This window comes from Cynocephalus volans, chromosome 1 (assembly GCF_027409185.1).
Source record: "Cynocephalus volans isolate mCynVol1 chromosome 1, mCynVol1.pri, whole genome shotgun sequence".
Taxonomy (NCBI): domain Eukaryota; kingdom Metazoa; phylum Chordata; class Mammalia; order Dermoptera; family Cynocephalidae; genus Cynocephalus; species Cynocephalus volans.
Window position 1 is genome coordinate 177,614,312 of NC_084460.1, and position 72,089 is coordinate 177,686,400.

Here is a 72,089-nt window from a genome sequence, read left to right on the forward strand (position 1 = left end):
GGTGGTAAATGGGAATTTTCTTTCTTACTCTATTTGGATATACTGGTTTTCTGCACTCTTGAAGGGTTCCACATGTTTCTGTCCCTGTATCATGGCAGTCACATGGGCTGCATACATACCTTCCATCCCCAAGTGTGCTACAGTGTGTGGCAGTGTAATTCCCTCTTTGGGCCAGGCCACTGTGTCATGAGTCTGCATTAGCTCATCGCTTTCCCTTGGCTCCACTAGTGACTCTCCTTGTGTCAGTGCAGTGGAGTGGTCAGTGGGCTGCCTGCACAGTGGCCATGGTTGCTACTGTGGAGGCTAGCTGCCCTTGTGACAGCAGTGGCAGTGGCTGTGGCAGATAAGACACATGGAAGCAGTGTCTGCAGCAGTGACAGGGACTACACATGGATCCTGAGGTTCTCAGTTGAGCTTTTGTGGTCTGTCAGGTGGGGACTGCCTGCAACAGTACCTGAGGTCACCAGATGCAGCTCTGCCATCTGTCTCAAGGGAGCTGCCTTTGTTGGCTTCTGAGGTCACCTGGTGTGCTCCTGCCATTCAATATTGGAGGCTGAGAAGTCCCACAACCATCCATCTGCAAGATTAAGACCTTGGAATGCCAGTAGGGTGGTTCAATCTAATTCCCAAAGTCTCAGAACCAGGGGAGCCAATCATGTAACCCTCAGTCCAAGGCCAAAGGCCTAAAAATGCTGGTGTCAGTCCTGTAGTCCAAAGGCTGAAGATCCTGGCATTATGATGTCCAAGGACAGGAGAAGAAGAGTTTATACTTATTATTTCTCCAAGCAACTGATCAATTTATCAATTTTATTTTTTTTCTATATTCTAACTTTTTAGTGTTTTCTTTAATTTGTGTTTATTTCCTTTCTATGTGCTTTGTAACTGCCTTTTTCAACTTTTCCAAATTTTCGATCTGTATAAATATCTTTTTAATTTCATTCTTTTAGTTTTTAGGGTTAAATAATGAACGTATTTAAAGTTCTGGATGTGTTTTGCCATATATGTTAAGATACAAGCTTAGATTTTCATATGCAACATTCTTCTTTTCCATATTTTACAAATTTTTTATTGTTTTCTTCTTCATTTTTAATTCCACTCATTACTTAATTAGAATACATATTTCAATATAGTTTTTATTATCTCTGGTTTAATAGCAACATATGCTGATAATACAGGTATATATATATATTTTTTATTTTGTAAATTATTGAACTTTTTATGGAACACAGAATATGCTCTCCGATTTTCTAAATATTGTACAAATTATTGAATAACAACTATGGTTAAGAACATTTCTGTTTTTCTATAGTATTAATTATATTTTTTATTTACCTATATCTATTATTTTTCTGTGCATAACCTTTCTTAAGTTTATAGTTGTGTCATAAATTACCTAATGCTAGTTGTATTTATCCAAAATAAGCTCATCTCTAATATTTTCTGTTTAAATATTTCAAGCTTTAAGTTTTGTCTCATAGTTGGCAATAGCCATTGTAACTTTATACAAATTGCACTCATAAATGGATAATTACAATTTGAAGTATGTAATACTTATATACTTTATTACATATGACTTGTGTTGCACTAGTTTTCATTCTGTTTTGCCTTTTATGTCTTTGGCCATCTTTTTTTTTTTTTTTAAACTTTTTTTTTGTGTTTAAAGCAGATGACCTCTACTGACACCTGATGGCAGCACAGTCCAAATGCATGATGTAATTATATCACTGGCTGGAATTCTTACTGATTAGATAAATACTACATTTAGAACAATAAAGTAATGATTCTTCAGACAGTGTCACTAAGCTTTAGAGGTTGTGTATAATTTAGTAAGCCAAATCATTGAAAGCTACAGATATTTGCAGAATATATATGTATATATATAAACACAGCATTTTAAAAATAATCTCAAGAGGGGCCGACCCCGTGGCTCACTCGGTAGAGTGCGGCACTGGGAGCACAGCAGCGCTCCCGCCGCAGGTTCGGATCCTATATAGTGATGGCCGGTGTGCTCACCGGTTGAGCACGGTGTGGGCGACACCAAGCCAAGGGTTGCAATCCCCTTACCGGTCGCAAAATAATAATAATAATAATAGTAATCTCAAGAGATATATTGTCACCCAGAAATTGAAAGCACATGAAGTTAGTAAAAGCTAAGTTAGATGATTTCATAGGCCAGGCATCTTGACACCTAGTGTAAGACACTCAAATTACTAGAGTATAGAAAAAATGAAGGATTTAAAATATGTTTAATTTTTTTTTATTTATGAGGATTTATTAAAAATAGCAAAAAGAATTTGATATGGATTGGATTGTATTCCCCAAGTTTTATTTATTAGAAGCTTTATCCCCACTGTTACTGTTAAGAGGGTGGGAAATCCTTTTATGGTAACTGAGAGTGGGGTCTTGAAGACGTGATTAGATTCTGAGGACCATGCTTTAATGAGTGGATTAATAATAATGGTCATGCATGAGATTCTGAGAGCTTTAAAAGGCGAGTATGTCAGAGTCTCTCTCTGCTCTACCATTTCTGCCATGTGCGACTCCTGGGTCACTGTCACCAATACCAAGGCCTTCACCAGATGTGTTACCTGGACTTTGGACTTCCTAGCCACCGAAACTGTAAGCAATAAATTTTGTTTTCTTTATAAATCACCCAGTTCCAGTTATTTTGTTATAAGCAACTGAAACAGACTAATGTAAAAAATTGATACCAGAAGAGTGGGATGTTGCTTATAACAAATACTTGAAAATGTGGAAGTAGCTTTGATACTGGGTGTGGAGGAGAGGCCAGAGAATTTGGAAGTACAGGCTAGGAAAAGACTACATGTTGGTGAGGAAAGTTTAGAACATCCTAGAGACTGGTTAAAATGTGGCAACCAGAATGCTCTCAAAAATATGGACTGTACAGACCATTCTAAGGAGGTCTCAGACAAAGAGTTTATTGGAAACTTGGGCAAAGATCACCCTTGCTATGAACTGGCAAGGAACTTGGCTGCATTCTGCTCATGCCCAAGGGTTTTATGGAACATGGAACTGCAAGATGCTGATCCAGGGTGTTTGGCAGAAGAAATTTCTAAGCAGCAAAACATTCAAGAAACTGTGCGACTACTTGCAAAAGCCTATGCTGAGTTACAGCAGAAAAGACATGACATAAAGCTAGAATGTGTAATTAAAAGGGAAGCAGAGTGTAAAGATTTGGAAAATTTTCAGCCTAGCCATGTGGTAGAGAAGGAAAGAACATTTTCAGGAGAAAAAATGCAATCAATGGTGCAGCCCAGTGACTGTTTGCTAAGGAGATTATTACAAAAGAAAGGGATTATCAAGAGAAGGTTTAAAAGGCCCTGAAGGGACTGCAGAAGTATCTGGAGCTAACCCTTTCATTACAGGACCAGAGGCCTAGGGAGACAGAATAGTCTAGAGGAACAGGCATGAGGAGCCCTCCCTGGGCTCGCTGCCCAGGGCCACCTCAGGATGCTCTTCCCCACTACAGCACTCTAGATGCTTCAGCTGCTCCAGTCATGGCTAAATTGACCTCAGGTGTGGCTGGACCCACAGCTTTGAAATATAGAAGCCAGAAGCCTTGCCAGCTTGACATGGTGTTAGATCTTCAGGCTCATAGAATGCCAGACCTGTGAAGGTGTGGGAGCCTCTACTCCAATTTCAAAGGATGTAAGGAAAAGCCTGGGGGCCCAGGAAGAAGCCTGTCACAGGGTTAGTTTCACCAGATAGAGCCATTGCTAAAGAAATGTTGAGAAGAAATGTGGGTTCAGAGTTGCCACAGAGAAACCCCATCAGTACCATGTCTAGTGGAGCTGTAAGAGAGGGACTGCCATGAAGACTCCAGGATTATGGAGCTACCAGCATGCATCACCAGCCTGCAAGAGCTAAAAGCATAACCAAAGACTAGGAAAACAATAGGAGCAGAGCTTCCTAAGAACTTGGGGACCCAACCTCCACACCAGCATGCAGAGGACATCAAACATTGAGTCAAGGTACATGATTCACCAGATTTGAGATTTGATGCCTGCCTTTCTGGGTTTCAGACTTGTTTAGGATATGTTATCCCTTTCTTTTGGCCTATTTCTCCCTTTTTGAGCTAGAATATGTACCCTATGTTCATCCCACCATTGTTTCTTGGAAGAAGTAACTTATTTTGAATTCACAGATGGGACTTTGGACTTGGGACCTTTGTGTCTCAACAAGTTAAGACTTTAGAGATGGAATGAATGTATTTACCTGTGAGAAGGACATAAACTTTGGGGGCCAAGGACAGAATAATATTGATTGAATTGTGTTCCCCAAGTTTTATGCATTAGAAGCTTTATTCTCACTGTTACTGTTAAGAGGGAGGAAAATTTTACTATGGTAATTGAAAGACAGGGCCCTAAAGAGATGATCAGATCCTGAAGACCATGCGCCAGTGAACAGATTATTAATGGTGGTCACGACTGAGGTTCTGAGAGCTTTAAAAAGGAAATCATGTGAGAGCCTCTCTCTGCTCCACCATTTCTGCCATGTGAGACCCCTGAATCACTGTCGCCACTACCAAGGCCTTCATCAGATGACTTCCCGGCCTCTGAAAGTGTAAGCAATAAATTTTGTTTTCTTATAAATTACTCAGTTCCAGGTATTTTGTTATAAGCAACAGAAATATACTAACACAGTAATAATCTTACTATTTCTATTTTTTCTTTCACCCATAGGCAAAGTTTTTTTAAATATGTGATTACTTCCAGAAAAAAAAAATACATAGACTAGCCATTTGAAAACCTAAGTCACTATTAGAAAGGAATTTTTTCTCAATTTTTGGTGAGTTTATTCTAGTAACTACTCTAGTCAGTAAAGGACATCTTGACTAGTTTCCTAGGCATACAGTGCAAACAGTTCATGTAGTAGTCAAAAATATTCACTGATAAGGAGATATCAAGGTTTTAGTGAGGTTTACAGCATGTTGGAGTTACACTGAGGGACTCAAGTACTATCCAGGGTAAAGGTGACCTTCACATGAGACTTCATATACTTCTGGTCACATCAGGATGATTAAATACATTATGTAAGAGTTGTATTAAATTGTCTTTGCCTAATGTCATTAAACATTCTGCTTATGTAATTTCCTGTGTTCTGATTCTTGGCCCAGCACATCACTTTCTAATTATCATGAGCCTCACCATTCCTTACAGGAAAAGAGTAAGCTGATTATATTGGGTTTAAGGCCTTTGGCCACTCTGACACAGTGATTTCTCAGGGTAATTTAATAAATTGGCCTCTGATTATGATTTCATTCTTCATACGAAATAGAAATGACACACAGATAAAATAGGCTTTGAGTATTGCCATTTTCCTGTGATAGTAATTTGTCTCTGTAAATTAATAAAATGATCTAATTATAATTTGGATCTCCATGTAGGTTAACTATGGTGATAATTCAAAAATCAAGCAAATGTAAATGTTACAGTTCCTGCAATAACAATTTATTATTGTATATTAATGAATTGGCATTATGTTTTATAGATGATTCACTTGAACTTGTTAATGGTAATCAGTCCCTGAGAGATGAATTTGTTCTCGGTGTACTGACAGAACCATCTAACTGAGCCAATGAGCTAAAGAGCTGGATTTTGGATAGAAATAAATTTATCAGAATAATTTATGTTTTCCTATGAGTCTCTTAGGGATTTGACTTTTTCTCCTCAGTAGATTCTGGACACTTCGCTCAGTCATTTGTGATCTAAGAATTAATTATGCAATGAAATTGTTTTTCTTAATGTATACCTGGGGCTAAGCTCATTATATTCTGGAAAATAAATTCATCCAGCCATTTTTAATGCATTTATCAAGTAATATTCTGAGCTACCCATGTCGGGTAAGCACAAAGAATAGATAATCAGCTCCTGCAATTCTTGGACATGCTGTGGTGATGTGCTCCATCACCTGAGCTTCTAATGTCAACCACAGGCTGCTTCCACTTTTGTTATTACTAGTTTCTCCTTTGATGTATTAGTAGGTTGAATATCACATTTTGCTCTGCAACTAGATGACTTTGCTTAACTTATAAAGTTTATATCTCTTTGTTATTTATTATTATTTTTTTATTTGACACATAATAACTGTGCTATTTTTAACCTTTTAAATGAACTATCAAGACTGCTTCAGTTTTTGTTTTACTTATTTGAAATTTCTCCCTTGTTCTCTATTACTTAGATGCCTTTTATACCATAATCAGACAATTAGTTCATGTTGGCATCCTGACAGTCTGTGTTCCAGCAAACACTGACACAGTGCACATTTAAGCAGTAATGCAAAAGTAAACTCTAAACTGCATCAAAATCTTGCAGGCAGTTGTTAATTTGGGGTTTTCTTTAGCCTTTTCCTCTCATCCCCCAAAAAAGACTGATTCAAAGAAAAGTCCACATATTACAGTAATAACAAGTGTAACTCTCACATTCTTAAAAAAATAAATAAATAAAAGTTAAACAAAGTGTCTTTCATAAAATTCTACTTTTAAAGTAACTAATTGTGGACGTACATGGTTTTTCACTTCACGGCAATATCAGATTCCTGAATTTCTGGTACTCCTCCAGAATTTAACCTAGCATTCAGTGGGATGAAATAGCTGTCTGCATAAAATCTTACAGGATTGTAGAATGTAATCCTCCAACTTTTTAATGTAGAGTTCCTTGAAATTTACCCTGGGAGAAATTCAAAGTAGCAGAGTTAGACATCTGTACTATATAACACTTTTTTCCAACCACAACAGCATTTCATCCACTGATTTGTTCTTCGTAGTTATGCCATTGCCCATTATTGAGGATTCCATTAAGAATTATTTTTATGAAATTTATTCTTGTAGTTGCAGGAGAAATGAAACCTAATTTCAAGGAGTTTGCATTTTCATATTATATTCTCTTTACTGTACAGTTATCATTTATATAGAATATTATAAACACTCATAGATGTATTTTTGTCCAGATCTTAAGGCCAGACATAACATAATCTGAGAAGCAGATTCACTTATGGATACTAAATCATATAATTAATTTTTATGAAAGTTACCAGAAAATATAGAACCAATGTCATGGATCATGTCTAAAAAAGAAAAAGAAAAGACTTTAAAGCATACAATGCATGTAATAATCATAAGAATATATCCTAAGAATAAGATACAAAATAATGACAAAGTGTATGCACAAAGACATGCTCTCAGTAGTCTTTATAATAAGAAAAACAAAAATAAGAAACAACTTAAACGTACAATGTATTAGTCTGTTTCTGTTGTTTATAACAGAATACCTGAAAATAGGTAATTTATAAGAAATGAAATTTATTTCTTACAGCTTCAGAGGCTGGGAAGTCCAAGGTCCAGGGAACACATCTGGTGAGGTCCTTATTCTTGGTGGTGACTCTCTACAGCAACATAAGGTATCAGATGGTGAACAAGTTGAGTAAGAAAGAGCTAACTTTTCACTGTTGCCTTATAAAGCCATTAGAATCACTCTCATTACTCCATGAATGGATCAATCCATTAATAAGGGAACATTCCTCACAATCCGATCATCTCTTAAAGACCCCACTTTTCAGTTACCACAATAAAAGTTTTCACCTTCTTAGCATTGTTACAATAGGGGCCAAATTTCCAATACATGAACTTTAGGGGGACATATTTAACCCATGGCATACAACAATAGATAAACAGTCGAATAAAATACATTAGTAGCATGGAATATGATTCCATAGTTAAAAGCAATTTGTATAAGGCATTTTAATGTATGAGAAATCCCCAATGATACAATGCTAACTAGCAAAAGTAATATATAAAAATCATTATATGATTTAACTTATCTGAATCATATTAAATGTCATAAATAAAAAAATGAAGACAAGAATTAATAATGCTACCTACCTGTGATGGTTAATTTTAACTGTCAACATGACTAGATTAAGAAATGCACAGTAACTTGGCAAAGCTATACTTTGGGGTGTGTCAGTGACGGTGTTTCCAGAAGAGATTAATGCAAACTTGAGTGGAATGGATGGGAAAGATCTGTCCTCAATATGGGCGGGCATCATCCAATCCACTGGGATTGAAGAAAGAACAGAAATGGAAGAAAAAATGAATCTCTCACTCTATTCCACTGGAGCTGTGGTACAGTTTTCTTAGATACTCTTCAGTCTTTGGGTTCTAGAACTTATATCAATGGCATCCCTGGCTCTTAGGTCTTTGTCCTCAGACTGAGAAACACACCATTAGCTTCACTGCTTCTGAGGCCTCCATGCTTAGGCTGAACCACGCTACCAGAATCCAGTTTGCAGATGGCCTACTGTAGGACTCCTCAGCCTTCATAATTGCATAAACCAGTTCCCCTAATAAGTCATGTGTGTGTGTGTGTGTGTGTGTGTGTGTGTGTGTGTGTGTGTGTGTGTGTGTGTGTGTGTGTGCATTGATTCTGTCTCTTTGGAGAACCCTATTACACTACCTTACAGGATTGTCATGAGAACAAAAATAATATGCGAGTAAAGAAGTTAGTACGGTAGCTCTTACAACATAAGCACTTACTAGTGTTGGCTATTAATGTACACAATTTAAAGGAATTCTATTTTTTGAAACATATAGAACTCATATATCATCAATAAGGTTAGTTTATATCAAAAATATTCAGTTAAAATCCTAATCACCAGAAGAAGAAAAGGCATTTCCTTACCAGAGTAAAGTACCATTCTCCAGGATAACTCTCTCAGCTGGATGTATGCACAGCAAGGTAGGATGTTACTGAAGCAGCTAGCATATAATGAGTTGAAATGGCACATTTGTTTAAAAGAATTTAAAAAATAGATGTAGGGCACAAAACTAAACTCATAGTTAGACAGATCCTTCCAGAGTACTAGGTAACCAGAAAACATAAATGTGAGCAGACAATGAGGTGAACAGCAGTGAGTGTAGCAGACAGATGAATTTTGACAGAAGATGTCAAATGCTTCTGGTGATACCTGAAGTTAGCCTTCCACCATAAAATCATCAAATGAGTAAATCATGGTAGCTTTCAATTAGTTTATTCTCACATTTATTCATTCAGCAACTATGCATTGTGCATGAACTGAAAGCACCATTTTAAGCTTTGAAGATGCCCTAATTTATACACACACACACACACACACACACACACACACACACACACACATATACGTATGTGTGTGTGTATATATATATACGTATATATATACATATATATACGTGTATATATATACATATATATACGTATATATATATACATATATATACGTATATATATGTACATATATATACGTATATATATATACATATATATACGTATATATATATACATATATATACGTATATATATATATATGCGGAGAGAGAGAGAGAGAGAGAGTGAGAGAAGCCCCTTTTCTCATGGAGCATACATTCTTGTAGTTAAGAACAAATGTAGCAGATGATGATAAATTACATGAAGAAAACAGCACAGAAGGGGATTAGAGAGTGTAGTAAAGGAGTTGAAGCTTTACAGAGTGGTCAGGGAAGCCTCACAGAGATGAGAAAGAAAATGGTGCTGACATTTGGGAGAAGACTACTCCAGTTAGAAGGAACAGCAAGCATTAAGGCACTGATGGGGAGAGTGTGTCTGGCATATTCAGAGACAACAGTGAGACAGGGGTGGCCAGAGCAATGAGGGCAGTTGTAAGAGGTGAGGTCAGAGAAGTACCATGGTGGAGGAGGGAATGGAAGGGTGTGGGGGAAGAGTGTGTTAATTCCCTGGCAGGTCCAGCTCTCCCCATGGCTATGCAACAATAGGGTTCAGCAGCCTCCAACAAATAGGCAAATGCTGTCTATCGGGAGGTAAGAGCAATCTAGGAGACACTATGCACATCTGGCAAAGAGATCCAAGGAAATATGGGTAGAACACTAAAAACATCTATTATGTGTAGCTTGGACAAGGACCCAGGTTGCAATAATGAAGGTGGGAAGATGTGCTGGGATTCTTGGTATACACATATTTTGAAATTAGAGTTAATATAACTTTTTGATAGATTGAAAGTAGGCTGCACAAGAAAGAAAAAAATCAAGGAAGTCTAAGGATTCTGGCTATCGTTTGGATATGACTGACTCTGCCAAAGGTCATTTTAAAGTCTGCTCTCCAATGTGGTAGTGTTAGGAGGTGTTTGGGTCATGGGAGGAGATCCCTCATGAATAGATTAATGCCCTCCCTCAGGGATGAGTGAGTTCTCGCTCTGTTAGTTCTCAGGAGAGCTGGTTGTTTAAAACAGCCTGGCACTTCCCCACTCAGTGCTGTCTCTTGCTTCCTCTCTTGCCATGTGATCTCTATGCACACATTCCAGCTTCGCTTCCATTTTCCACCATAAGTGGAAACAGCCTGAGGCCCATGCCAAAGGTAGCTGCCCAGTGATGGACTTTCCAGCCCACAGACTTACGAGCCAAATAAACCTCTTTTCTTTATAAATTGTCCAATCTCAGGTATTCTGTTATAGCAACACAAAAAGGGACTTAATAACAGCCTGTGTACCTGATAATATGGAAATGTCATTAACTGATATGGGACAGGTTATCAGTTGATCAAATTTACTTCAGAATGGAGGAAGATGAGAAATTTAATTTTTTACATATTCAGCCTAAGATGACTCTAATATATGTAGGATATGTATAAGTAGTTAGATATATGAGACTGGTTTTCAGGTGAGGGGTCTGGGCTAAAAAGGAAAAACGAAATTCACAAGCAGGTAGATAGAGTTTAGTTCCATGAGGGTGAATAAGATCACCGAGTTTTGGGTTGCTTTGTTCTATAAGTTAGATTACGCAGACTAATAAATTTCCCACAGGAAGGGAAGTGAATTCTCTGCTTGATGAGACTAAGGGCAGTTGTTCTGATTGGTTCATGGCAATAAAAAGAAAGGCCTGGCTCTTGCCTTTCCTCATGAACCTGCTTTTGCTTAGGCACTTGGGGCACTTTACTAGTATCTGCTTCTGGCATGGCAGGCCTTGCCTTTTCTTAACACTCTAGTCCTTCAACTGTAGTGTAATAAGAACATGATAGATACACAGTCTTGGAGAAGGAAGAAAGAGAAGGAGGAAGCTCTAGCTTGTTGTTAAAATCATCTTTCTCACTAATAAACTTGCAATAGATTACACTAAATTTATTGGATCTATTCATCAATCAATAAGTAATCTTATGTTTGACATTCTGAGGTAAGTGATTATATGTCCCCAAGGTTTTTAATAAATTGCAATTAAACTATTTACAATAAACACCTACTACCTAAATACCAGGCAAAAGAGGAAAAAAGCATTGGCCACAAATTGCTTGCTTAAGCTATCCCCGGTATCTATAAATTTTAGTACTGAGAGAAAATTTTCACCCATACAATCCAAACCCACAGATGCAAATATCAATGAGAGAAATAAATAAAAGTAAAGACTTGTCATGATGCCAAAATTTTATTACATTTCATAAAAATATAAGACTGAAGATTTTCTACGTTAAGTTTTAAAATAAAATTACTTCAATATATGAAGGTTACATAAGGGTAAAAAATTTAAAATATAGATAAAATGGAAGATATCCATTGAGTTTGTTCAATCTAATAGATAAGGTTGAAATTGTAAAGTTTTGCATATTGTGAATAGGAATTTATGTGCTATTATTTAAACTGAACATAAGTCAGTAGGTGTAAAACAACTTAGAAGTAAGATGATAGGTTCATAAATAAATGAACCAAGGCTTAAGCTATACAACAATATTTTAAGTAGAATCCATAGGACCAATATATTCCAAAGCAGTATGGCTGACAGCATCCATAGTCTTACCAACCACAGCCATTGTGACATCCACAGCTGTAGCTGCAACCCAGGCCACCATATCCACAGCCCAGGTCACCATGGTAGTTGCCAAAGCACAAGGTTTCAAGATGGAAGTTTCCTCTGAGAATCACATACGTAAGCCCTTGTACACCCACTCAATAGAGATAGTATAAAGCAATCACTCTGCATTTTATAGACTAATTGTGTGGAGAGAAAAAATATCATCAGACTAGGTGAGGCCTGCATGCTCATTAAAATTAAGATTACTTTCCTCTCTCATCATATCATGTACCTTAAATGAAAAATAGTTGTTACAAAACTTTTGTTTCCTTCCTACACCAGTTCATAACAAGACATCTCTTACTCATTAGTCCCCAACATTTGAATCTATTCCATAAGCCAGACATGGTGCTAAGGATTATGGGTAAGAGATATACAAGATAGCATTTCTGACAAAGGTGTCTCCAAATCCACTTACATCACAAATATAAAACAAGCTGTACCTTGTGTTTAATATCTTAGAAATAATAAATCACATTTTATTGGCACATTCAAAGCCAGAAAAACATCAAAATTAGAGGCAGACCATTGGTTGGCCCACACGATTTCAGTGTAAGTTAATTCAAGGACATTCGTCTATTACTTCCCTTACCAGACACCTAAAATCACCTGGTTGTGAAGTAGTCCAGATGTCTTTAAATGCATATGTGAACTTAGTTCTTAAATCTTTCGTTGTGTTGTTATGGTGGTGGTGGTTGTGTTTTATCATGAGTTTGCCATGGGATCTTCTTATTTCTAAAATTTTATATAATTCTCTTTGGAACAAAATCATGAGGCTATTTCTGGTTTCAATCCTCAGTGGAGCTGTCCACCCTTGTGTCCCTTGGATCCCTGTTACACTCATTCACCTCCATTTATTACTTTTTGTTTCCTCTACTTGCTACAGAGTTCTCATAGACAACACAATAAATACACAATGGTTTTACAGAATAAACAAAACATTACATAATGTTTATTATTTGACTCTAGGTACAACAAAATTTGAAACTTAATTCAAAATGTTTTTCTAAAAAGAGCTAAAACCATCGTGATCTGTGTAAGCTGGTTTCTGGCAAACTTACTTGATCCAGGCGCAGAACTTTGGTGTCTAAAGGTATGGGGGTTAATATCCTTCATTTTCACTGCTACTTATCATGCCAGGCCAAAAGGCAAAAGCATTTTTCATTTTACGGGCATCCATTGGAAGGCTGGATCAAGACCAAAGCTATATAATATTACTGCTCCTTGAACCCTCTCTTTTACTTTTCCTTTGTTCCAGAGGCTGAGATTATTCAAATAAACAAATAATATAAAGGAGACAACCAACATCCATTATATTGGAAACACAAAGAGACAAACAATAACACTTGCTTATAACCTCCTGTCTAACAAAGTAGAATAGCCACAAGAAACCTCCAAAAGGCTTTGACTTTCTTTTCCTGAACTACCATAAACTTAGTATGCTATGTGCCTATGTTTTATATATCTAATTTCACAGTGAGGTGTCATATAAAGGCACAGGTCCAATGCAATAATGTTCTACCTGTCTTAATAAGGCCACACTCTTTATGAAATAAAAGTGTTACAAAAGAAAACACACATTCTATTTATAGTTTACAGAAAACAAATGTCTGGAATATTATGTAGGCATTTGCTTGGAATATCAAGTCAGTATTAATAATAAATAATAACATATCTTGAGCACTTTCCAGGCACCATGCCAAATATTTTAAATACATTATCTCATTTAATTCTAAAATCAAACCTCTGAGACAGAGTATATAAATGAATGAATGAATTTTCAAACACAAAAAAATGCATTAGTTGCTCAAAATGCTTTTAGACAAAGAGAATTCTTTATACCTGGGTAACTCAATATTAACTAATTTCTGTAGTAAAATTCTGCCAGTTGAATTATGTGCCTACAGTGAAATTATTTTTCTCATGTAAAGGTTGTGATCATTTAAATTCCAAATTTTAAGTATATCATCAGTTTTTACAATGCATTACTCTATCCTGGTAACCCTATTTTAAGCAGAAGTTTGTTAATAATATCTGAGATCACAGAGGCAGTTTACAGCTTGCAGCATGTATTTTATTTTAGGTAAAAGAGGAAGCATGCAAACCTTAGTGTGACAGTTTTGTTGTATGAGGACCAAAATTATTCTACAACCAAAAGATTATTCTCTGATCTTACATTTTAACAAGTATTGATTACTTGGCATGAATGCCACCTATGTGACCTTAATTCCAGACATTTAAGGACTGATCAAAGCCCTAGATGGCCAACATCCTCTGTGAGACAGTGATGTACATATAATTTACATTTAATATTTCAGTGATGCTGACAATACTATGTCTCTCACATGCATCATTGTTACTCTTTTGAGTGAATTATGGTCATTTTTTATCTGGATAATAGCATGTTAAGATAGGAGGAGGCACCTCTTGCTTTTCTCTTTGCATTATGGTCTAGAAGCACAAGATAATACTCCTCTTTTAACGTGCTATTATCCAGATAAAAAATGACCATAATTCACTCAAAAGAGTAAAAGTGATGCATGTGAGGGACATAGTATTGTCAGCATTACTGAAATCCTAAATGTAAATTATATGTACATCACTGTCTCACAAAGGATGCTGGCCATCTAGGGCTTCGCTCAGTCCTTAACTGGGATTAAAAGCTTAGGTACTTCCCTAAGCTATAAGCATATTTACCTAAAAATAATTAGAGAAAGTTTGTTTAAAACCTTTTAGGAAAAATAAGAATATTCCTTTAAAAATAAAAATATGTCTTAGTATTTTAATATGACTAAATATTGACAAAATAATAAAATATCCAGGACCATTATAAATTCAATTACTGTCCAATATTTGTTCAATGATTTTATTCTAGTCTCTTTTTTGATAATATCTTTAAAAAGAAATTCCTTCAGAGTCTAACATTCTAGTCAGAGCATAGATTTCTTTCCACGTTACTTGCTATATTTATATCACCAAATTTGACTAAGAATAGTTCTTTCTTGCAAATGAATTCTTCTCCAAAAGCATCTACACTATTAAGGCTTTACTGGAATTTATTCATGAAGCCCTTTCAGCATTTGTGACCTTCAGCAGTGTCAATGACAAGGCAGCTCATTTTGCAAAAGAGAAAAACAGTACTTTGATTTAGGAAGTAAGACATGAGAAACATCAGACACATATGTGTACTATCTTGTTTATAAATATAATATAAAATCTGTAGCATAACTTCTTATGCATCCCACGAAATTGTAGTTCTGTCACATTCTCCCATCTATCATTTAGCACGGAAGTGATGACAGTAAAGTTGGCATGTCAGGTACAATGAATATTACTATTCCACTGGCTTTTAATTTACTATAAACCTATATCAATGTCCAGAACTATTGGAGAACTAGCATCTGTTAGACACTATTTTGTATCTTATCTCATTCAAATGTCACAAAATCCTAAGAGATAGATATTTTCCCAATTTTGAAGATCAGACAACTGAAGCACAAAGAAGTTGAGTAATTGGCCAAAAGTCACACAAAACGTAAGTGAAAGAGTGATAGTTAAATTCAATTCTGCCCAGCTAATGATGTGGGCTTTGCTTTATTTTATGTTTTATTATGTCTGTGTATATTTTTAACTTTTTTTTTGTATTTCTACTACTTTTCACATAATTTCATCTTCCCCTAGAAAAATTAAAATTTAAAATATTTTTTTTTTCCCAGCACACTTCTTTAGATCAGATATAATCACAAAGTGTCTGGAAATTTTCTCCACTAACCATTTATGAAGACTGAAATTAGAGAAAACCCAATTTTTTTCCCAAAGACATCATGTAAAGACACACTAAAAATTATCTTCCAGTAAGGGAATACCACTTTGGGAATGAGTAAACAAGGATTACAAGCAAACAGACCAGCTATGAAACCATGTGACATGTGACATGATTTTTCTAGTCTTCTGCTAACAGTCACCAAAATGATGTGAAGTAGAAGAGACAATTTATGACCATGGAGAAGCTCAGTTTGAAATCATGCAGAAGAGCTGCAGTCTGACAGGAAAGGTTCCAAGGCCAACATTCATGGTGTGTAAGGAAAATAGAGCTGCTGACAATAGCACTGGTTGTGTTGTGAATGAGATTGAAAGTTTACCATGGTTAGGGATAATTAATATCAACAACTATAGTGTCATGCAGAACCCTGTGCTTAACAATACACTCTCTATGGAAAATGTTTTCTATGTGTTGGTATTTTTAGCTACATAATTATATATACACACACACACATATATTTATATATAGATAGATAGATATTTCATTGATTTGTTAACTCATTTATTTGTTTAGGAACCAGACCTTTGTTACAGAAACTCTACTAAATTCTGAAAATACAAAAATAAATAAGGCAAGACATGACACTTAAAGAATTCATAATTACTATTCATATTTCCTGTTCTGTATATCTATGCTTTTATATATGCTGTTGCCTCCATCTGAAATAACTTCTCATCTTATCTATATCTGGCTACTTCTTATTGTCATAGAAACCTCAGCCTATGTGTCCCTGCTCCCTGAATAATGCACCTTATCCTCAGTCTAATATTCGTCTTTTATGTTCTCATAATATCCTGTTGCTTCTCTGTCTCAGAGAATTTAGCTGTAGTGTGGAGTCACCTGTCTAACTAATTCACTAGGCTCTAAGCTCTTTCAGGGGAGGGATTATGTCTTATTTCTCTTTTTATGATAGATGCTCAATTTACATAATATGTATGAACTGAGGAATTGATAAACCCTAGTGGAGTAGACCTAAAATAAACAGTTGAAATGCTAAGTCTTATAATAAAGTAAAGGAAGGGTTCTGTGGGTGATGAATAACGAGATTGTCTAGGCCTGCCTGGCATGACTAGGTTGTGTGGGAGGCAGGCACAGAACACTTCTCAGATAGTGTGATGCTCAAGTGGAGACTTGACAGTTGACTCAGATACAGGCTGGTAGACAGATGGAAGAGATGTCCTCACAGAGGGCATGAGTTATCCATAGACACGAAGGTCTAAAAATGCATACTATGGTCAGCAAATTTTAAGTCATGGGCACGAGGGGTGACAATTAGTTTTATATCTCATGAATGTTCATAATAAAAATAAATCAATAGATAAAAAGAAAAGAAAAGAGAGAAAATACAGCCTACTGAAAAACGAATGATTTTGTTCTGTAGTGATGAACATGCTGATTATCCTGATTTGATCATCACACATTGTACACAGGTATTGATATTCAACTCTGTACCCTACAAATATAGTTAATCAATTATTTTTCAATAAAAAATTTTAAAAAGAAAAAAGAAAAAACAGGATAAAATGACTGTTGGTATATGAGAGAGTATCAGGAAAAGATGTTAGACCATAATCCACAGACCATACTGCAAATGAATTTTATGTCCTGCTTATAAGATCAGATTTTGTGAATTAAGTGGTCTAGTTGATAAAGGAAGAGCAGCCTTACAAGAAGACTAGTAGGAAGCACTATGAAAGCAAGGGAACCAAATTAAGAAAAGCATTTAATGGAAGTCAAGGAATGATGTGGTTATCAGTACTAAATGCCGCTAAGAGGGCAAACATGAGACATGTCAAGGAGACTGCACAATTTGCAGGTCATTGGTGACCTGAAGGAGAACAATCCTTGGGTTATAGTGATAACAAGAGACAAGATAGGGTGAATTAACAACTGGATGGGAGGCATTAGTGAAAATTATTTAAAACCTTAGATTTTAAAGAAGTTTACAGAAAGCAAGCCAGGAGTGATTTGGTGTGAGACAGCCTTTTTGATATAGAAAGACTTGAGCATGTTTGTAGGCTAAGGGAAAAGTGTCAGTGGAAAAAGAGAAGCTGAAAATATAGTAGACAGAGAGGATAATTGATCAAGCAAGGTGCTGAAGGAGATGGCATTTAAAGCAAAGTGGAAGAATGATTTTTTGGACAGGAAGTGGGATATGGTTTCCTCAGAGACTCAGATAAAAGGCTAAAAGACAGGTGCAAATGTAGATAAGTGTGTGGGAAGAAAGTTGATAAGAGTATTCCTCTGATAGGTTCACTTTTCTCCATGAAATAAGAGGCAAGTGTTACAGAAAGAGAAAGGTAGAAGACAGAAGCATTGAGCAAGAGGCTTTAGGAATAATGGTCAAGGGTGAAATAGCCACAGTGAAAGTAAGAAAGAAAGAGGCCTGCAAAAAAAAAAAAAAAGGATTATCAAGTAACACTGAGGACTCAACCAAAATGAGAACGCTGCACATGTGCAGTGGAAACACCCCGTGTGGTTCTGGAATTTTCTCCAGCATCAGTTAGGGTCCTGAGTTTGGAGGAGAGAAGACTTGAATTAATGCACAGATGAAGGTTTACGAGATAGAAGGATAGAAAGAGAAGAGAGCTTGCTGAAAGAAATGTGATTGATGGGACTGTAAGACCCGTGCACCATGCACAAATCCCACACACACCAGGATGGCTCACCTCACAAAGACCACGAGACTGAGACCGCTGCAATCAAGCAAGAGGTTTTTATTCCAGCATGCTGGGATCTCTCCATTTTCAGGACAGAAGCGGCCCCGAGCTCTTAACTCAAGCATTTTTTATACAGTTTGGTAGGCAGACTTTGGCAACAGGGTGAGTTGTACACAGCTTATCTGCCATCTGGGGTGACTTTTAATTTCATTGGTGGCCTTCAGTGGGGTGGTACACAGACGAGGAACTGGGGAATTGACTAATAGACCACCCCTTTTGCGGTTAGGCCCCTCCTGGAACTGGGTGAACTTTGGGCTCTTTGGAAAGTCCCTTCCCCCTGGCAGCGGAAAGTCCTAATCTTCTGATAACAGAAAGTCTCAAGCACCTGCTAATGGAAAGTCCTAAGTATCTGGTATTGTTTACCAAAAAGGTTGGGGGTTATCTCTACCTCTACAGGACAGACCATATAGATAGGGGGCCAAATAGTTTATTGTCCAACCTGGTACGCTTTAATATTAAAGGTGGCATTATTAACGATAATACCAGGACATTAGGTATAAACCAATGCACATGTGACAAATTAAGTGAAGAACATAACAGATTAAAAATAAAACAAGTGATGGTAGGGTTAAGGAACAATTAATCTTGATTACAGAGAAAAAATATACTGACTATAATAGAGGTGTAAAGGTCTAGAAGAATATAAGATTAGGGGATTTGGGTTTCATTTTTAGAAAAGGAGCAGTGTCTGATATTAAGTGTGGATTGGGATGTGACTTGCTCAAGAAGCACAGAGGTGATGAGGAGATTGACAAATTTTGAGGCTAGAAGTGCTAAAAGTGGTCGTCTACATAATCATTTCACGAACTAAAGGTAAGAATAGAATCTGATGCCAGGTGCCATGGTTTCAAAGTATTTGAGTTATAGACTGTTATGGTGGTAAGTGACAGATATCAGAAAGTGTGGCAAAATGTTATATCCAAAAAAGTAAAGAAATTAGGGACCTAGAAGAGGAGTCTGATAATGCCCAATGAGAGCAAATTCATCTTTATTATCTGCTAGGAAACCCAAGTACAGATGCCATCATTAACCATCTGCTAAGCATAGAGATCACAAAGGAAATCAGACAAAGTAGGTTGTCCTATCTCTTCTACTTTTTCTTCTCTCCATTTGATTCAGTATAGGGATAATAGAAGCAGCTAGTAAGTGGTTGAAGAGGTAAGTATAAACAGCAGAGAACAAAATGACCATTTTCTATCTCCCTTTCCTATGGCATGTTGCTAGTTTGTTTCATTTGGGCCATTGTTTTTTTTTTGTTTTTGTTTTTGTTTTCGCACTTGTTGCTTTGGTTTTCTTCTCTGTAAAATGAAAACCATGTTGTATTTGCTCTGTGAGATTATAGATTACAGACGGTATTAAATGAGTTTATATATGTCAAGCACTTAGAAGACATTTCTGCATGTAGTAAGTCCTATGTGGTAGGCGTTAGCATTTATCATCATCACCATCACTTGTCATTATACATTTAGAGTAGTGTCTAGCAGACTTTCCCCCTCACTAGCCTAGAATTTGCATGTACTACTCGCATAGGGAATTATGTTTGAATGAGTTATGAATACCCAAAGTCAATATAGAAAGGGCTGGGAAAGAAGGCAGCAGCAGGAAAAAAGATTAAATGGGAAGAAGCAGAGAGCAGACTGAGGAGCACCTGTGGCTCAGATGCCTGGAAGATTTATTGTTTGAGAAAATAGTAACAAAGACACTGCACTGACAAATTGCTATCCATGTTGCAAGTGGATTTGGATGAAACTTTCACCAAACCAGCACCTCTAGCTGCATATGAAGGTGCAATGTGGTACATTGTATTATTGTTCCCAAGCATTTTTTCCTCATTTTCCCTGTAAAAGGATTATACATTCCCAACTCTACTGAAGTTGGATTAGCCATGTGACATGTTTGGTCAAGGAATATGGGCAACTGTGATTTTTATCACATCTCAGTAGATCCTTTCAGAGACATCACAAGTTTTGTCAGCAAAGCTGCCTTTCCTCTTCAGCACAAAGTGTCCTCAAGTAGAGCTGTTCCTTTCGCTTGGATCCAAGAAAGGAAAAAAAAAGGAAGGAAGGAAGGAAGGAAGGAAGGAAGGAAGGAAGGAAGGAAGGAAGGAAGGAAGGAAAAGAAAGAAAGAAAAACATGAAGAGCAGACCCACAGCAGCTGGACCAAGCATGCATCATGAGTGAGAAATAATAAGTTGTTTTTGTAATCAACTGTGATATTGAAATTATCACCTTGGCAAAGCTGACTATACAGAAATTGTTACAAAAAGTAGGATGCTAATACATAAAAAAGAAAACTCTGTAATTGCTTTTAGATTAAGGTGGTGGGCAGGTTAGAAAGCTCTCAGTAGAGGGTAGAAAACTGGTGACCCATTTTACATAGTGCAAAATATTGGGAAAATTATGTTTTACAGTCATTTGGAAAACAAAAAGTAAGCTTTTGGCTCCAGATGTAGAGGTCATGGAGCACAATGCATTACTGTGCCTTTGTCGTTGTTTTTTTCTAAGTAATCAACCTTCTTTTTAATGTATCAGAGGTAATCATGCTATAACTGCCTTTCAGGAGATAATTTATAAATTATTAATGATTAAATTATTTAAAAATTTGTACAATTAACTTTATTTTTATTTCATCAAATAAAATAATTTTCTCCACTGTTATTTCTTTTGATGTTATGTTCTGGAGGAAAGAGAATAAATGAAACATCTATATTTCAATATCTTTAAAAAATGTTATTGAACTTTAAAATCCCCAAAAACAATATTGAAAGAAAAACATATATATATATATATATATATATATATATACATATATATATATATATAAATGACATTAATTTTGCTCATGTACGGTTACACAGAATTAGAAAATGGTATAATCAGTAAGAAGTACCTAATCATGGTAATATTATTGTTCTTCTTTCTGGTTTGGAATGTGTTTTCATTTTAATCCAATTAAACATTTAAGACTTCATGATAAGTTATTTGTCTTAAATAAATATTACTTATAATTAGTAAGATATTAGAGATTTATTTTAGAAAAAAATGGAAAATAAAAAAGAAAATAAAACCTTTACATATTTTCATTGCCCTATAATAATCAAATGACATTTTTATGTGTATCTTTCCTATATTTTTCTATTTCTATATGAACATGTTTTGAAATTATTGTACATACTTTTTTTAGGCTGTACTTTTTTGGTATTATTTTAGTATTATTTTATAATGACATCAACATTTTCTAAATGATCATTTTATTGACTGTATAGGATTACCAAAACATTTCACAATTTTATGATTTTTAAATCAATTCTATGTTGTGGAACATCATTATATCTCAAACTATAAGAAACTGTCCCTTGGGAACAAATACTTACTGTCATCATGTTGAACTATATTTTTCTCCTTCATTTAAACAGATGAACATCTGTGACAATTTTCTCTTGATTACTATTCTGCTCTTAGATGTATACGTCCTTCTCTCAGAAGATACAAAACTTTGAGGGAGAAGACAATGTAACACCTGCAGCTTAACTTTTTTTTATATTAAAGAATTTTTTAAATGCTCCTTGGAATACCAAATGAAGAAGAGAAGTGAAACTGGATTTCAGCAAGGCCACACAACATCTGTTCTAAGGGCAGGTAATGAGTAGGGTCTGACAAATGCCCCTTTTTAGAACACGAGCTCACTTAACTTTAAGAGACTCAGCTACACAGTGTGAAAATCTATCAATTCTAAACAATAGAGGATAAATTCTGCTTCTACCCTAGACACATTTGGAAAAGCCAATCTTCATGAAAAGTTTGGGTGTAAAGACAGAACAAGCTAAATATCAATAAGAAATCTGTTTTTTAACATTTATCTTATGTATTGAAACAGCATTAATTGTACATATCTGTAGCGTAGAATATCAATACCTGTGTGCAATATGTGATGCTCAAATAAGGATAATTAGCTGACAGAGTTTCGATGTGTTGTTCCCCCAAAGCTCATATCAAAATCTGACTCCCAACTTGGCAATGTTTGGAGCTGTTTGGGTTATAGGGGTAGATCCCTCATGAATTGATTAATGCCCGGGGCGGGGCGGGGGGGGGTTGTAAGTGACTTCTTGCTCTATTATTTCCCATGAGAGCTGGTTGTTAAAAGACCCTGGCACCTCCTCTCTCTCTCTCTTGCTTCCTCGCACCATGTGATCTGCTTGTACCCGCCAGCTGCCTGCCACTTTCCAGCCAGGAGTAAAAACAGCCTGAGGCCTGTGACAGATGCAGCTGTCCCAGAACCGTAAGCCAAATAAACCTCTGTTCTTTATAAATTTTCCAGGTTCAGATATTCTGTTACAAGCAACAGAAACAGACTAATACATTAGTATATACAACATTACACAATGTAATCATTTTTTTTTTTGACCTTTACCAATTTCTCACTAATCCTCCCCTCCATCTTTCCCACCTCTGGTGGCCACAGTTCTGTTCTCTCATTTTGAAAGTTCAGTGAATTATTGTGATTGTTGTGTCTTTCTGTTTTTTATTTAATTTTTCATTTTCATGTATCTTTTTGACTTCTACCCTTTTGTTCTAAGAATTGTAACTTATTACCATTGAACGAATCAATCCTAATGTATTCATATCTCAATAAATACCAAATACTACATATTTTTATTTATAAAAATGGGATAATTTCATACATTATTATTCAACTTGCTTTTTAACTTAGAATAGAATGTAATTTTTTTTCCAAAATAAAATGGAAATATGTCTCATTTTTTTTAAAAAGTGCATAGAAGAGAAACTTTGACTTACAGCTATGTCAGTGTAACTAGTACTGGATTTGTCCTCCCACCAAATTAAACTGGACAAACCATAAAAAATACCTTTTCAGAAATTGCACAACAGGTAGCTTAGGACCACAATGCTTTAACAAAGGGAAATAAACCCTACTATCACCTTAGCTGTCTGCCTATAATTCTCAGTCCTTTTGTCCTAGTTCATTTTGCACTGCTAAAATAGAATACCTGAGACAGTGTAACTTATAAAGAAAAGAAGTTTATTTCTTGAATGATGGAGGCTGGGAAGTCCAAGGTCATGCGGCCCACATTTAGTGAGGGCCTTCTTGCTGCGTCATCCCACAGCAGAAGGCCAAAGGGCAGTAGAGCATGCACAAGGCAGCAAGGAAGGAAGCCGAATTCATCCTTTTATCAGGAACTTACCTCTACAATAAAAGTGAATAAGAGGCCAAACTCATTCTTTTATCAGGAACATGCTCCCACAATAATGGCATTAATCCTTTATGTGGGCAGATCCCTCATGACCTAATCACTTCTTAAAGGTTCCACCTCTCAACGTTGTTCCATTGTAGATGAAGTTTCCCATACATGAACTCTGGGAAATAAATTCAAACCATATACCTACTTTCAGTGAGGGTGAACTCAAGGAGAGCACAATGATCTTATTGTGCTGAGGGGGAAAAGATCAAAGTTCAGAGAGTGGCAATAATTTTTAAGACAGAACAGAAGATAAAAGAGAAGTACCCAGAGAAAGAACTATAGATATCCCTATAGTGGTCCTCTTGAGCTTGCTTTGTTGAACATTAAGATACTGAAGTGTAGGAAAACACTTCACAAGGAGGCGCAAAGAAGAACTGGACATCTCTAAGCTAAATAATCCTTAGAGCTCATACAAAGCTGGAAGATATATGAATTTCATCAGCCAGAGCAGAGAGACTGCATTGAAAATTAGACCCCAAAAAGAAACACGTTAGTAGTTAGGCATACTGGCGCAAGAGTAAATGCTCAATTGAACTCACCAGGCTATGAAAAGATCAAGGGATACATAAGTAACTTAACTCCCTGCCAAAACCAACTTACATACTACTTAAAAAAAGACAACAAAATCTACATTCAAAACAACATATCATTAACATTGCCTGGCAGGTATTAAAAATTTATTAGGGAAGCAAAGAAGTAAAAAAAGGTCATGACTGTTTCAAAAATAATCTGTCAGCAAAAACAAACAAATGACAGAGATGATGAAAAGAGTACATTAAGACCTTAAAAGAGCTGCTATAAATATACTCAAAGATGTAAAGAAATGCATAAAAAAAGAAAATAAGGAAAAAATAACAAATAAAAAATTGAAAATCTACCTCTCAAAATATAATGTCTGAAAAAATTCTATTGAAGGCAACAATATCAAATTTAACATTGCAGAAGAAAAGATCGATGAGTTTGAAAATAAAGCAATAACAATTACTAAAACTTAAATACAGGGAAAAAATAAACTCAAAAATAAAATGAACATGTCTCCAGTTATCTGTGGGACAATATCGAGCGGTCTACTATATATCATACTGAGGTTCTCCAGAGAAACAGAACCAATAATGTGTGTGTGTGTGTGTGTGTGTGTGTGTGTGTGCGCGTGTGCGCACGCTCACACGCAATTGATCTGTAAACAATACAGGTTTTAACCACGTGGGTCACTTATATGTGGATTTTTTTCAACCAACCACAGGTCGAAAATACAGTATTCTCAGGATGGGAAATCTGCTTACATGAATGGCCAGCTTTTCATATATGTGGGTACCACAGGGCTGACTGAGGGACTTGCGAAATTCACAGATTTTAGTAAATACAAGGGAATCCTGGAACCAAACCCCCGCAGGTAATGTATATATTCAAAAAATTCACGGACAGATTCATATTCTTTTAATTATATTAAAATTCTTGTTATTTTAATTATATTTTTTCAAAAACTTTTTGAAGTACCACTGCATATACACACAAACAGTAGGACTCTCGTATCTGTAGTTTTGCTTTCCACGGTTTCAGTTATCTACAGTTAACCATGGTCCAAAATATTAACTGGGAAGTTCCAGAATAAACAATTCAGAGGTTTACGTTCTGAGTGCTGTGATGAAAGTTGTGCTGTCCTGCTCCATTCCATCCGGAACATGAATCATCCCTTTGTTCAGTGTATCCGCACTGTATATGCTACCCTCCGTTAGTCACTTAATAGCCATTGGGGATATGAGATCCAAAAAAACATAGTTTATATAGGGTTTATTACTATCCATGCTTTCAGAAATCCACTGAGGGATTTGAAATGTAACCCCCATAGATAAGACGGAACTACCGTATATATGGTTTCTCAAATGGCAGGCAGTTCTTCCAAAGAGATGTATTAAAATATCCATCTTTTTCCTTGTCTGGAGTCTTTATACTGTTTAATTCATTTATTTTTCTGATCTATGATAGTCCATTCTTTTTATCCCCATTATTCATTTCAATGTATTTCTTTTTTAATTCATCTCTAACATGCATACAATAAAGTGTACTAATCTTACATAAACACCTTAATGAATTTTTATATATGTATATATCCATGTAACCACCAACCAGATCAAGGTATAACAGATTTCCAGCATCCAGAAGACTCCCTCTTGACCTTTCTTGGCCAATACCGTCCTACCCAGAAGTACTACTATTCTTATTTCTATCACTGATAATTAGTTGTTCCTGTTATTGAACTTCCTATATTTCATATAAATAAAAACAGATGGTGTGTATATTTTGTACCAGAAAACATAATTTGTATCATTTTTGATGCAGAATTTTTTGTTTTCTGATTAAAGACCTATGCTCCAAATTGTCAGCACAAATACACTGGAATACACTAAGATATCATTTATACAATAACTTAATAATTATTAAATACTATGCAAAATAAAAGTGGTTTCCATTGCAATTCTAGAGCACTAACTTGTATCAAGAATCAGAATTATGTGAAGAACTAAACACTAATGGTATTCAATCCTGCACAATTTTAACAAGAATCCTTCAGATACCATTCTGAGATGAGTTAATTTGGCATAGCAGCAATAGAAATCAAAGTATCTAACCTGTAAATCTGTTGATCCATTAAATGGGATAATTTAGACAAATACTAAGCAGAGGTTCAACAAATATTTCAGTAAGGGAGAATTATTTCCCTCTTCTTTTCAAATTTCCCCAGAAAAGTAGTGACAAACTTCTCTGCCCAGTTACTCTTTGGGAAAGCCAGGTTAGGACTGCATGATGGATTGATGTTTTTGTTTAATGGAGGAAGGAGTAGACAGCAATACAGAGTTCTTATTTATGTTTGCTTGCAGAAAGCCTATGCTTGGGGCTGCAGAGATGAATGGACATTCGTATACCAATCTATAAAGTGTAACCCCTAGGTGGATCTTTTGTCATTAGTAGGTCAGCTACATTTAAGAGTACTGAATAAAATAATAGTAACTACTGTTGCTCTATAGTTTATTATCATTGCTACTAATATTATTAATAACTAACAATTAACTAACAACATTTAATAAGTGGATGCAATAAAGATAAGAAGTCATCACAGGGAGCTTCACTGAAAGTCAACAAGGCTACTAGCAATGAGGCCACATTACTCTGAGCATGCATTTAGACCAGACAAGTGCTGTGCATAATTTTATTCTACACAAGTCACCACCTTTTACAAATGGTAACAGGGATTCTGCCTGAAGATGACTAGAGTCAGAAACACTCCAAAGATTTACTGAGAGAGACCTCAAAATGAGAAATTTTTGCTGTGGGAATATAGGAATAGCAGGCATTCCAACCAGCTACATATACAGAATTCTTATTGATAAGACTGAGTGAAAAGAAGGATGAATATGGCACATGTTTAAATGTAGACATAAGAGCAGATAAAATTGCAGTAGAAAATATAACATTTGATGGGCAATAGTACTACCATATTTTCCAGTAACATAAAATTTTCCTAAAATGAGACTTGCATTAGATCAATGTAGAGCATAATAGCTCTTGGAACTGCCACCCCCCAAAAATACTTTTACCCAAAGATTGGTTGGATAAAATACTAGTCATGCCTTGTCTGTTTTGCCTCATTATTAACTAAAATTGCCAAAAGTTCAGCAGTTTCTCTTTCTCTCCTCTCTCTTTCTCTGTCCTTATCTCTCTCTCTCTCTCACACACACACACAAATATACACAGATGATGGAGAGAAATGAAGATAAATGATAAGCAGAGCACACTGTGAATGTGATTAGCTTTACGGAAAGGCAAAATTAGAAATTTTCCCACATGAAAATTGTTAAAATTAGATGCAAACAAACATAAGAGAGTAACAAAATATCAAAGGATTTCCCCACTAATGGTGGAAAATTCCACTAATCTAAGGCAAATATGATCCATGGTAGTCAGTGATTAGATTTACTCAAATTTGGACAAATAATAATGATACTATAAATGACCCTATTGATATGTCTCGCGACTCACAAGAAAATGATCCAAAGTGAACAGAAGTCTGAATTTCTAAGTAGTAGCCAGAAGATCAATATCTTCCATAGCAGCATGAACTGTAAGAGCAGTATCCTTAGCCATCATTTCCAGAGCCACAGCCAGTGCCACAGCCAGAGCCCAGGCTGTCATGGTAGTTGTGGTGGCCGCACATGGTGTCAGAAGTGGAAAAGTGGAAAGTTCAGGTAAGGCAGATAATCAGCTTCTGAAGTTTGAATCTCCTAATCTGTACATATCCTTTTTTTATATAACCTGAGGGTATATGAGGCAAACCACAGTCTACATTGAATCCATTCTCCACGCTAATTGGCATTAACATTTTAAAAAACCAAAAACTCTTAAATCTCTTAACCTGTCTGTTGTGTCAGGCTGTCTGTAAATGAAATCATGATCTTTAAAGAGATACTCATCCCTTATTTTTGTGGCCTATGCTTACTGTAAACCCCAAATTTAAACTTGATAACTAGCCCCCATGTTATCACATAAAGCATATTCCCTGCCTCTTGAATCTTTTTTTCTTTTTTTTTAAATATCCTTTTTTCACTTTATAAATGCAGTCTTGGAACCACAGAGTAGCCTGGGTGGTTAGAGAAGGATACAGATGTAGTGAAAAAGCAGGTAAAACATCTAGATGTACCTGTCAATGTAAGTCTGTATGTTTTATTTTTATTCAGTGTTTTGCTTATTCTATAGGAATAAAAATTGCCCCCTAGTTTATACTTACTTTATATTCTTAGAGTGGTGAAATCTTGCCTCTTTCACCATCCTTACTTTGGTTATATTATTAGTCGTGATGTTCCTTTTGCATCTGGGAGAGCTTTCTATTAACAATATCCTTTGTGCCTAACAAGAAGAATATGCACACAGAGACAAAAACAATATAGTATGAAAATCCTTCTTGGTGTCCAATTACTCAGAAAAAAAAAATTAAGGTATTTATTTCATGTACATTTTATGCTGAAACCCTCATTCACACTTTTCTAATTTTTTTAAACTTTATACAGCATCCAAATTCTCTCCTGCCTATCAAAATATTAAGTTTGCCATCTTCATAAAGATTTTCCAAGTTTCTAAATATCCAAGTATCTTCAATGACCTCCTAAACATCTCAAAATGTATTTGTCCATTCTCTATTCTTACTGATTCTTAGATCTCTCTTCTTCCACAGAAATTTGCAAGCAGTTAACCACCATGTCTCAAAATTCATGTTTTCCTCTCCTAATACATAATAAATATTCACGTTTTACCTTATTATTATATTTAGAAAATTTATTTTAAAATTCATATGATTCCAAATTTCTAAAAGTATTATAAAGACATCAATAAGAGGAGAGTAAAATATACGGAGAGAGATATAGAATTACGTACAGTAGTTCACAATCTTTAGTGGTATATACCACTTTAACAATCAGAAAAAGTATATATTCTGAAACCAGGAAAAATTACTGTAATCAATTCACTCAATAGTTTACATATGATCTAAAAGGATCCCAGAGTACATGAGTTTATCCCCAGGTATGCCATGCATAGAACAAAGGTTGGTCTATTGTATAGAAAGTTAAGGCATCTCATTTATTTGTTCATTTTTTTTCACTTATTCATCTGATATTTATTAAGAATCTACTGTGTCAGGCACATTATGAGAAATGAGAAGGGAGAAGATGAACACAAAAAGGTCTCTACTTTCTGAAGGTTACAATTGAGATGGAGTAAGAAGACAGATTTTTAAAAGAAATAAGATAAATTCTAATAATAAAGAACAGTATAAGGATAATGACACTCAGTGAGTTACATTAAATTCAAAAAGTTACTGAAGCTAGACTAATAAGGTGGCCATGACGGCTATCTCTGTGGAGTTAACGTTTTAATTGAATTAGAAGAGGAGACAATCATTTCTGGTGTTATTTCAAGAGAGGATTTAGTCAGTGTAAAAACCAGGGCCTTATCATGAGAATAAACTTGTTGTATTAAAGGGGCTGAAAAGTCCGTGTCGTTTGAATACTAAAAATAAGTGGGAAAGAGTGGAAGGAGACAAAATCAGACAGGTAGGTAAGGGTCAGAACATTTGGGGTCTCATGGTCAGGGCTTTATCGGCACAATGGAAGGCCTTGAGGAATTTTTTTTTGCAGGGGGAATGTCATGTTCTAGTTTATGTTATATTTTAAGATAGAAAAAGTAGAATAGGATATAGCAAGTTTACAGGGAATCATGGGCTGTGTGTTGGCCACATGAAGTTCCTGAAGCCAATTAGCATCCAAGTCAAAGTGCTCAAAAGTTAGTTGGTAAAGAAATGAAAAAGTTCATGCCTGGAGGTATAAAATAGGATTAATAGGAAAATAGAAGGTATTTGGAGCCCTGATTGAATGAGATCTACTAGAAAAGAGCTTGGGTAGAAACTATAAAAGGGATCAACGCTAAGCCCTAGGCACTCTGGCATTTTGAGGTCAAACTCTAAAAGAGTCAAGCGAAGGATAATGATGAGCAGCAGCTTGTGGGGCTAGAGGCAAATAAAACAAGTGTGCTATGACATATTCCAGAAAGGTGTAGCACAGCTTTGGAATGAGAAGAGAGCCAATAGCCAGTTGGGCTGACTGTTGATGTTAGATGCACAAATGGAGATAGAGAAGTCATGTGTACAGTCCTCAGCCCTTCTTTACATTTTAGGACCTTGATATTTTTTGGAAGTACAGTCTGGTTGTTTTGTTAGAATGTCCCAAAACTTGTATATTTATTTATTCATTCATTCATTCATTCATTCATTCAATCTCCCACAAATAAGTGAGAACATGTGATATTGTAAAGACAGGTGAACAAATATGATGTTGGGGGGAGGGGAGGAACGGGGGAAAGAAGAATTAGTTAAGCGACACAAAGATCAACTACACTGTACATTGATAAATTTAAATATGATAAAATAAATAATAAAGTAAAAACAAAAGAATGTCCCAAACCTTGGGGTTTTTTTGTTGTTTCTTCATGAGTAGTTTGGGGTTATGCATTTTTGACAGGAATATCACTGAAATTATGCTGTGTCCTTGTTAGTACATAATATCATGAGGCATAGGATATAGGTTTATCAGAGTTTTGGAAATGTTAACTTTGTTTGGTGTTCACCAGGTTTTCTATAAAGCCACTATTTTCCCCAGTTGAGGGACTCTTTGGGACTATGTAAGTATCTTATTCCTCATCAAATCTTTGTCTGTTAGTTTAGAATCCACTGATTATTTTTCTCACTCCTCAATTCCTAATGTATATATCGATTTTAATTTTTCTGTAAAGAAGAAATTTCCATTAACATACATTTATTTATTTATATTGGTATTAACTCATGAGCTCTTATTTTATTCAGTGTATTATAATCCCTGTGATAATTACTTACTTAGATGCACAATTATCCCAGATTTGGCCAGCAAGAGCTCCTTCCAATCTTTTTGATATGCCTCTCTCAGTCTGACAGATTTCCAAAGCCATCTTAGAGTTTCCATACTTCAGCCCCATTAGTTCTGATATTAGGAACATTTTGCTACAAGATAAACAGTACTTTCCATATCCACTTAAATGTCAACCACGTTATCCATTTAAAGTTTTACTTAAAAAACATAAAATACATTCCTCGTTTTAGTTAAGATCTAATGTTGACATCTACAACTTATGTAGCCTGAGAGAACGTATGGCTCTTCCACTTTTGCCACTAATTGTCATTAAACCTATTTAAATTTGATTGATGATTAATGGATGAATGGATGGATAGATGGATGGATGAACACATGGACAAATGCATGGATGCATGGATAGATGGACAGATAGATGGATAGATTTGCTGCATCTTCAGAGCAAAAGTTCAAGCTAATACTGTTTCCTTTACAGGAATGTTTATAGTGATGTGGTCAAGATCTATCTGCTAACAATGTTTCCATCAAGAAGGACATTGCATAACATTTTGTTGCAATAATGTGCTTATGTATTTTGATTACAAAAATACCTATAGACATATACATAGAAGGAAAACATTTTGAATGAATAAAAATGGTTTCATTTATCAGTTTTATTGTACAAACATGCTGTTGTTTCCTTACTCAAATTTCTTATTAAGGCACATGAAACCAATAACTTTTGTGTCCTCACATCTGATAATAGGGGAGAGTTGATTAAAATGCAGTATTTCCTAAGTTACCTTCTATATTTTAATCTCGTCACTGTTGCATGAGCCACCACAACACCCCACTACTTGACCCTGATCTGAAGCAAGAGTTAAAAATATCTCATGGAGGGTAGAATAATTATTGAAGGTCAAGGAGAAAAAGCAATCACGGTTAAGAGCAGATCAATCAAAATTCTTGGGAATGCTCCCTGCTTTTGTCACATATGTTTATGAAATATTAAAGTGAAGATTTGGTATGAATGATAGCTTTGTATGTGTGACTATAACATCTTATTAAAGGGCCGTGATTATTAAAGCAAACCTCTTTAATGCCTTAAGGTGTTACCATCTGGTCTTAAAACAACACAATAGTTAGGTTAGTCACAAAATTAGCCAATGCCATGAGCATATGTGGTGGGTCCCACCCACAATGAGGGCATATAAAAGGCTGTCTGCAGGGAGAATGTCCAGACTCAAGTCACCTACTCTCCTTCTCTACCCAAGGACAATCTCAACAACAAACACCATGTGTGGCAGCTACTACAGAAACTACTATGGCAGCCCTTGCTGTGGATACGGTGGCTATGGAGGCCTGGGCTATGGCTATGGAGGCCTGGGCTGTGGCTACGGAGGCCTGGGCTGTGGCTATGGAGGCCTGGGCTATGGCTACAGAAGCCTGGGCTGTGGCTACGGAGGCCTGGGCTGTGGCTATGGAGGCCTGGGCTGTGGCTATGGAGGTCTGGGTTGTGGCTATGGCTACCGCAGACCAGGCTGTGGTTATGGATATGGATCCCGCTCTCTCTGTGGCTATGGATGTGGCTCTGGCTATGGCTCTGGCTTTGGCTGCTGCTATTGAAGACACCATGGGAGACCCTCACCTTCTACACCTGTGACATCAAGAGTCACCAATTCTGAATTCCACTTGTTCGCTGCCTTGGTACACATCACCCTTGGATGATGATTATGCTGCAATGGAAGTCTAGTATAGTCTGTTGTTGACCTACATTCTAATTTATAATTCCTGGAATTTTTCTGATGAAGTGGAATAAGGTGAAACTCACCTGAAACCTGTCAGTTCTCCTTTCATCAGAATGATGGTGTCACAGCAGCTACCTTGATGATTTTGATTCTGGAGCTCGTTTCTCTGTTGACCTAATAAACTTCTTTAATATGAACAGTGACCCTGTTTTTTGTTTTTTTGTTTTCAGTCATTTGATGTCCAAAGTTTCTTAGTGACACTTTTTGGTTTCGGTTTGCAAGAAAGCTAATGAATCTCACCCTCTGAGGGAGATTTTTTTCTTATTATTTCTAGATCAGCTTCTTTACCAAGTCCAAGATTGTCTTTGAGAAGTAACATAGCTTTTGTAAACCTTAGTTTCCTTCTCTTCTAATAAGAGAATAATATTTGTTGTGCCGAGTAACTCTTACCACTCAGTGCAATATTATCTATAAATTAGGTTAACCATTGCATGGTGCATGGTAAATAATAAAGAAAAATAATAACTTCCACAATTTTTATATTCATGATAGAAATCTCTTAAAATAAATGAATGTTGTGATACCATTCTCTTTTCTACTCTTTTTTTTAATTTAATGAAAAACCTATTTCAAGAATATTTTCGTAATCTATCACTTCATAAAATAATGGTAGATTATAAAACTATTTTGCCTGCATGGTGGGCCATAATAATTAAATAAAAACAGCATTCTGGTTGTAGACTTCAGTTTCACAATGAAGTAATCAAGGTGTTGGTTAGGTCTGTGGTCTTATCTGAGACTCAGCAGAAGAAGGATCTGCTTCCAAGCTCACATACATGTTGGCAGAATTAAGTTTCTGTGGTTGAATAACTGAGGGCCTCAACACCAACGTTTGACTGGAGGCCTTTTCATGCCATCTGCTGAAGGACACCCTCAGCTCCAAGAGGCTGCCTATAGTTCTTGCCATGTGGGTTCCCAAATATAATTGCTTGCACTCTCAAATCCAGAAAGGGAGGAAGAGAGACTATGACAAATCGGGTGCTTATAATCTTATGTCACATAATCACATACACGCAATTGCACATTTTCCATCAGTTTTGCTATATTCTATTTGTAAGATATAAGTCACAGGCCTTTATTACACTCAGGAGGTGGGAATCACACAAGAACATTCAACATCAACAAGCAGAAATCACAGAAGCACCTTAATACTCTATCCACCACTGATATCAAGGCTATGCATCCTTCAAAATAGGAATTGGGAAATTTTCCTTCATCTGCAGTGCTCCAGAAAATATATAGGACAATAGGATTATTTTTTCTCTGAAGATTTTGCCAAATTTTTTTAATTTTGGTAATCTGTAATCGCCTAGAAAATTATCCACTTCACATAGGTTTACAAGTTTATATCCATAAAGATCTACAAAGAAGTCTCATATAATTTCTAAAATGTCTTTCTTCAATGTTCGACCTTGTTACTTCTTATTTTGTATATGCTTTCTCCTTTCTTGATCAAATTAGTGAGTGGTTTATAAATGCTAAAGTCTTTTTTCTATTCTTCATAACACTAATTTATGTTTTTCTGTTATCACTTCCTTTTTTACACTTTCTTTGATTTACTTAGTTGTTCTTTATGAAGTTTTTAAAAACTGGAATATTAACTTATTTATATTGTTTGTTTTATTTTTACTGATGAAAGTGTTCAGTGCTATGACTTTTTCTCTAATTACCACTTTACTTGTTTTCATGGATTTTAAGTATGGTTTTCATTACCATTATTTATTTTGAAATCCTGGAATTTTATACTATGTTTTCTCTTTTACCTGAGAGTTGTTTAATCAAAGATTTATTTTCCTGAACGGGCTTTCCTGTTTGTTTTCATTAGAAGTTTCTAGCTTTATTGCATCGCAATCAGACAGTGTTTTAGCAGTATTTCTATTTAAAAATGTACTGTTTCCTGTGATCTAATATGTGATCAATTTTTGTGTATATTCCGTGATATCTTGAGGAAAAATTTATTCTCTACTATCAGTGTAGAGGTGGATATATGAGTATATCCATAAGATTTACCTTATTGATTATATTGTTTGGGTGTTCTCTCCCCTTAATTATTTTTTTCTACCTCATATGTTTTGTTCTGAGTGTGGTATATTTAAGTCTCACATTATTTGTGTGTTTCTATGTACTGTCTCCTTGCCATATATATATGAGGGTACTCTAAAAAGCCCATAGAAAGATTCACATTATTTTTCAATTCTATTTTTCCATGAACTTTTTGAAGTACCCTCACATGTACACACACACACACACACACACACACACACACACACACACACACACACACACACGTGTGTACAGGTATATATACACATATATATATTCTTCATAATAATGTTTTCTGTGTTTTTGTTAATAAATAAAATACTCATAACTGTGATATATCTCTGGTGATTGTGGCTATTAGATGAATAAGTGCCATTTGTCAGTCTAATGCTTTTTGACCCGAATTTCACTTTGTCCAGTATCAGAATAGCTACTTATATCTGCTTATTGTGTCATTTTGCCTAGATGCATTGCTTATTCTTTTCTTTTAGTGTTTCAGAATCATTTGTTTTAGGTGTGTAGATGCAGAATATAATTAGGTCTTGCTATATAAGAAAATATTTTGTTTCTGTAGGTTAATTAAGCCCATTCACATGTGACTGATATGTTTGGTGATATTTTTTATGCTTTAATACATTGAAAATTACTTTAGGATTTTTTTTCTAGTAGTTACCTTTATATTTACATTAATTCCACTGCCCTTATTCCCCTATTTTTTAATTTAGCTTTTTATTGCCTGATTTATCTGTTCATATTTATATTCAACTCCCACTATTTTCTTTTTTTTTCATTTGTTAATTTTTTTATTGAAATGTATTGATTGCACCTATTTATGGGGTATAGAGTTATATTTCAATACATGTATACAATGTGTAGTGATCAATTCAGAGTAGTTAGCAAATTCATCATCATAAAATTTGTCCCATCTTTGTGATGAGAATATTTACGCTCCTCTCTTTTAGCCATTTGACAGCATACAATAAATTATTGTTGGTTACAGGTGCTTGGCATTACTGTACACCATTAGAAGTTATTTTTTCTAACTAACTGTAGTTTTGTGTCCATTAACCAATCTCTCACTATCCCCCACCTCCCTCCTCTTTCCCACCTCTAGTAAGCCACAGTTATACTCCTACTTCTAAAGGTTCAATTTATTATTATTTTATTTGTTTGTTTGTTTGTTTGTTTTAGCTGCCACATATGAGTGAGAACATGCAGTATTTCTCTTTCTATGCCTGGCTTATTTCACTTTATAATTTTCTCCAATTTCATACATGCTGCTACAAATGGCAGAATTTCATTCTATTTTTATGGCTGAGTGGTATTCCACTGTGTATACATACCACATTTTCCTTACTCATTCATCTGTCTTGAACATTTAGGTTGGTTCCATATCTTGGCTGTTGGAATAGAGCTGCAATAAACATAAGAGTGTAGGTATTCCAAAGACATGATGATTTCCATTCATTTGGATATATACTCAGTAGTGGGATTGCTGGATTTCATGGTAGTTCTCTCTGTAGTTGTTTGAGAGAACTTCATACTGTTTTACCTAATAGCTGTACAAATTTACAATCCCACCAACAATGTCTAAGAGTTCCTCCTTCTTTGCATCCTCACCAGCATTTGTCATTTTCTATTTCTGATAATAGCCGGTCTAACTGGGGTGAGATGATATCTCAATCTGGTTTTGATTTGCATTTTTCTGGTGATTAGTGATAATTAGTGAGCATTTTTTTAAAATACCTGTTGGCCATTTGTATACCGTCTTTTGAGACATGCCCACTTTTTAATTGGGTTAATTGTTTTTTGTTTGTTTGTTTGTTTTTTATTATTGAGTTGTTTGTGTTCCTTTTATATTCTGGATATTAATCTCGTGTCTGATGCATAGAAATATGTTTAGAAATATGTTCTCCTATTCTGTAGGTTGTCTCTTAGCTCTGTTTGTTTCTTTTGCTATGTAGAAGCATGGTAGTTTGATATAATCCTTTTTTTTTGGTTTTGCTTTTGTTGCCTGTGTTTTGAAGTCTTATTTATAAAATCTTTGCCCAGTCCTTTGTCCCAAGGCATTTCTCCTGCGTTTTCTTGAGGAAGTTTGATAGTTTCATGTTTTTTTATCTAAGTCTTTAATCCATTTTCAGCTGATTTTGGCAAATGGTGAGAGATAGGGTCTAGTTTCATCCTTCTACACATGTATATCCAGTTTTCCCAGCATCATTTATTGATGAGGCTGGCCTTTCCTGAATGTATGTTCCTGGCACCTTTGTCAAAGATCAGTTAGTGATAAATACATAAATTTATTTCTGGGTTCTCTATTCTGTTCCATTTATACATGTGTCTATTTTTATGCTGCTTTTAATGCATCATCCTACTCTGTCCTGCCATGGTAATGTTTCTGCTGAAAAATCTGCTGTTAGTCTGATGGGGATTTCCTTATAAGTGACTTGATGCTTTTATCTTGCTGTTTGTAGAATTATTTCTTTACCTTTGACTTTTGACAATTTGACTATAATGTGTCTTGGGAAGGGCCTTTTTGGGTTAAATCTGTTTGGGGATCTCTGAGACTCTTGCATCTTTAATCTTGAAGTCCATATCTCTCCCAGTACCTGAAAATTTTTCATCTGTTATTTTATTAAATAGGTTTTTGATGCTTTTTTTCCTTCTCTTCTCCTTCCAGAATACTCATAATATGGATGTTTGAATGTTTAATGTTGTCCCATAGATCTTGCAGGCTTTTTTTGTTTTTCTTAAATTCTTTTTTCTTCTTTCTCTCTCTCTCTCTCTCTCTCTCTCTCTCTTTTTCTGTCTGCTTGTGTTATTTCAAAAAGCCTGTCTTTGAGGTCGAAATTCTTTCTCCTGCTTGATCTGGAGTGTTGCTTAAGTTCTCCATTGTATTTTTTAATTTCATTGAATGAATTCTTCAGTTCCGAGAATTCTGCTTGGTTCTTTTTTTATAATATTTATCTCTTTACTGAATTTCTCCTTCAGATCCTAAATTACTTTTCTCATTTTGTTGTGCTATCTGTCTGCATTTTCTTGCATCTCATCTAGTTTCCTTAAGATTGTTTTACGGAATTATTTTTCAGTCATTTCATAGGTTTCTTTTTCTTGGGGATCTGGTACTAGAGAATTATTCTATTTCTTTGGGAACGTTATATACTCTTTTTTTCATATGTCTTGTATCTTTATGTTTATGTCTGGGCATCTAGTGATATAGTCACTTCTTCTAGTACTCTGGAAGAGCTTTTGAAGGGAGATGCTTTTTCCTGTGGATATGTTGTACAGTTATAGTTGGGTAGGGTATTTTAGGGTTAGTTCTGGGTGAATGCAGTAGTGTAGCCTCCATGTGATTTCTTCCACTGTATTCAATGTCAGAGTTGTCTGTGTGTTCTTTTGTAGCCTAGGCACTGGATGCTCAGCAGCTACTTGCTGAAGTGGGCAACACAGGGCTGCATCACAGGGGTTGTGGGCAGGGTCTCAAGTTTTTGGGAGAGGCACTGGGGTACTCTGCTGCTCCTCACCTGGAGTGAATAACCATGAATAGGCTCTCTGGTACACCGACCAGGATCCCATGTCCCTGACAGATGCATTGGGGTGCTCTGGAGCTCCTCAGACTAAATGGGCAACCCTAGGCAGGATTGCTGGGGTCAAGAATAGGACTTTAGACTTTGAAGGAGACAATGACATGCTCAAAGGCTCCTCATCTGAAGTGGGTGACTCTGAGTGGGGTCATTATGGCTTCAGGCTGGGCCTTGTAGCCCCAAAAGAGGTGCTAGTGCACTCTGCAGCTCCTCACCTGAAGTGGGTGACACTCAGTGAGGTATCTGGGGCTGTGAATGAGAATCTGTGCCTCCAAGAGATATTCTGGGCTTTCTGAAGCTGAGTGTGCCACTCTAGGCAAAGCTACCAGCAGTCGTGGATGGGCCACTGTGCCCCCAAGAGGAATGCTGGGTTGCTCTGCAGCTCCTCAGCTGAAGTGAGCCAATCTGAGTAAAGTCTCTGGGGTTGTTGGTTTGCCCCTGTGCTCCCAAGAGTGATGTTGGATCTCTCTGGAGCTCCTCAGCTGGAGTGGGCCACTCTGGGTAAGGTTGCTGTGGTGGTTGGTGGGACTCTGCTCTCCCAAGACAGATGCTGGGGCCCCTGCAGGTGCTCAACTAAAGTTGGCCACTCTGGATGAGGTCACTGCAGTTGTGGGAAGGCCCCTGTACCTGGTTCCTTTATTCAGTGTCTCCACCAGTAACTATCACATAGTTGGTGTTTGGATGTTGCATATGTTTTTCTGCATGGAACTCTGTTTAAAGGGAATTTTGATTCTGGGACAGCTATATCTGGTGCAGGCTCCAGGCTGCTTCTACTCATGGTGGAAAGCAGCAGGCAGCTGGTGGGGACAAGCAGATCACATGGCAAAAGGAAGCAAGCTCCCACTATTTTCTATACAATGATTATTAAATTATTTTTTGGTTTATTTTCCTCTTTCACTCTCCCCTCTCCTCTCTTTTCCTTTAGTAAGATTATTACTTATATTATTATAATTTGTTATATTATTCATATGTTAGTCTTGTGCCCTGTATTAATTTATGTTCACTATCAGTATTTTGATAAAGTTTTCCGAGTCATTACTTGATTGGAAGATCATCCACCAGTAGTTTGCTTAATATGTGGCTGTAGGGATAGAATCCCCTAAATTGATTTATACTGAAAATGTTTAATACATGGATACACTAAGAAGGGCTTTACTAGGTATAAAACTCTTGGTTCACAATTTCTTTCATTAAGTCTTTTAAAATACTTTTTCATTTTGCATTTCTTTAAATGTTTCATTGAAAATATTTATTGCCAACCTAATTCTCTCTCTTTGTAAATTAGTTGATTTTGGATTTAACCAAAATCATAAAGAAAATCTTTTTTAATTTTGGAAAATTAATATTTTAATTTACTGTATCTTGTAATTGATCATTCTGAGTTGATATTCTAAGGCAGCTGTGGCCCTGTCAATGAGTAATTTCTGTTCCTTTTTAGTTTCTGAAAAGTGTTCTTGAGTTATAGTTTTAAACATTCTTTCTTTTGTTTTCTTCTTTGTTTTGCTTTCTTCTTTGTTTTGTTTTTCCTCTTCCAGGACTTCAATGCTATTAATGTTTTTCCTTCTTTGTCAGTCTTTCATTCCAAGTACTTTTTCCCTGACCATTTCTTATTCTTTATTTCATTTTAATTATCTCATTGTTTCCTATGCTTCTTTAATATCCATTATTACATTCTCATTTGATTTTTTTTCCCCCTTGGAAACCTTGTGATTTATTCATTATTTACAAGATAATATATTTTCTTTTGTTTCATTCCTATGTTTGATCTACTGTCTTTTCCTTTATGTTGTTTTTATTTTTTTTAATTTTCATTTCTGTTTTTAGTTTTGAATTTCTAAATCAAGGTTATTTTTCATGTTCTCCCATGCTTGTTTGAGTATAGTTAACAACAACTGAAATGTTTTTCTTCTAATTTTTCTCTGCTTCATTGTTCTTTTCCACAGGAAGTTATCCTCAGTGATGTGTATTAAATTTTATATTCTGATGTTTTTCCATAGCTCTGAGTGCATCTGTTAAAACTTTTCATGTGTTTGTGGTTGTTCAGTTCTTTACATGATCCCTTACTTAGTGAAGTAATATTCCTTCAGTATAGAGATGTCCAGGTATTTTAATGAATGTTTCTTTGCTTGTTTTGGAGTTGGGAAGGAGCAAATTTCTAGGAGTATGTCTTCTAATTTGTTTGATTCTCTTTTGTTTTCCAAGCCAATACATGTTTTCCTTTTTCTTTCTTTTTCCTCTTCATTGCCCAATGACCAAGCATGCTTTTCTCCTTTTACACTTTTTCTTCCCCAGAAGCTATGAGTTTTGAAGACTGCCTCTGCAAGCTATGCATATTTAAAGTCCCTTCCCTGTCATCTATCCTCTAAATTGTCTGGACACCTTCTTTTTAGTATTATTAGCTTCAGTATATAATTAGTATTTCTGTCAGTGCTTTTAGATGAAGTTTAGAACTTGTGGCTAGCTGCTTTATTCTCTTAACTTCACTTTTTCTTTGTCTTAGTTTGCCACAAGCCTTGCAGCAGAATAGGTAGTGGGACAGAAGTGTGAGTGCTGGGAATTATTGTTGCTGTTCTCATTTTGTTTGTTCAAGCTGAGGTTTGTTCTGTCTTCCACTTTCTCCAGGGTCTGGTTTTCAAGTAGTTTTATTTCCTTCTCTTTTTCTCCAGTACTGCTTTTGGAGAAAAATATTGGGAATCAGGTAAATAGACTGCTGCCATTTTCGTAAGTTACCGGTAAGCCCATGCATAAATATGTAATAGAATTTACCAGTGAAGACATTTGGGCCTAGAGTTTTCTTTGTGGAAATTTTTTTTTATGAATTTATTTTCTTTATCAGATATAATGCTATTCAGATATTCTTGAGTCAGTCAGGTAATTTGGGTATATCAAGAAATTTTGTATTTCACCTATTTTGTGGAATTTATTACTATGACATTCTTCATGATACCTACTTATTTTTGGTATCTGTAGAATCTTAAAAGATTTTTGATTCTTCCATCCTTCATAATGGCAATTTGTAATTTCTCTCTTATATTCTTTATCACTCTAGCTAGAATTTACCAATTTTATTGATCTGCTAAAACTACTGACTTTGGGTATCACTGACTTTCCTTATTGATTGCCAATTTTCTATTGAACTGAGTCCACCCATTTTATTTTTTCCTTCATTGTTCCTACTTTGAATTTAATTTTCTGTTTGCTTCTAGTTTGTTTTTTTCAGAAAAAGCTTAAAGCATTGAATTTTAAAATGTCTTTTTTTGAAATATAAGAATAATTATGATTTGTAATGATGAACATGCTAATAATATTGATTTGATCATATCATATTGTACATAAATACTGATAGTCAACTGTTTACCACATAAATATGTATGATAAATTGTTTTATTTCAAAAATAAATTTTAAAGAATGTAAATGTTTAAAGCTACAAATTTCCTTGTAATCACTTTTTTACTGGTGTTTTAAATATTTGGGTGTTTTTTAAAATTTAATTTATCAATATACAATACAGTTGATTTTTGTGTCCCTTTACCAATGAGTATACTCTATATTCTTAATTAATCATTTCAAAATATCTTCTAATTTACCATGTGATTTTTTTTTTTTGATCAATACATTATTTAAAGTGAGATATTTTTTGGTCCAGGAAGAATTAGTCCTCTTACATCTGGGATTCTCTTGCTTTCTCTAAGAGACATTTTGTCAGTGAGGGACATAGGTAAGGAATCTCACCATGCCGCTACCCACATCAAGAGACACACAGCACATGGGCTGGTGAAACTCATTCCACACTTTCCGACAGCAGAGACAGGTATCTGTAGTTCAAGATAAACCAAGCAGACCAAAACTAACACATCAACAGCTCTGACAATTTTGAATCATAGCCTACAAAAATGTACTAAGATCTATGTGCTAAACCTAGACAGGATGAGTACCTGCTTTAAAAAATATTTAAATAGGATTTATTTTCATTATACCATTTTCTATGATTTGAGTCCCCCTGACCACCCCCCAAACTCACAATGGAGCTTATTTATCAATATGGTATTTGAATGATGGGGCCTTTAAGAAGTAGTTAGACCATGATGGCTATGTACTCCTGAGTGGATCAATCCATTCATAAATTAATGGATTGATGGATGAATAAGTTATCACAAGGGCTTTATAAAAACAGGAAGAAGCATATTAGTGCATTCTTATGCGGCTCTCATTATGTGATTTTCTGTGTAGCCACAGGATTCTGTAGAGAGTTCTCACCAAGAGTAAAACCCTCACTAGGTGCACTTCTTAACCTTGTACTACTTCCAAGCCTCTAAATCTATAAGAAATAAATTCTGTTTCTTTATAAATTTCAGGTATTCTATTATAAGCAACAAAAATGGACTAATATACCATAATAACAAGAAACAAGAAAACTATAACTTTAATAAGAAAAAATAATTAACTAAATCTACCAGTAAATTAGTCAGATGTTCAAATAATCTGACCAGAATTTTAAAGCAGCATCATAAAATGTTTCAACAATCAAGTTTCTATATATATAGTCAAATTTTGTATATAAATCAAATTTTCATACATAATACATTTGCTGTGAAAATAGCAAACATTAGAAAGCTAGAGTGAATATAACAATATCAGACAAAATCAGCATTTAAATAAACAATTTTGAATGTGTGAATAAACAACCAAAACTGAATCAAGAAGAAATAGAAAACCTGAACAGCTTAAGAACAAGCAACGAGATTAAAGCAGTCTCACAACAAAGAAAATCCCAGGACTGGATTGCTTCAGTGATGAATTATACCAAATATTTAAAGAATAATTAATAGCAATCCTTTTCAAACTATTCCAAAAAATTGAAACAGAGGCCAATCTTCCAAACTCATTCTATGAGGTCAGCATCACCCTCATACCAAAATCGGACAAAGACACAACAATAAAAGAAAACTGCAGGCCAATATCCTTGATGAACATAGACCCAAAAATTCTCAACAAAGTATTAAACAGAATTTAACAGAACATCAAAAGATTATATACCATTATCAATTTGGATTCATCCCAGGGATGCAAAGATGGTTCAACATATGCAAAACAGTAATTGTGATACAACACATCAAAAAATTCAAGGTTAAAAACTATATGAACATTTCAATGGAAGCAGTAAAAAATATTTGACAAAATTCAACATCCCTTCATGAGAAAGACTCAACAAATTAGGTATAGGAAATATCTCAACACAATAAAAGCCATTTATGACAAACCCAAGCCCCAACATCATCCTGAATAGGGAAAAGGTGAAAGCTTTTGTATTTGGCATTAAAAACAAACACATGGACCAATGGAATGGAATAAGGAACCCAGAAATCAACCCACATACTAACAGCCAACTGATCTTTGACAAAGGCTCCAAGAACTTACCTTGGGAAAAAGAGAACCTCTTCAATAAATTGTGCTGGGAAAGCTGGATATACATGTGTACAAGAATTAAACTAGACCTCTTGCCAGATACCAAAATCAACTCAAAATGGATTAAAGTCTTAACTATAAGACCTGAAACTATAATACTACTAGAAAAAAAAACATATGGGAAATACCTCAGGACGTAGGACTTGGCAAAAACTTTATGAGTGTGACCCTAAAAGCACAGGCAACAAAAAGAAAAGTAAACAAATGGGATTATATCAAACTAAAAGTTTCTGAACAGCAAAAGAAACAATCAACAAAGGGAAAAGGCAACCTACAGAATGGGAGAAAATATTTGCAAACCATACATCCAACAAGAGATTAATATCCAGAATGTACAAGGAACTCAAACAAATTAACAGTAGAAAAAAAAACAGAGCAAAAAATGGGCAAAAAACTGAATGGATATTTCTCAAAAGAAGACATTCAAATAGCCAGTAGTCTTATTTAAAAATGTTCAACATCATTTATCATCAAGGAAATGCAAATCAAAACTACCCTGAGATTTCATGTCACCCCAGATAGGCTATTATCAAAAAGACAGAAAATAACAAATGCTGAAAAAGATGTGGCAAAAGGGGACCCATTATACTGTGTAAATTAGTATAGCCATTATGGAAAATAGTGTGTAGGTTTCTCAGACAACTACAAATAGAACTACCATAAGATCTAGCAATTGCACTGCTGGGTATATAACCAAAGGAATGGAGATCATTATGTCAAATGGATGCCTGCATTCCCATGTTTATCACAGCTTTATTTACAACAGCCAAGATACAAAACCACCTAAATGTCCATTGATGGATGAGTGGATAAGGAAAATGTTGTATATATACACAATGGAATACTACTCAGCCATAAAAAAGAAAAATTCTGCCAATCACAGCAGCATGGATGAGCTCAGAGAAAATTATTTTAAGTAAAATAAACAAGCATATATTTTGGGTCAAACTTCTATTTGCATGATTTTGTCTACCCAAGCCACTGCCTTGCTATGAAAATAGCAGAGTTTTATTCCCCAAGCAAATGAAGACATTTACTTCTTAAAAGATTCACTGAAATAACCTCAAATTCTATATCTTCTTAAGACAACGTGGGAATATCATAAAAGGAAGCCATATTTGCAGCTAACATGCATGAGTTCAAAAATATATTGTCAGTGAGTGAGAAAAAAGAACAGTGATACTATAAAATTTAAGAGAGAAAATTATATCTACCCAGTGGCACATTTGAATATCAAGTATTAAGAAAGAATTAAATTTTGAATACAGAATGAAGTGGGTAGAAAAGGAGTTCTGCTTTGCCAGTGTCTTTAGTTAGACATTGGATATGCCAGAGATGAGGCTTTGGTTAGATCATGGTAGATTGTAGAGTAGCTCTTGGATCTGTTTATGAAAACATATATTCCAAAAGCACTGGTTGAATATAACCATTGGTCAGAACTGACACATCTACATTGTCAAGTATAAACAGCCAAAATGTCAATAATCTCACACACATAAGCCCACCCACACATGCACACTCATGAAAAATCTAGATAAATAAAATACACACAAAAATGCCAACATGGACGAGCCTGGAGAAAATTATGTTAAGTGATATAAGCCAGGCACAGAAAGAGAAATCTAATGTGTCCTCATTTGCAAGTGGGAGCTAAGAAAGAAAGAAAGGACAACAATAAAGCGTTGAACATTCAAAATGAGAGAACAGATCTATAATTACTAAAGGTGGGAAAGGGGGAAGGGTGGAGGGGGGTTAGGTTGTAATTGGGTAAAAGACACAAAGAATAATTATAATTTGTACTGATGAACATGCTAATTATACTGATTTGATCATCACACACTGTACACAAATATTGATAGTCAACTCTGCACCTTATAAATATGCATAAACTATTGCTTCAATTGAAAAAATAAATTAAAAAAAGAAAGCAAGAGAAAAAAAAATCATTCCATGAGTGCCATCCCAAATTTAAAAAGTCAAAAAAAGAAAAACAAAAAAACACTTAATCGTTGGATATACCAAATGTATATAAATACTATAAATTTTATAAATTTAAAAATTTATAAAAATAAATACTATAAATATAAATATAAATACTATAAGTACTATAGGTTTTGAAGCGATTATCTTTAATAAAACACGAATTTAGACATTTTTAAAAATAAAATTGGCTAAGATTGTTTATATTGAATCATATAATTGCAACATAGTATCAATTTTTTTTTTCTAAATTTTTGGAAACCCTAGGTAATTTCAATCAAAAAGCTGTGATGTTGCATGTAGTCTAAGATTCAGTTGTAATTGTTTTAATAGACAAGCATTGTTATCATAAATAATGTAGGAGGAAAACAGTGCCTCATAAGAGAATGGCCTAAAGACATCAGCAATCTTCAACTTCTCAGAAGAAGACAGAAGACCAGTATCTTCCATAGCAGCATGGGTGGTAACAGGCATATCCATGACCACCATAAATACAGCCCAGGCCTCCATAGCAATAACCCAGGCCACCACAGTAGTTGTTGTAAAAACACATAGTTTGAGGAAAAGAAGGCTCAGTACAGCAGGGTCAGATTCTGGAGTTTTAAATTCATAATCTGCACAGGGCTTTAAATACCAACTTAGTGGTATGTGGGGCAAAACAGAGGCACTGTTTGTAATCATGTTCCAAACAAATGTCATTAAAGCCATGTAAAATATTCCTTACAACCAATATACCCAAGACAACTTTGATGTTTTTCATGATGCCTATAATGAAATCATGTGCCTTTAATGAGAGATTCTTCGACTTTCATGGCTTGTTTATTCTAGATGCCATTTTAAACTATATTACTAGCTACCATTAGATCATATGACCTATGCAGGTTGCACCTCTTGAAATTCTTTTTTTTTTTTTTCTTTAATAATATCTTCTTTCTCATCTGTATATATGAAGTTTGGGGAACAGAAGGATAATTTCAAAGCAGGTAGAGAAAGACAGAAATTTTGTGGAGGAAAAGCTATGATGGCAGAGTTGATTTGCAACTTCTTAAATGATAATGTGTCTTATTATTTTTTGTGGAACATTGGATTTATGTTTCACATATACACTTATCTATCATTTTTTATATAATCCAATGAAATGGTAGCGGTCCTAAAGTTTAAACTCATGGGCCATGATTATACCTAAAGAAAAGGACCTACTCTGCTAGAAATTTGTGTTTAAAAATCAATTGTATGATTTATTGGCATTACATACCCCTAATACAACACAATGAGATAGGCACATCTCTTCTTGTAAACTTGCCCAAAATGTATAACCTCAACCTAGTTCTGAGAAAAGAAACAAACCCAAATTAGGGAACATTCTACAGAACATTTGGTTTTTTAAATTGTTAAAGCCACTAAAGTCAAGGAAATACTAAAAAACTGTCACCAATGGTAGGAGACTAAAAAGATGTGACAACCAAATGCCATTTGGGATCCTGGCTTGGATCCTGGAATGGGGTGAAAAAGGAAAAAAATGGTGAAATCTGAATGAAGTCTGCAGCTTAGTTAATAATATTGTACAAGATTATTTTATTTAGTTTTGATAATATACTTTGTAGAAAGATATTAACATATCTTTATATGAAAGGTAAAAAAAGGGATAAAGATGTACATGTTGCTTTGTGTTGCTTCACCCCCCACAGATTTGTCACCCCACTTCCCCTGGGTGATGGGGATGCAAAGGATTACTCAAAGCCCATCTCTTCTGAACAGCAAGAAGCCCCAAAGTGGTTAACTTCCCTGGGACCCTCCAGCAAGAGGCAACACTTCCTCAGGAAATTAACACTGAATTGGGGTTCTCTTCCTGCATTTATTTTCCAGATCAGGAATTTACAGGAAGAGACAGAGGTGGGGTTATAGTTTAACAGTATAGGCTGGTAAATTTCAGTGAAACAAGCTAGATGACATTCCAGTAGACAATTAAGTGATCTTATCAACACAAGCTTGATCTGAGCAAACATTTCTTTACAGCAGTTTCTCAGTATCTTTATCTAACAATCAGTAACTAGTCTGTCCTTGAGCCAGCAACCTTGCTGTGCCACAAATCTTTATCTTACACCAGAGACTTATAACCTGAGGAAAATTTCCAGTCTTCCACAAGGTCAATATTTGAAACTGCAAGACTTTGGAAAACTAGGCCCTGTGAAGTACATATGCTTTATAGTATATTCCACATGTACAGAAGTATTCTATGTATTTTTACAACTTCTTATAGGCATAAAATTATCTAAAAAAAAAAAATTGGAGAGAAGAATTTTAAAATGTTACCTGATTGCATTGATTTGATCACTTATTAAATCTTTCATACATCAAATTTTTAAGAATCAATTTTATGTTGGGCACTATTATGAGAATTGGGGATGGAGCAGCGAATAGTAAAGATAAAGTCCCTATTATTATAAAGCTCACATTCTGCATTGACCAAGAGCAGAAAATGCGGGCAGCTATTCAAAAGAAAATATTGAAAGCAAATGGGATTACTGATGATAATAATGAGTCTATTTAATTAATAAATCAAGATAATCTAAGGTAAATGAGTACTGGTGGGAAACTAAATCAAATTAGTTGTCAGAAATGCCTCTCAGAGAAACAAAGGAAGAGAAGGATCTTGCCATTCCTGCCGTTACTTTCAGAAGTTGGTAACCCAAAGGCAGAAGCTTTAAGTTGAAAACATTGATGAATCCAAAGAGGCATAAGTCCATTGTTATCTGTGGACCATAAGGAGAAGGAAGGTGTTTAAAGATGTGCTCATAGATGAGGTCAAGGCTGTGACAAGGCCAATTTTAAAGGCCGTGTTTTCTAAGCTTCAGGTTGTCAGATATAGAAAATAAAAATATAGGACATGCATATAAATTTGAATTTCAGACAAATAATTTTTCAGATAAGCATGTTACATGAAATGTTTGGGACACTCAATATTCTGAATTCCAATATTCTGAAATTAAAATTTAACTGGGTGTTTGGTATAATCTAGCCATTTTCAGGTAGAAAGGCATTAAAAGGCTTTTCTCTGAGGGTTTCTGATCTGATTTGTGTTCTGCATATTATCAGATGTAGAGAAAAAGAAGGAAAGATATTTTGGGGAATAAAAATCATAAACTTAGTTTCTTCTTGATAATTTCTGATGATCATTAACAATCTAAGGGGATGTCAGGGTCATTTGGAGATATATATGTGGAGATCAAAATTGAAACTGTGATTTGAGATTATTTAGGGAAAATAATTTATCTGAAACCATCTATCTAAAGAGAGTTTCAATAGAAACTATAAGAGGAGTAAGCACTTAGCTAGTCACCCTCACATTTGAGGGAAAAAGCTGGAGAAGAGAAAATAAAAAGATTATGAAAAGGAGCACCTGGTGAGATCGGAATTAAACCAAATGTATGTGATAAGATGAAGGGAAAGTTTAGCGAATCAGAAATGAAAGAAGAGGTTGGTAGTGTTTCTACACACCAGCAACGAACTAGCTGAGGAAGAAATCAAGAGAGCAATTCAATTTACAATAGCTACCAAAAAAAAAAAAAATGACTAGGAACAAATTTAACCAAGAAGGTGTACCAATTCTAAGATGAAAATTCCAAGAACACTGATAAAATAGATTAAAAGGGACACACAATAAAAGGCAAGAAAATATATGTTCATGAGTTTGAAGAATTAACATTATCAAAATGGCCATATTACCTAAAGTGATCTGCAGATTCAATGCAATTTCTATCAAAATATCAATGACATCTTCACAGAAATAATGAAACAATCCTAAAATTCATATGGAACCACAAAATGCCCCAATTTGCCAAAGCAATCCTGAACAAAGTTGGAGGAATTACACCATTGGACTTCAAAATATACTAAACTGTACTAACCAAAACAACATGGTACTGGCATAAAACAGACACATGCACAAATGGAACAGAATAGAGAACAAAGAAACAAGTCCATGTATATACAGACAACAGATTTTTGAGAAAGGTGCTGAGAACATACATTGAGAAAGGGATAGCCTCTTTAATAATTGGTGCTGGAAGTACTAGATATCCACAGGCAGAAGAAAGAAACTAGATCTTTGTCTCTCACCATATACCAAAATCAACTCAAAATGGATTAAGGACTTAAATGTAAGACTGAAACTATAAAAGTACTGGAAAAAAGCATAAGGGAAGCACTCTAAGACATTGGTCTGGGCAAAAATTGCATGTAGTAGACCTCTAAAACAAAGGAAACAAAAGCAAAAATAGACACATGGGACTACATCAAACTAAAAAGCTTCTGTATAACAGAAGCATTCAACAGAGCAAAACATTCAACAGAGCAAAACATTCAACAGATCAAAGAAGCAACCAGCAGAATGGGAGCAAATATTTGCAGACTATGTATTTGACAAGTGATTAATATCCAGAATCTTCAAGGAACTTGAAGGAACTTGAAGGAGAATCTTCAAGGAACTCAGCAGCAAAAAATCAAATAATGTGATATAAAAATGGGCAAATGACCTGAATAAACATTTCTCAAAAGAAGATATACAAATAGCCAACAGATGTATGAAAAAATGCTCAACATAACTAACCATTAGGAAAATGCAAATTAATGCCACAATAAGATATTGTCTCACCCCAGTTAGAATGGTCATTATTAAAAAGACAAAAAATAGCAAATGCTGGCAAGTTTTCAGAGAAAGGGGAATTCTTAAACACTATTGGTGAGAATGCAAATTAGGAAAACCATTATGGAAAAGAGTATGGAGTTTCCTCAAAAATCTAAAAATAGAACTACCAGATGATCCTGTAATCCCACTCCTGGGTATTTATCCAAAAGAAAGGAAATTAGCATATTGAAGAGATATATACACGCCCATATTTACCACAGTACTATCAAAAACCAAGATATGGAATCAACCTAAGATGAATGGATAAATAAAATGTGCTATATATACATAATGGAATACTACTTAGCCATGAAAAGGAACAAAATTGTTTAATTTGCATCAATATGGATGAACCCAAAAGACATTGTGTTGAATGAATAAGTCAGGCACAGTAAAATAAATACCACGTGTTGTTGCTCATATGTGAGAGCTAAAAACTAATAAAAATTAGTTGAACTTGTAGAATTAGAGAGTAGAATTGTGGTTACTGGAGGCTGGGAAGGGGAGAAGGAAGGCATGTTGGGAAGAGGTTGGTTGATGAGTGGAGCTAGAAAGGAAAATAAATACTAGTGGTGTATAGTAGTGTTAGGCATCTATAATTAACAATAATTTATTATATATTCTCAAATGGATAGAATAGAGGAGATCAAATGTTCTTATCACAAAGAAATTATAAAGTTTTGTGATTATGAATACGCTAATTACTCTGATTTGATCATCACACATTGTATAGATATATTGAAATATAACTCTGTACTCCATAAATATGTACAATCAATATGTGTCAAATAAAAAATAAATAAAATCCTTTATTAAAAAAAAAAGAAAAGAAAAGAAAAAAGAGGTTGGTAAATTGGAATGCCACTCAATGCCTTAGTAAAACGAAGACATAACCTCTGTACTTGGCAAGACTGAGAGATCTTGGAGATCCCTGTAGGAGCAGTTTTAGTAGAAGACTAGGGACCAAAGACCAAAAGGCGTGAGTAGAGTGATAAGAGACTAGAAATCTATGCAAACCATGTAAATACATGTGGAATTTTGCAATGAAACAGAAAAAAAGAAAATGGTGGATTAGCTGGGGAGGATTGAGGAGATAAGGAAGAGTTGTTTTGTTCTATACTTCATTATTGAATGAACTTAGGAATTTAATATCGTTTACAAAATCACAGTAGAAAAAAATTTATAAAAGAAATCTCATTAGGTACAGTGCTCTTTCTGTTATGATTAGAGAGAGAAATTAAAGTCTTAGGAAAAAACAAATTAAATCTAAAAATAACCTAGTAAATATTGTTAGTAGGGACATTGTATTGCACACACACATACAGACAAAATGTCTTTGGCAGCTAAATGAATCAAATACACAAAAAGGTAATTATAGATTTATTAATTGACTGATATCATTTAGTTATGCCAATTTCAGGTGATTTTCTAAGAACTTGGACAGCTTTAGAGGAAGATTGATCATCGTGTTATTTAAGTTAGTTTTTATAGAAAAGTTATTCTGAATTATTGCTTGATAACACTGCACTGTTATAAGTTGAAGCTACTGTTATTTTCTGTATTAGAAATTTGAAAATAAAATGATATAGGGAAGATGACTTTTAAATCTATAATCTCAATCCAACCAATAGAGAATAAAATGTCAAAATACATGTCTATTTTTCAAAAATGAGTGTATCAAGGGACATTCGTGAAAAGAACATTTAAAAACACACATTATATAGATTAATGTGTTTGATCTGGTGGTTAATATGAAAATATTCTATTTTAATAAGAAGCATTTTTAACTCATTTGATATACTTATCAAGACAGACGTATCATGAAATCTAAGAAATTTGTCTTTATTCCTGTTATTTCCAGAGGCAAGTTGACTAAAATACATGGAATGTCCAATATCTTTTAGTTTCTTCACTGCTACATAAAGTATCCCCAAATTAAACTATCTGAACTGCCTAAGGTTATATAAAAGGATATGTAGAAATATTATTTTGATTCAGAAGTATCAATGGAGCATCAAAAATCAATTGTTACATTATACATGGGTATATGGGTAATGCCATCTCCCCACATTCGGTCTCTTAAAGACATAAAAGTACATTTTTTAACCTAAAATATAAAACTACTCCTACTTTCTTGTGCCTTCACTGGGAAGCATTATGTCAGACTGTATTGAATGAAGATGGGGATAATTTTAGGTCTATGAAACAGAACTCAACATGTCTGGTCACAAAGAAAACAATGACTGAATGGCTTTATAAAGGAACAGGCTTCTGTCTAATACATTGATAAACATAAATATATGATGTTATGCTCATTGGATAGTTACTTAGAATGTGTTTCTAATATTAAATAGAATATTAACTAATCACTGTGGGCTCAATTTGGAAAAAAGAAAAAAAAACCAGAGAAACTGAAGCCTGAGAATAACTTCTGCATTATAGTACTTCAGTAGAATTTGATCACAGATGAGATCTACACTCATTTATATAAATAGAAAAATATAATGCATTTTGTGCAGACTCGGTTTTCTGAAAATATTAATTGGATTACTGTCAATATCATGAAGATGAAAAGTACATTTGTTACAGTATAGAAAAGGAACTGAACTGCAGAAGAAAATTAATTTGCGTCAAGAGAGAAGAAAAATTTGAGTCAAAAGGAGTGTAATTCTTTTGAAATGTTTTTAAAAAATAATGAAACTCTTGGGACCAAAAGCAAATATGATTTTGAATAAGACAAATATTCTTTTGTTATATAAGGGATGTTTATAGGAGATTAAAATGAAAGTCTTTACATTATGCACAGGAGGTTAAAATGAAAAATCTGGTCTGAGGCAGGATTGTGTGTGAGTGAGTGTGAGTGTATGTTTCTCCTCTCACTCAAAGCCCTCGATTGTTTCAGGGAAGTCCAACCTGAGAGGTCAAATAAAGCAAGCCTCCTTAATACTTCTGAGGCTTTATTTTATGTTTGAGAAACAACAAACTAATAGATTAGTCGTGAAATTAGCCGCTGGTGTGACACCTGTAGTAGGTCCAACCCACACTGAGGGCATACAAAAGGCCCTCTACAGGGAGAATTATCCAAACTCAAGGCACTTACTCTCTTTGTCTACCCAAGGACTACCTCAATAATCAATACCATGTGTGGCAACTACTACAGAAACTACTATGGTGGCTGTGGCTATGGATTCTGTGGCTACAGAGGCCTGGACTGTGGCTATGGAAACCTGGGTTGTGGGTATGGCTGTGGCTGTGGCTGCGGCTTCCAAAGACTGGGCTGTAGCTGTGCCTATGGATGCAGCTCTGGCTGTGGTTCTGATTTTGGCTACCACTATTGAGTACACCGTGGGAGAATATCACTCTTTACACCTTCGATATTGGGATTCACTAATTTTGAATTCCACCCATTCTGAGCCTCAAGCTTGAGTGATGGTTATCTCACACACCAAGTTTCTGATGTGATTTTGCTGAAACTTACCCTTCAGTGCCCTCTGGATCTGCTAGCCCAAACTTTTCCTTTTTTTTTTTTTTCTGGTTCTAACTCATGAAAAGTGGGAGAATATGAAATTCACCCTGTAAACTCCTGTATGTTCTCTCATTGGGATGATGCTGTCCTAGAATCTGTCTTTTCATTTTTATGTGGGAGTACATTCTCTGTTTTTGTAATAAATTTGTTCAATCTGGGATAACATAATGGCTTTTATTTTCATGTAAAGTACTGTATTCATCATTTTTTCCTGGTTGAATAAAAGGAAACAATTGTTCTATTTGGAGGATATATTATTTTAATTTATAATAATTTTTATATTTGTTTTTTTAAATGAATCTACCAAGAGTCACATATAGAAAGAATGTTCTACTTTATAAAATCCTTGATTTATAATAATATGAAAATAATAATCTTGTTACTCTCAATTTTCTGCTTTGGTAAAGTTACATAATATGTTTTATGATGTATTATTGTTAGGATTAAAGAAGGCAATATTTGTCAATTTAGTTAAACCTTTCTTGAAAACATTATATGCTCCTAGTGCTATTATTCCAAAATCTTAATCTGTATGAAATCCTTTAGAAGACAAAAACTGCATCTGTGTGAAATCGTTTAGAACATATGAATGTTGACACATGATTCTCTACTTCTAAATTTTTGGGGGGTCATATTCAAACACAAAGTGTTTCCTATGCTTGCCCAGAGAAGAAGTAGAAAAGTTTAAATCTACCCTGCCTCTACCTAAATTTCCATGCCTTAAAATAATTTTACTTTTTTAAAGGTGACATTTTTTCTAACATTAATTATATATTTAGGTTAGAACCACTCAATGGCATTGTGTATTCTTGTTTGTCCTGAGGTTTTGAAGTATAAGTAGAGTATTGGGAATATGTAGGACATGCCAGCAGTTCCAACATTCATGGCACTAGAATCTCAGATAAAATGAAAAATACAGTTTGATGCAGAAATCATATTTGAAAAATATATCGGTTGAAAACTTATCAAAATTGGTAAAAGTCATACATTTATAGTGAAGAAGCTGTAAATCACCGTCAGAATAAATTCAAAAAATATGTCCAGATATACCACAACTAAGATTCTGATGACCAAGGAAAGAAAATTCAGGAAAGCAGATAGAGATTGACGAATTGTTATAAAAAATAATCAATTACTCTCGATTTCTCATGAGTAAAACACAGCACAAAAGACAGTGGAAAACAGTTATAGCACTGATAGTAAAGAACCCAGTGTTCTATATCCAACAATAATACCCTTCAGGAACAAAAGTGGAATTTAATATTTATCAGATGAAGAAACACTAAGAGAATTTGTCTTTAAGAGACTTTTCTAAAGTAAATGCTAAAGGGAAGTTTTCAGGCTAAAGGAAAATAATACTAAAGGGAAACTTGCAACTTCAGAAATGAAAAGCAATAGAAAATTATAAACTCAAAATTTATAAAAATTATAAATTTGGGTAAATGAACTGATTATTTTTTCTCCTGTTAAAAATAATGTAACTATGGAAAGCAAAATGTTGTAATAGTTAATGAAGGGGTTTGGAAGTATGGCGCTATAGTATATAAGACAAGTGTAAGAAAAAAAGAAATGATATCAGGACCTATAAATTTATAAGGCTTATGACTTTTAGCTAAAGTAGTAAAATATTAACTCTGAGAATATTGTGAAAGATTGGTTATGTGTATTTTAATCTTCAGATTAACCTCTAAAAATACAAGGATATAGCCAAAAAGTTAAATTTGATATTAAAACTTTTCAAACACAAAGTATGGTAGGAAAGTGGGAAAAACAAAGCAACAAGACAAATAAATAATAAAATGGTAGACTTAATTTCAACCATACCAATAATTACATAGCATGAAAATAGTCTAAATATACAATTAAAATACACAGGTTATCAAATTGCTTAAAATCAGACATATATACTATTCTATATTATATATGTGTATAGACTATACATTGCTACAGTATACATTACATATTACTGTATATAGATTACCTTATTACACATGTAATATAGTATAGTATGTAAAAAGGAAAAAGCATAAAAGAGAGAAATTGGGTCCCCCCAGTTTTGTGTATTAGAAACTTAGCCCCCACTGTGACTGTTAAGAAGGTGGGAAATCCTATTACGGTAATTGAAAGGTTGAGTCTTGAATTGGTAATTGGATTGTAGGATCATGCCGTAGTGAATGGATTAAAAATGGTGGTCAGGGGCATGGTTCTGAGGGCTTTAAAAGAAGAGGAGGGTCAGTCTTTCTCTCCCTTGCTCTCTCTGCCCTCCACTCCCACCATATTGCAATGTAAGACCCCCGAGTCACTGTCACCACCACCAGAGGAACTTTGGACTTCCCAGCCTCAGAGACTGTAAGCAGTATATTTTGTTTTCTGTATAAATCACCCAGTTCCAGGTATTTTGTTATAAGCAACAGAAATGGACTAATATACCATAAAACAATAATAAAAAGATAGTGGGAGTGGCTGTATTATTATGAGATGAATTATACTCAAGGCAAGGAAAACTATCAGGGATAAAAAAGGATATTAAATAAATATAAAAGGTCATTTCAATCAGAATCCATAAAAATCCTCCATGTATATGGACTCATCCAGAGAGCATCAAAATACATGAACCAAAAGCTGTTAGAATTAAAAGGAGAAATAGTCACATCCACAATTATATTAAAAAGTTTAACTCTCCTCGTGTTTTAGTCCATTTGTGTTGCTATAACAGAGATACCTGAGAGTCGGTAATTTATAAAGAGCAGAAGTTTATTCGGCTTATGATTCTGGTACAGCTGCATCTAGCACAGGCCTCAGGCTGATTCTACTCATGGTGGATAGCACAGGCAGCCGGCGGGTACCAGCAGATCACATGGTAAGAGGAAGCAAGAGAAAGAAAGGAGGTGCCAGTGTCTTTTAAACAACCCGCTCTCATGGAAACTAATAGAGCAAGAACTCACTCAGGCCCCCCTCCCCTAGGGAGAGCATTAATCCATTCATGAGGGATCCACCCCCATGAATCAAACAGCTTCCAGCACTACCACATTGGGGATCAGATTTCTGCACAAGTTTTGGGGGGACAACACTTCCAAACTCTATCATTCCACCCCTGGCCCCCCAAAACTCATGTCATTCTCACATGCAATACACAATCATTCCCAAAAGTCTTAGCTTGTTCCAGACCCAACTTAAAAGTCCAAAGTCCAAAGTCCAAAGTCTCATCTGAGATCAAAAGCAAAAGTCCTTCCAACTGTGAACCTGTAAAAATCAAAAACAAATTTATCTACTTCCAAGATACAGTGGTGGAACAGACATCGGGTACACATTCCCATTCCAAAAGGGAGGAATAGGCCAAAAGAAAGGAAACACATGAGCCTGCCCTGTGGCTCACTCGGGAGAGTGTGGTGCTGATAGCGCTGAGGCCATGGGTTTGGATCCTATATAGGGATGGCCAGTGAGCTCACTGGCTGAGCGTGGGGTTAGACAACACTGAGCCAGGGGTTACGATCTCCTTACTGGTCAAAAAAAAAAAAAGAAAAGAAAAGAAGAAAGGAGAAACAGGCCCCAAACAAGCCCAAAACCCAGCAGGGCAGACATTATGTCTTAAAGCTACAAAATAATCTTCTTTGACATCAAGTCCTGCATCCTGGGCACAATGGGGCACCTGGGCCGCCAAAGCCTCAGGCAGCCTCACTTCCACAGCTCTGCCAGGCACAGCCCACTGGGCTGCACTGGTGCCTGTGGCATTTTCAGGCAAGTGTTCCACTATGGTAGCTCCACAGGTCTGGGGTCTCCATGGCTGTATTGATGCTCTCAGGGCTCCACTAGACACGGCACTGATGGGGTTTCTCTGCTGCAACTCCAACCCCACATTTCTGCTCAGGATTGCTCTAGTGAAAGTTGACTGTGGTGATTCTGCTTCTGTGATAGATCTCTTCCTGGGCCCCCAGATGTTTCCATACATCCTTTAAAATCTGGGTGGAGACTCCCAAACCTGCCTAGCTCTAGCATTCTGTGAGCCTGCAGACCTAACACCATGTGGATGCCACCAAGGTTTCAGGCTTCTCCTCTCCAGAGCTGCTGCATGAACCACACTTGGTGCTGCTTGAGGCCGAGCTGCTCCAGCCAGAGCAGGTGAGATGCAGAGAGCAGATTCCCAAGGGCACCTGTGCCCCAGGACTGTCCTCCAGGGCAACTCAGTCCTTCTAGGTCTCAGGGCCTGAGATAGGTGGGGCACCTTCCAGACTTCTCAAATGCCTTTTGGGCTTTTTTCCCATTGTCCTGGTTATTAACATCTGGCTGCCTCACTGCCAAGCTAATGACTTTAGTAACCAGTTTATCTGCTTCACCCTTGCATTTTTATCCTCCTCTCCACTTCTCTACCACATGGTAAGGCTGCAGATTTTCCAAATCTTTACACTCTGCTCCCCTTTAAATTCTGGCTTTACATCATGCCTTTGCCACCATAACTCAGAGTAGGCAGTTAAAAGTAACCATGCAACTTCCTTAATGCTTTGATGCTTAGAAATTTCTTCTGCCAAACATTCTGGCTCACAACTCTTAAGTCCCACCTTCCACAAAGTCCAAGGGCATGGACACAATGCAGCCAAGTTCCTGGCTATGGTGTAGCAAGGGTGATCTTTTGTCCAATTCCCAGTACGTTCCTCATTTCTATCTGAGACCTCATCATCAGCATGGTCTTTACTGTCCACATTTCTATCAGCATTCTGGTCACAACCATTTAACCAATCTCTAAAACATTCCAAACAATCTCTCATCTTTTTGTTTTCTTCTAAGTCCTTCAAACTCCTCCAACCTTTTCCTAACACCCAGTTCCAAAGCTGCATCCACATTTTCAGGTATCTGTATAGAAACATCCCACTCCTCAGTACCAATTTTCTGGTTTAGTCTGTTTGTGTTGCTATAAAAGAAATACCTGAGACTGGGTAATTTATAAAGAGCAGAGGTTTATTTGGCTTACGATTCTGGGACACCTGTATCTGTCATGGGCCTCAGGCTGCTTCTACTCATGGTGGAAAGCAGTAGGCAGCTGCTGGGTACAAGCAGATCACATGGTAAGAGGAAGCAAGAGAGAGACAGGAGATGCTAGGGTCTTTTAAACAACCAGCTCTCATGGAAACTAATAGAGCGAGAACTCACTCAAGCTCCACTCCTGCAGGGACAGCATTAATACATTTATGAGGTATCCACCCCCATGACTCAAACAGCTTCCAACAGTGCCACATTGGGGATCAGATTTCTGCATGAGTTTTGGGGGACAACACATCCAAACTCTATCTCCTCTCTAACAACTCATTATGAAAAGTAGACAGATAATCAGCAAGGAAATAGGAAAACTGAAAAACTACAGCATCAACTTGACATATTTGTCATTTCTAGAACACTCTACCCACCGTCCTCAGAATGCATATTTTTTCAGGTGCACATCAAACATTCAACAAGATAGAAAAGAATAAAAGAAAGAAGAAATATCTACAGAAAATTTCATCCAACACAGTATAAACATTCTTCTCATTGGCACATGGAATATTCTCCAGGATAATCCATGTGTTAGGTCACAAATCAAGCCTCAACAAATTTTTTAAATTAGAAATGAAAAAGGAAACATTACAACCAATACCACAGAAATATAAAGCATCACTACAGACTATTCGAAACAACTATACAACAAATTTGAAAACCTGGAAAGAAGGGATATATTTTTGGACATATACAAACTACAAAGACTGAACCAAGAATGAATAGAAAAACTACACAGATCAATAAAAAGGAATGAGATTGAAGCAATAATCAGAAGACCCCAAAAAGGAAAGCCCAGGACCAGACGGCTTTACTGCTGAATTCCACCAAACCCATAAAAAGGAATTAATAGTCTCTTTGTTGAGGTATAGTTTGGCCTTACTGCTGAATTCTACCAAACCTTTAAAGGGGAATTATTATTTTCTTCCTACTCAAGATTTATTTAAATGGAATAATCTGAGAGAAGATGAAAGAGAAAATAATACCAATTCTCTTCAAAGTATTACAAAAAATTGAAACAGAGGCCATTCTTCCAAACTCATTTGATGAGGCCAGGATTATCCTGATATCAAAACCAGACAAAGATACAACAAAAAAGAAAACTATAGGCCAATATATTTGATAAACATAGATGCAAAATTCCTCAATAAAATATTAGCAAATAGAATACAGAATGACATCAAAAAAATTATACACCATGATTCATTGGGATTCATTCCAGGGTTGCAAGGATGTTTTAACATATGTGAGTAAATAAATGTGATGCACCACATCAACAAAATAAAAGACAAAACCATACGGTTATATCAATACACTCAGAAAAATCATTTGACAAAATTCAACATCCCTTCATGGTTGGTAAAGACTCTCTACAAGATAGGTAAAGAAGAAAAGTATCTCAACACAATAAAAGTCATATATGACAAACCCACCACCAATATCATCCTGAATGGGGAAAAGATGAAAGCCTTTCCCTTAACATGGGAACAAGGCAAAGATGCCCACTGTCACCACCCCTAAATAAAATAATAATGGAAGTACTAGCCAGAGCAATCAGGCAAGAGATGAAATAAAAGGCATGTGGGTTGGAAAAGATGAAGTTAAACTATTCCTGTTTGCAGATGACATGATCCTATACATAGAAAAGCCTAAAGACTGCAAAATCTTTTAGAGTTGATAAATGATTTCAGCAAAGTTTCAGGATACAAAATCAACACACAAAAATCAGTAGCAATTTAATACTCCAACAAAGAGATAACAGAAAAAGAAATCAAGAAAGGTAGCCCATTTACAATAGACACACACACACACACACACACACACACACAAACAAACCCCCACAAAAACACTAGAAATAAAGTTAACCAAGGAGGTAAAAGATCCCTACAATGAGAATTACAAGTCACTCTTGAAAAAAATTAAAGAGGGCACAAAAAGATGGAAAGACATTCCATGCTTTTGGATTAGAAGAATTAACATTGTGAAAACGTCCACACTGCCCAAAATGATCTACGGATTTAATGCAATCCCCATCAAAATACCAATGACATTTTTCACAGAAATAGAAAAATCAATCCTAACATTCAACAAAAGACCCCCAAAAACTAAAGAAATTTTGGTAAAAAAACAAATAGATAAATAAATAAAGCTGGAGGCATTGCAGTACCTGACTTCAAATTATGCTATGTAACTGTAGTAACCGAAACAACACGGTACTGGCATAAAAACACTCTCCAACCAATGAAACATAATAGAGAACCTAGAAATTAACCTACATACTTATAGCCAAGTGATCTTTGACAAAAGCAACAAGAACATACATTGGTGAAAGCACTGTCTCTTCAATAAATGGTTCTGGGGAAACTGGACATCCATATTCAGAAAAATGAAACATGACCCGTACCTCTTGCCATATACCAAAATCAACTCAAAATGAATTAAAGACTTAACTATATGTCTTGAAACTATAAAATTTCTGAAAGAAAATAAAGGAAACACTTCAGGAAGTAGGACTGGGCAAAGACTTAATGAATAAGACCCAACAGCACAGGCAACAAAAGGAAAAATAAACAAATGGGATTATATCAAACTAAAAGGCTTCTGTAAAGCAGTAAAAACGCTTGCAACAAATGTTCTGTTTGTTACATGTAATAGATAGAATGAAAACAATTAACAGAGTGGAAAACAACCTACACAGTAGGAGAAAATATTTGCAAACTATGCATCCCATAAAAGATTAATATCCAGAATATACAAGGAGCTCAAACAACATAACAGTAAAAAACTGTCCATTTAAAAAATAGGCAAAGGAGATGAATAGACATTTTTCAGAGACATACAAATAGCCAACAGCTATGCAAAAAAATGTTCAGCATCACTAATCATCATGGAAATATAAAGCATAACAACTTTGAAATATCACCTCAGCCCAGTTATTATCAAAATAGGCTATTATCAAAAAGTTAGAAAATAATAAGTGCTGGCAATGATGCAGAGAAAGTGGAACCTTCTGACACCATTGGTTGGACTGTAAATTGGTGCAGCCATTAAGAAGAATGGTATGGAGGTTCCACAGACAACTACAGATAGAACTACCATACAATCCAGCCACCCCACTGCTGAGTATATACCAAAAGGAGTGGAAATCATCATGTTGAAGGTACTCCCATGTTCATTGCAGCTCTATTTGCAATAGCCAAGAGTTGGAACCAACATAAATGTCTATTGTTGGATGACTTGTATAAGGAAAATGTGGTGTATTTACATGACGGAATACTAATCTGCCATAAAAAGAATGAAATACTACCATTGGCAATGACATGGATGGATTTAGAGAAAATCATGTTAAGTGAAATAAGCCAGGCACAGAAAGAGAACCACCAGATGTCCTCATTTATAAGTGGGAGCTAAACAACAACAACAACAACAACAAAATAAATAAAAAAGAAAGAAAGATACAACAATCACAATAATATGCTGAACTTTCAAAGGAAGAGAACGGAACTGAGGTTACCAGAGTTGGAAATGGGGGGCAGGGGCGGTGGTAAGGGAGGAATTAGTAAATGGTCACAAGTAATGATTACATTGTAAAATGTTGAATATACTAATTATCCTGATTTGATCATCACATATCATATCATACAGGTATTGGTATTCAACTCTCTACCCCAGAGATATGTACAACCAATTATGTTACTATAAAAAATAAATTTAAAAAAAAGAAAAAGGAAAATATAAAATTTCAAAAAGATAAAATAAATTCTGTTATATGTAATAAATAGAACGAAAACCAGTATTTTATTCCAGTTTAAACAAGTTTATTAGGAACACTGGCAGGCAGAAAATTGCATGTGAATAATCAAGGTATGACCAGTGACTGCTTCACTCAGGTAAAGGGCGATCAGTGAGTTCACAGGATTAATATCATATTCTCTCATTTTTCATGAGATAAAGCATGGAAATAAATAGACAGCAGTGCTAGACCCAGATAGGGGCCACCAGATTGTAGATCATCAGCAAATCAGAAGTCCGTGGTGTAGGATAATCCCAACCTAGTGTAGTAGCACAAGGGCATGGGATTCTGAGCTGGTGAATTATGATATCACAGAGGAAGATGATGAGAGTCTCCCATTGCATCATCAATAGTAGTATCCAAAGCCAGAGCCACATCCATAGTTGCAACCACAGAGAGAGCGGGAGCCATATCCATAGCCACAGCCATACCCACAGCCTAGTCTGCGGAAGCCACAACCATAGCAGGATCCATAGCCACAGCCCAAGCCTCCATAGCTGAGGCCTCCATAGCCACAGCATCCATAGCCACAACCACCATAGTAGTTTCCGTAGTAGCTGCCACACATGGTGTTGGTTGTTGAGGTTGTTCTTGAGTACAGATGTAGTGTAGATGACTTGAGTCTAGATAATTCTCCCTGCAGAGGGCATTTTATATGCCCTCAGTGTGGGTGGGACCCACCATACATGCCATGTCAGTGGCTAATTTTTGACTTAATGTGTTATTTCTCAACCATGAGATAAAGCCTCAGAGGTGTTAAGGAAGTTTGTTTTGTTTGTCCTCTCAGGACTCCCCTGAAACATTTGGTGCCAATAAAGAGAGGACAAGATCACACATACAAATGCTTGCATTACACCACATATTCACTTTAACTACTGTAAATATGCACTATTTCAAGAAGTAGCATTTCCAGCAAGTCATCTTTGACTTGTTCGTGGCACAAAATAAAATCTGTGCTCTTCTTATCATTCCACAACCAATAGCACTCGTTTTTAACCAATGAGTTTTGCCTATTACTTGTTTCAAAACATTTTTTTCTTCTTCACTGCTTCAGATGTCTTTCCAACTATGAAAGAATGCCACATAGAAAATTGCAATGTTTATTTATCTCTGTAATACAATTAATGATGGCCAACTTATTAAAATTTCTTGAACTAGCCACAACCAATTACATCTATACTTTTTTACTCACACAAATTATTGTTTTATTTTTATATACTTAATTCTTCTTCAGGACCCCCAAAATCATTTCTTCTATGGATTCCAAATTTCCCTTTAGAACTTAACACTGGAAATAATGATAATAACGGATTCCATTTTATTGAGACTTCTATCAATTGTCAGTTTTAACAGAAATTATTTTTTTAATTTTTAAGAAAGTTAAGAAATTTTGCCAGGTATATGCAAAAATTTTTAGGGACTTTACTTCATCTTAAATGTTAGTGATTCTCATGACTCTTTTTCTTTGCTTTTTTTCTTTCTTTTTTTTTTTTTTTTTTTTTTTGGTAATTCCACACTAATCAACAGGGAGATCTGTTGACATTTGGAGATAATAATCAATTGATAATCTGATTTTTTTTTTTTTTTTTTTTTTTTTGCTTTTTCGTGACCGGCACTCAGCCAGTGAGTGCACTGGCCATTCCTATATAGGATCCGAACCCGCGGCGGGAGCGTCGCCACGCTCCCAGCGCTGCACTCTCCCGAGTGCACCACGGGCTCGGCCCGATAATCTTATTAACTGTTTTTTTTTTTTTTTTTCCTACAGATATTTGACTTTACTCGTGTTGTAGATATTGTAAAGTTTCCGTGTAAAGACATACAATATTAAATAGGTAACATATGTTTTTTAACTTTTTTAATTGAACCATATTGATTGCATGTATTTATTGGGTACAAACTTAGATTTAGCTGTATATAACTTGTTATGGTCAAATCAAGGTAGCTAGCATATTTATCATCACAAAAAGTTATCATTTTTTTTGTGATGAGAACATACGAGCTCTTCTCTTCTAGCCATTTGAGATCATACAATAAATTATTGTTAGTTATACATGCCTAGCACCACTGTACACCCTAAGTCCTAGTTGTAATCTATTTTTAATCAAGTACATGGTGACTTCTTGAATAAGCACTCAAATATTTTATGACTTCGTTTCTTTCAGTATGATAACCCAGGCTATTAGGAAAAAAAAAAAAAAAAAAGGTAACACATTCTTGTTATTGTCTAAAAACAGCTGGATTTTACATCTTTGGATGTAGGCAGGAAGGAGGTGTGATTATACATATTAATGACCATGGTAGTGATAGTGCAGTGAAGTTCTGTGTTGAAAGATGGCTAATATATCTCTTCATGTAACTTCAAAGCAAGGCCAGTGAGGTGTGATTAGCTTATGCAGTAGTAAAGAGGGTGCAAAAAAGGAAACCATCTGCACTTCAATTAACCCTCCTTTGGAATTCAGGACACAAGACTTTTGAAATTTACTCAATTTATCTGTGTGGATAAGTAATTAAATTACTGAAGAGAAAATAACTTCTTAATATAGTAGAGGAAAGTTTTCCTATTAATAACCAGGTCAAACACAATCATTTATCTATTTACCTTGCATTTTAATATATGTTCTACTTATTTTTATTAAGTGTATTTCTGTAAACTACACACATTGTTATGGTTTCATATTATTTCAACTTCTGTTTCATTGAGATCATAGCTCTTAGGAAATATCAACTATGTCGCTTTAATTTTTTCCTTGCAGTTGCCTCAAACCTTATACAGTAGGCTCCATCAATCATTTAACATTCAATTTAGTATTTTTGTTGTTGTTGTTGAACATTAGTTGAAATCATATGATAGCCATTTGTTTTTTAGCTTTAAGTCCTATACATTGTATAAATTCATGGACCAGAAAGGTATATGACTAAATTGCTTTAGCTAGTTAACAAGGTAATTATAACCATTCAGTTGGTAGTTTGTATCTGGTTAAAATGATTTAGCATAAACAGTCTGTCATATAACTCAATATTCCCAATATAAAAATTATAAGGCTAATTCTGTTAGAATTTATTTTCAGAAATTATTCATCTTTTATAAAGAATTTATATTTATTTTTATAATCAGGCAATGAGTGCTTTATATACCATGGTATTCCTTTTTTAATTAATAAACTTTAACTTTTAGAGTCACTTTCAGTTCACAGAAAAATTGAACAGTCCAGAGAATTTTGTATACTCCTTATCCCCCATGCACACAAAATCTCCCCCATTACTGATATCCCCCACCAGAGTAGTACATTTGTTACAAAGGACAAACCTGTATCGATCATTATTGTCACCCAAAGTCCATTGTTTAAAATAGGGTTCACTTTTCATGTATACTCTATGGGTTTTGACAGATGTATAGTGACATGCGTCCACCAATGTAGTATCATAAATAGTCTTACTGCCCTAAAAATACTTTGTGTTCTTCCTATTTGTATACCATGGAATTTATTTTCTTTCTTCCTTTTTAAAAAAATATTTGCTGTCCTGGTGCTCTAAAATATCATTAATGCTTAATTATCTCCCATGAAAATAAAACAAACAACAAGCAAATATTTCCCCTAGAAAACCCCCTTGGGTTTCTCAAAGTACTTCCTTAACTCCCTATTCTTCTTCATAAAAAATTTCAAAAATGTATTGCAAAGATTACTGCCTCCACTTTCTCATCTCCTTTTCTCTCAATCAGTTGGAATTTTGATCTACCACTCCGTCAAAAGTGCTTCTATAAAGTCTTGCCTAATTCAAATATGCTTGGTTTGTTTCACTGTCTTCATTTTACTGGAGTTCTGAAACAAAATTCAGGTCAGTTGAACTCTCTTTTTGCTTGGAAGATCCTCTCTCTCTCAGTATCATTGACACTGTACAGTCTTGTTTTGCCTCCAACAACCCCTTTTCAGAATTTTTTTCCCACAACTTGACCTCAGTCTCAAATCTATGTTCTTGGCCTTATGTTCATTACCTTTGCTCTTTTACAGATGCATACTTAACTATCTACTGTATAATTAAAATTTTATCTTTAATAGCGAGAAGAAATTTAACAATGATGAGACAGAGTCCATGATCTCTCATGGCACCAAATGTTTTCTCTTCTGATGTCTCAACCTCATTGCACAACAGAAATCACATCACAGTCTTCCCAGGGAGTATGTCTTTCATAGACTTCCCATTGAATTGAGAAAGAATGTCTTCTACTACTCTATCCTGCCTCTCTCACATTGTACCCCACCACTTCCCTTCTTGTTTGCCATGCTCCAAACATAGTGGCTTCTCAGCAGCTCAGACAGACAAAGTTGCCTCTCCCCACCCCCTTCAGACCTTTACCTTTGTACTGCTGATCCTACTTTATGAAAATAACAGCAGAAATAGCTCAATCCTCCTCCTCATTCTGGTATCAATTAAAGTGCCATCTCCTTAAAACAAATCCATAATGTGGAATAGCTTTCTAAACCTAGATTTCTAAGAAAATAGGTATTTCCTTTCCATGTCTAAGGTTTGTGAAAATAAAAGGCACAGACTCTGAGATTTTTTGAAAACTGGGCAAAACTTTGGAATATCATATATGTGCTTTATTTTTAAAGTCATCCATGACCATTAAGGTTTAAGAATCACTGTTAGTAGTTGACTGTCAGTATTTGTGTATAGTATATGATGATAAGTATAAATAAAAATAATAAAAATTTAAAAAATAAAAAAATAGAAAAGTCAAAAAAAGTAAAAGAATAACTCTTCATAATTTCAGATCTCTTTCTGACTATATAATTCCCCATTTCTTTTTAATGTCTTCCTTTAACCTACTTTAAAATCTTTGAAATTTGAAAAGATAAACATGTTAGAAGGATCAATTAAATGAGTAGTGAAAATGCATGAATTCCAGTTTCGTATTAGGAGCAACAATAAGAAGTTTTACGTACAGTTTTACCTGCCTTCAGATAATTTTATTATCTTTGGCAAGCCAACTCTAATACAAATCTGTAATATCAGGCAGTTAAAAATAAAGTTTTTGGCATATAAGTAAATCTGAGATTTCATAGGGAAGATCCAGATTCACCATGAAAATCTTCACTAAAATGTTAGGATTACCAGGATTTTGATAGGCAACAGGGAATTTAAATACTTTAAAGTAAGTTGGGGGGAAAAAGCCCAAACAAACAAACTAACTAACTTTAAAAAGCCATGAATGTGGAGCATAAAGTATTCTTGAATCAAGGACCATAGTCTATATCCTGAGCAAGTGGAGCCACAGTTCTCTAATTGCTTCTGTGTGTGTCTAGATGTTCAACTTTGAGTGAAAAGCTTTTCCAAATATAAAAAGAAAAATTAAACAACGCACTAACAAAAGAGAGGACAGTGGAAGAGATATGGTTTTATCACCTAAGATTCTATATGAAATATGATTCTGTATAAATTCTTCCACAGGAGAGAAAACATCACATCAAACATAAAATATACCGATATACATACACTAATTAATCCTGTCTTTATGACTTTTCCTTCATAACCTCCTCATGCTCTGCTATCTTTCCCTGTGTCACTCAATTTCCCATCAAGAGGGAATGTGAATTAAAATCAATAATAATAATAAGTAGAGTAAGGCTTACATTGTCCATAAGATCTCATAGAGACTGGGTTCTCAAGTAAGCAAACACTATGTAATTAGAACACATTTTTTATTTGAAGACATGATTTAATTGTAGGCATCCTGACACAACACCAAGAGTCTTGAATACATTAGGTATGAGGAGTTCTTGAGATTTTTTAAATACCTATTAGTTTGGAAATGAGTCAATCCTGCATGTATTTTTACCAAATACCATTCAAGTCATAAAATTAAAAGTCAAAGAACTGATTCTACTCCTCAATTGACCCTTCCATTAGTGACACGGTTTGCTATTACAGCAACTATGATGAGGGCTTGGGCTATGGCTACAGTGGTCTGGGATGTGGCTATGGCTGTGGTAGCTATGTATATGCCTGCTACAGCCCATGCTGTTTTGGAAACACTGGTCTTCTGGCTTCTACTGAGATACTCTAGACTGTTGCTCCCTTGGATCTTTCATCTTATTACATATGGCTTCTTTATTATTGTCAGGCTGGATCTCAGATCTTTCTGCCCCTTCCTGTGCAGATCATGATTCAGGTAATTAAAAGAAGATTCTGGCAACTTTATGCAAGGTAGATATATTTTATTCTTCAGATGTGAGCTTCACAGACATGCTTTATTCCTCCAGACAAGCTCAGGCTCTACTCTGCTGACCCTCCATGCTCTGATGACCAGCAGTTCAGATCAGTTATCTATTTTATATTGCAAGTACACAATAGTGGTCACAAGCCAAATGCATAACGTAATTACAACAGACATGCTGAATCAGTAAATGGGCACACATGTGCAGTTACACTACTCTTATATAACTTGTTTCTAACAACCGTGCTCAGTCATGCCCATTTGTAACAAATATGAGGTGAGTGAGCCTAACTAAGCTGTTCTAGTTTAAACTGTTTTCATTTTCCTTATAATTATAAAAGTATTATTTTCTATTCTAATACTAACATCTAGATCTTAGGCTGAACATCATAAAAGAGTCACAAACATTAATTATCTGTAATATCTAATGACTTATACTTTAAAAATCCACTTATTTTCATATGTTTGCATCAATCCAATCTTAGTTTTTATTTAGGAAAATTATATTTTTCATAAAATATAAGTTTATTTGAAAGCGCAGAGTGTATTTTTGTATTTATTTACTTATCTTCATTATTTATGAGTGTGAAAATATGTGTGTGCCTGGGAATGTGTGTGTTTGTGTGTGTGTGTGCACCTGCTGCTTTTCTATCAGCTGAGGTCTGCTCCTAGGGACATTAACTCTTTGGCACTTGCAGGAAGAAAGACCTCATTCTGAAAATCTCAAAGACTTGCAAAAAGAAGCCCTCAGCATAGCTGAAATGATGAATGAAGAGGGTATATCAATAGACACAAACAAGTATTTACTACAGATGTATTAAATATTCAATCAAAATATACAGTTAAAAAAGAATATAACACTTACATTGACTTTAGGATGAAAAATATGATCATAAATAATGCAATCCACCAAGTATCCAAATTATTTTAAAAGAAAAGGGAATATAATAATAATTAAAGTAAAAGTCTATACTGCTGCAAGAAAGTAATAAAGGGAACCATACATTTGCAAGAATCTTGCTATAGTACCTCATGTTTATTTTTTTCTTTTGTTGCCTGTGCTTTTGGTGTCATATTCAAAAATCATTGCCAGAATCCATGTAAAGAAGCTTTTCCTCTATGTTTTCTTCTCAGAGTTGTACAGTTCCAGGTATTATATTTAAGTCATTAATTCAAATAGCTTTCTGTGTGTGGTGTAAGATAAGTGTCTAATTCATTCTTTTGCATGCTGATATCTAGTTTTCTCAGCACAATTAATTAAAGAGACATCTTTTTTAATATAGTGTACTTTTGGCAATCTTGTCAAAGACCTGTTGACAGCATACACATGTCTTTCTTTCCTGGGCTCTCTACTCTAGCTCCATCGGTTTCAATGTCTGTTTTTATGCCAGTACCATACTTATTTGAGTACTGTAGCTTTTTGACATATTTTGAATTCAGAAAATTTGATGCCTCCAGCTTTACTCATCTGGTTCAAAATGATTTTGGCTATTTGGGGTTTTGTGTGGTTCCATATGAATTTTAGGATTATTTGTCTACTTCTGTAAAAAACACCATTGGTGTTTTGATAGGGATTTTATTAAATTTGTCAATCACTTATGGTAGTAGAGACATTTTAACATTAAACATTCTTTCAATCCATGAACATAAGATTGTTGGTTTGTCTCCCATGGATTTGCCACCCCCTTTCCCCTGGGTGACAGATCCACCAAAGATTACTCAAAGCCCATCTCTTCTGAGCAGTGAGAAGTCCCCAAAAAGAGTTAATCTCCCAGAACCCTCAAGATAGAGGCATTCCTTCCATCTGGAAAATTAACCACGAATTGGCGTTCTCTTCCCACATTTATTCTCCAGACCAGGAAATTACAGGAAGAGAACATAGGTGGGGGTTTTGCTAAGTATAGTTTAACAAGTTTGACAATAGAAGCTGGTAACATTCAGTAAGACAGGCAAGGTGACATTCTATAAGGCAATTAAGTCAATCCACTAACAAAAGCTTGATTTTAGCAAACATTCTCTTCTTACAGCAATTTCCCAGTATCTTTACATATCAATCAGTAACCTGCCTGTCTTTGAGCCAGCAACCTTGCTGTGTTAAAATTCTTTATCTTACAACAGAGACTATAGCCTGGGGAAAATTTCCTGTCCTTTGAAAGGTCAATATTTGAAATTGCAAGGCTTTGGAAAACCAGGCCCTGTGAAGTACATTTGTTTTATGCATACTTCACAAAAGATGTTTTTCATTTATCTGTGTCTTTTTTAATCCTTCATCAATGTTTTATAATTTCTTTGGTTAACTTTATTCCTAAGTATTTTATTATTTTGATGCTATTATAAATATGATTGTTTTCTTAATTCCTTTCTCTGATAGTTTGCTGGTAGTAGCAAAACTGATTTTAGTATGTTGGTGTATCTTGCAAATTTACTTAATTCATTTATTAGTTCTAACACTTTAGATTTCTTTTTTTTTTTAAGTCTTTAGGGTTTTCTACACATGAGATTATGTCACTTATAAACAGAGATAATTTTATTTCTTCCTTTCCATTTAGGATGTCTTTTATTTCTTTTTTTCCTGCCTAACTGCTCTGTCTAGGATTTCCAGTACTATGTTAATAGGAGTGGTGAGAGTGGGCATCCTTATCTTGTTCATTACCTTAGAGGAAAAGCTTTCAGTTTTTCACCATTGATTATGTTAGCTATTATGTTAGGGTTTTTCATATATGTCCTGTATTATGTTAATTTCCTCCTAAACCTTTGCTGAGTTTTTATCTTAAACATGTCAAATGATTTTCTGTATCTGTTAAGATGATCATGTAAATTCTATCCTTCAAGTTAATG

General features: G+C 35.1%; 2 protein-coding genes across 2 annotated transcripts; one reads left to right on the forward strand and one right to left on the reverse strand.

Moving 5' to 3' along the window:
- The first annotated feature begins 32,357 nt into the window (after window positions 1–32,357).
- On the forward strand, window positions 32,358–32,750 carry LOC134364565 (keratin-associated protein 6-3). The gene has a single exon (XM_063080514.1). It carries the CDS (start codon window positions 32,358–32,360, stop codon window positions 32,748–32,750), a length of 393 nt encoding a protein of 130 aa, XP_062936584.1.
- Window positions 32,751–46,421: 13,671 nt separating this feature from the next.
- Window positions 46,422–46,556, reverse strand: LOC134364618 (keratin-associated protein 20-2-like). The gene has a single exon (XM_063080636.1). It carries the CDS (start codon window positions 46,554–46,556, stop codon window positions 46,422–46,424), a length of 135 nt encoding a protein of 44 aa, XP_062936706.1.
- Window positions 46,557–72,089: the final 25,533 nt, after the last annotated feature.

Bases quoted from the DNA above. Each gene is read 5' to 3' on its own strand.
- LOC134364565 (XM_063080514.1), top strand. From the start codon at position 32,358: ATGTCCAGACTCAAGTCACCTACTCTCCTTCTCTACCCAAGGACAATC.
- LOC134364618 (XM_063080636.1), bottom strand. From the start codon at position 46,556: ATGTGTTTTTACAACAACTACTGTGGTGGCCTGGGTTATTGCTATGGA.